At 43.4% G+C, this 51,526-nt stretch overlaps 8 protein-coding genes across 8 annotated transcripts in view; 6 read left to right on the forward strand and 2 right to left on the reverse strand.

Moving 5' to 3' along the window:
* The first annotated feature begins 2,247 nt into the window (after positions 1-2,247).
* Positions 2,248-2,637, forward strand: LOC134495679 (histone H4). The gene has a single exon (XM_063301267.1). The coding sequence runs from the start codon at positions 2,261-2,263 to the stop codon at positions 2,570-2,572; it is 312 nt and encodes a 103-aa protein (XP_063157337.1). The 5' UTR covers positions 2,248-2,260; the 3' UTR covers positions 2,573-2,637.
* Positions 2,638-5,994: 3,357 nt separating this feature from the next.
* Positions 5,995-8,107, forward strand: LOC134495677 (histone H1-like). Its single transcript, XM_063301264.1, has one exon. The coding sequence runs from the start codon at positions 6,102-6,104 to the stop codon at positions 6,756-6,758; it is 657 nt and encodes a 218-aa protein (XP_063157334.1). The 5' UTR covers positions 5,995-6,101; the 3' UTR covers positions 6,759-8,107.
* Positions 8,108-8,213: 106 nt separating this feature from the next.
* Positions 8,214-8,707, forward strand: LOC134495678 (histone H4). Its single transcript, XM_063301266.1, has one exon. The coding sequence runs from the start codon at positions 8,214-8,216 to the stop codon at positions 8,523-8,525; it is 312 nt and encodes a 103-aa protein (XP_063157336.1). The 3' UTR covers positions 8,526-8,707.
* A 2,153-nt stretch (positions 8,708-10,860) lies between these two features.
* On the forward strand, positions 10,861-11,298 carry LOC134495681 (histone H4). The gene has a single exon (XM_063301269.1). It carries the CDS (start codon positions 10,899-10,901, stop codon positions 11,208-11,210), a length of 312 nt encoding a protein of 103 aa, XP_063157339.1. The 5' UTR covers positions 10,861-10,898; the 3' UTR covers positions 11,211-11,298.
* A 1,979-nt stretch (positions 11,299-13,277) lies between these two features.
* Positions 13,278-13,781, forward strand: LOC134495680 (histone H3). Its single transcript, XM_063301268.1, has one exon. The coding sequence runs from the start codon at positions 13,303-13,305 to the stop codon at positions 13,711-13,713; it is 411 nt and encodes a 136-aa protein (XP_063157338.1). The 5' UTR covers positions 13,278-13,302; the 3' UTR covers positions 13,714-13,781.
* A 438-nt stretch (positions 13,782-14,219) lies between these two features.
* Positions 14,220-15,041, reverse strand: LOC134497401 (histone H1-like). The gene has a single exon (XM_063303057.1). The coding sequence runs from the start codon at positions 14,934-14,936 to the stop codon at positions 14,298-14,300; it is 639 nt and encodes a 212-aa protein (XP_063159127.1). The 5' UTR covers positions 14,937-15,041; the 3' UTR covers positions 14,220-14,297.
* A 21,039-nt stretch (positions 15,042-36,080) lies between these two features.
* LOC134496773 (urotensin-2 receptor-like) lies at positions 36,081-37,091 on the forward strand. The gene has a single exon (XM_063302483.1). It carries the CDS (start codon positions 36,081-36,083, stop codon positions 37,089-37,091), a length of 1,011 nt encoding a protein of 336 aa, XP_063158553.1.
* A 12,680-nt stretch (positions 37,092-49,771) lies between these two features.
* The window catches only part of LOC134495685 (zinc finger protein 850-like), a 5,796-nt gene continuing 4,041 nt past the window's right edge, over positions 49,772-51,526 (reverse strand). Inside the window, exon 2 of the mRNA XM_063301272.1 lies at positions 49,772-51,526. This exon is cut by the window's right edge and continues 987 nt beyond it. Coding sequence (XP_063157342.1) covers positions 50,217-51,526 — 1,310 coding nt within the window. The 3' untranslated portion in view covers positions 49,772-50,216.

Here is a 51,526-nt window from a genome sequence, read left to right on the forward strand (position 1 = left end):
CTGTGGTGTTGGAGGAAAATTCTGAGAGTGCCTTGGACTGCCAGAAGATCAAACCAGTCCATCCTCCAGGAAATAAAGCCAGACTGCTCACTTGAGGGAATGATGTTAAAGGCAAAACTGAAATACTTTGGCCACATAATGAGAAGACAGGGCACCCTGGAGAAGATGCTGATGCTAGGGAGAGTGGAAGGCAAAAGGAAGAGGGCAAGATGGATGGATGGATGATATTCTAAAGGTGATGGACATGACCTTGGGGAGCTGGGGTGGCGACGACCGACAGGAAGCTCTGGCGTGGGCTGGTCCATGAAGTCACAAAGAGTCGGAAGCGACTAAACAAATAAACAACAAAATGTGTATGGAAATGTGCAATTCTATCTTATTGCACCATCCATATTTGTATATTAAATCAGTTTGTGAAGTGATAACATGGTGTCTCTATTTAGAGTTCATTTTGTTCTACTGTGTCATGTGAATATTTAAAGCACTTTAAAGAGAATACTTGCAGAATTTGACTCTAACATGCCTTGAAGCCATTCAGATGTGTACTGACAAGTTATTAATGGGTGGCTATCCTTCTGTTTAATGTTGTTTTCAGGAACATACTTAGCATTTTGCTGCAATATTAGGAATTGGTTCTTTAACCCCACTTTAGATATACCAGCTCCGGTGCAGATTTTCCTCCTTTTGTAGCAAGTATCATAAAAGGAGTTAATTTCCCCATAAAGCTAACAAATCAGAGGTTCAGATTTTCCTCCTTAGTTGTCCTTCAATCAAGGACTCCCATCTCAGGCATACTTATGAACTAAGATAAGCTATCTTGGGTAAGGAGAGAATGAGTTGTCTGAGGAATTGCTGGGAAAAGTTTAAAACAATGAGAAATAATTTCTGTACTGTTGCCAAGAGAACCACATGGGTGCAGTCACATAACTCACCAGAACTCAAAGACTTTGCCTTACTCTATTTCACAGCCAACTGTATCATGCTGAAAGTGTTTGAGGGGGTATTATGTTGACAATCATCATCATCCTTAATAATAATATAATAACACTGTAAGTATGTCTGAATAAAATGCATAGGGATTATAGAGAGATAGGTGAGGTTAAAGGTTTTTCTTGGTAATGTCTTAGAACCAACATGTATGACCTAAAGTAAATAATCAGTTTATTGCTATTTCTTAAAAAAAGATCTGCTTCTTAAATGTACTGTATTCTTAAGCTTTAAAAAAAAAGATATTCAATTTTCCAGTGTTAACTATGTGAGCTGAAGGTCAAGTTACTACTGATATATATTTACAGCACTCACATACATATTTAACGGACATGTTCCCTGGCCCTTAAAAACTTAAGTCACAATAAATTTCTTCCTAAGATATGATAGAACTATGCTATTTTTTGTAAAACAAGTAAACAAGTTTTCCTTTTTCCCATCAAAAAGCTTGCTCACTATAAAAAAATCATTTGTAATATAGAATCATGTAAAACAACAATTTTCAGATGGAACAACTTCAACTTCTAAATTCATATTCTAGTCCCTCAGCAAGGGAGAAAGGACCATAATTCAAGTGAGGGAATGCAGTACATATTTTGTCCAGCATCTTCAAGTACAACTAGAAAAGATTCTTGCCTAAAATCTTGAAAAGCTGTTGTCAATCAGATTGTAGACAATACTGAGCTAAATGACCAAGAAGAAATTACTAGGAAATGTTGATGATTTATAGCATTTTTAGTTCTCTAATAAGTGGAATGAAGCATACCCTAAGGGAACAAGATTACATTTCTCATATATTTACCTTATTTTTTTTTCTGAGATAGGCCCCCAAAAGAATATAAATTACACTCATTAAACAATTTATAATACTGTGACACCTTAAAAAATTTAAACGCATATATTCTGTTTAAACGCCTACGTGCCAGTTCGATAAAATTCGAAGGGCTATAATCATATCCATTATTTAGGAATCAGCCTTTGGACCCATGGAATGCAATAAATCAGACGTGAAACTTGGGCTAGAATATATTTAAGTTTCTTTGAGCTCTGATTGGACACTTTGCAGTGAGATCTGATTGGGCAGTTTTAACATCCTTTGGATCGATTGGTGAGGCAGCCCAAGCGTTTTTTTTTTTACATGTTGGCAGAGGAGGGCGGGGCGGACGAGGACTAGACCCTCTTGTTCGGGTTTTACACTCTGGTCCGACCCCAGAGTATATAAACGCCAGGCACAGCGGTTCTCTGTTGTTGAGCTGGTAGTTAGGTTGGAGAGATGTCTGGTCGTGGGAAAGGAGGGAAAGGCTTAGGGAAGGGAGGAGCTAAGAGGCATCGTAAGGTCCTTCGCGATAACATCCAGGGCATCACAAAGCCCGCCATCCGCCGCTTGGCTCGCCGTGGGGGAGTGAAGCGGATATCTGGGCTCATCTACGAAGAGACTCGAGGCGTTTTAAAGGTGTTCTTGGAGAACGTTATCCGGGATGCGGTGACCTACACTGAGCACGCCAAGAGGAAGACGGTGACTGCCATGGATGTCGTTTATGCTTTGAAACGCCAGGGTCGTACGTTGTATGGCTTTGGTGGCTAGACGAGTTCACTTCCGCTGCTAACGAAATAATCCAAAGGCCCTTTCCAGGGCCGCCCACGCCGCCATTTAAAGAGCTGTTTTCATTTGGCGAAAAAGATAATTAACAAATGTAACTATATCTACAATGACAGCAAATAATCCACCGTCTCGCGAGCAAATGGAACAGCTTTGTTTCATTTTTAGTCTTTAACGTTTCTCAAAGCTCAGGTTTTATTACTTTGTATTTTCGAGGCTCATCGCGCTTTTGTCTTTCCGGAAAGACTTTCAGCTATCATGAGAATGGGTGAAATGGTGAAGCTTTCGGCTTCTCTACCACGTTCATCGGAGGACAAAATCAGGAAAAAAGGTGTAGCTTAATTGCCCGCCACAACGACTTGGCGCGGCAAATTCAAACCTTGCTATTGAAGAGTAAATTCTGTGAGAAAGCTGCCACAAGATGGCAGCAGAGAACAAGGAATGCCGATCCACCTCCCCCCCCCCTGAAAAAAACATTCTTAAAATATCTGCATTATAATGTGCAAAGGCTAGAACATACTCTGAATGTCTTAACTGATCAAACGCAGGATAGCAGAGAAACTCTGACCTCAAGGTAAATTACTGGAATATTTTGAGGGGTTAGTTATGGCTTGGAATAATAAGTAATCAACAATTTAAAATACTCATTTATATCCCAAATTGCCATCAGTGTTTCTGAGTTTTCCATTTGCTCGCAGCGATCTGAATTTTTAAAGCTAACTGTCTAGATTTTGCACAAGGAAAAAATAATAAAGTTGCCTATTTCAATGCTGGAATGACCTTTTCCTCTTTCTGCAAGGGACAAATGGTCTCCAGTGTATATGATTGGAAGGCTGCATCTTAACAACAGCCTCTAGAGTAAAGAGAAGATCCTTTAATTCAGATACATCCCAACTATGCCAATACTAAGGCAGGAGGGTCCCCTGTCTCCAAAATGAGTTCCAGTGCTGGAACTGTTCTGCTTCTAGTTATGCTATCCATCACTTTTCTATATGAACATTATATTTATGTCATTTCTGTTATTTCTGATCTCTTAGATAATAAAGCAGATGATTTGCACTTAAATGTTTAGAAAAGGCTTTGGACAAGAAGGGAACTGCTGTCGTCACCACCTCTAGCTTACCCCATCCAGTTGACCCACTGTTGGCTTTGAAACAGCCAAGGAAAGGACTACGCTCCAGCCAAGGCGTTTTGTTACCAGAAGAGTCCTCCAAATTGGCAGAATAGAATGGCACAAGCTTGGTCATTTTCATGAAGGGTGAAGTTGGTGAATAAGTGCATACACGTACATACACAAAGCATGAGGACACAATGCATGAAAGACCAAGAGGGATGGGAAATCAAGGACCAAATCATGTGCAGCACCCAAAGTAAAATGAGACTAAAAGAAACAGTCTCATTTGAATTGGGGTTAATTACTATTAAAATGTATCTAGGTCAATGCATTGGACATTCATACTGGCACTGAAAAGGATACAGTTCCCTTTCTATGCAGATCCAAGTTTTTTCAAGCTCCTTAGAGTGGTGTGGGCTTAAATCACATCTTCGATAATTCACAGGCAGTTGGTGCCCCTTCTGAATGGCAAATGTTTGCATTTGGCACTCACTCAGCTGGAATCATGTGGTATTCCAATTGACTTATATTAGGATGATGTAACCCAATATCTCATAGTAGCACCAGAAACAAAGGAAAAAAAGTTGTAGAATTATTGCCTTGGGTTCAATTATTGAGAAATATTTCATGATATGGTGATGGTATCCCATGCATTATTCATTTGTTTCAGATTTTAGAATTGCACTTTGTGTATAGTGTCCAGTTTGGGGCACCAATATGAGACAGTGTGGAAGTTCAGAGAAGGGCATCAGAAATGATCAGGAGATGAGGAACTAGATCCTTTAAGGAAGGATGGGTGAGATGGGGTTCATATACCATTTAAAAAGGACATCAGAGGTGAAGAATGGGATATAACGTTTTCAAGCACCCACAGCAGCGTTTCTCAACCTTGGCCAACTGAAGATGTGTGGACTTCAGCTCCCAGAATTCTGGCTGGGGAATTCTGGGAGCTGAAGTCCACACATCTTCAGTTGGCCAAGGTTGAGAAACACTGACCTACAGAGTCACATGAAAGGTTGCCAGAAGCTGTTCTTCATGATTCCAGAGGGTAGAACAAAGAGAAAGGTCTTAGTACTGAAGGACAGCAGTCAACAGAACGAGAGGAAAAACTTCCTAACAAGAAGAGCAGGTGAATGGGGGTTGGAGGAGTCCCCTTCACTGGACATGGCCTTGCTGGACTCTTGAAAACTCTCTCTCTGGGATATCTTCATTTGGATCCTTTCACTGAGCATGGAGTTCAACTCATGGCTTAAAATGCATGATCCTTTGCAATTCTACAATTGCCATTGCTCCTGTACTATATTTCTGAAAAGGGATATTCAAATACTTTGAACAAAATACATAGATGGAATGTTTATTAATCAGCATGGTAGTTTTCGCCATTTTATTCGATTGGAATTTTATATGAATCTCTCTACATTTACCCAGGAACCATCCACAAAGTATTCATTTATTTATTTACCCTGCCAATTTTGGGATTTAAAGTTAGGATTTTTAATTAAACAACCGCATGGAGAGTAAGAAATGTAGCAAAGGAGATATTTAAAACCTTACACCTTTGCAGTCTGTAATGAGCCACCCCTTGTTAGATACACCATCATCGCAACGGTGATAGCGTCTGAGAGACAACTAAAATTCTGTGGCTGTCTTGAGGAACTGGATATTAAGGGTGGTAATCACTGTCAAAGAAAGAAGGCAACACCACTTTTTTCTTGAAAGAATAAAAGTATAAGTCCTGAACTGGAAGAGTTTTCCCAGCAAAGTACCGTCACTCCGAGTCCAAACTTAATGAATGAATGTGTTACTTGGGATAATTCAAGCGGCTTTTACAGCAAGACCCCCGTTCGGGGACAGTAGCTTTTCTCGCCACGCCGCCCCAGGGCCCCCCAAGAGTGGCCTGGCCCCCTTCTCCAGCCCCGCACTCGGAAGAGAAGGGTTTAATTTACGCGAAAACGCCAAACATCTCCAAGCCGAAGACGCGTGGAGCTGGGAGCCGCTCCGCTTCGGCCCGCTTTCCTCCCGCCCGCCGCCTCGCCCCCGCCGGGCGCCGCCGCGAACGGAAGGGCCAGGTCCCCCTGCCCCGTTTGCCCCGGGACCGGGCGCGCCCCGCAGCCCCCACGCGGATTTGGGGGCGCTTTTGTGGCACCCAAGAAACACAAAGTCGCAGGCACCGGAGCCATTTCTGGCCGGCGGAGAGCGGCGTCCGCGAACGCACCAATCAGGGCGCAGCTCCGCCCCTATAAATAGCAGGCAGCGCCTTTGCCTCACTTCAGACTTTACTTTTCGGCTCCGAGCGACTCTGCGCGAGCGACCCGCTGCCCCGAGAGCGCCCGCCCGTCCGTCCGTCCGTCGGCCCGCGAGAGCAGGAACGCAAGGAAGGCAGAAGGCGCGACCGAGAGCATGTCCGAGACGGCGCCCGAAGCCCCCGCGGCCGCTGCGCCGGCAGCCAAGGCGCCGGCCAAGAAAGCCAAGAAGCCCGCGGGCGCCGCCAAGCCGCGCAAGGCCTCCGGGCCCAGCGTCACCGAGCTGCTGACCAAGGCGGTGGCCGCCTCGAAGGAGCGCAACGGCGTGTCCCTGGCCGCGCTGAAGAAGGCGCTGGCGGCGGCCGGCTACGACGTGGAGAAGAACAACAGCCGCATCAAGCTGGGGCTGAAGAGCCTGGTGAGCAAAGGCACGCTGGTGCAGACCAAGGGCACGGGCGCCTCGGGCTCCTTCAAGCTCAACAAGAAGCAGCAGGAGGGCAAGGACAAGCCTGCCAAGAAGAAGCCGGCCGTCAGGAGCAAGAAGCCCGCCGCCAGGAAGCCGGCCGGCGCCGCCGCCAAGAAGCCCCGGAAGCCGGCCGCCAAGAAGAGCCCCAAGAAGGCGGTCAAGAAGCCGGCCGCGGGGGCCAAGAAGCCGGCCAAGAGCCCCAAGAAGGCCAAGGCGGCCAAGCCCAAGAAGTCAGTCAAGAGCCCCGCCAAGGCGAAGGCGGTAAAGGCGAAGGCAAAGGCCGCGAAGCCCAAGACGCCCAAGGCAAAGGTGGCCAAGCCCAAAAAGGCGGCGGCCAAGAAGAAGTGAAGCAGCTTCTGCGACTTTTCGATCCCAAAGGCTCTTTTAAGAGCCACCCACTCTCTCATCTGGAAAGGGCTGGCTTCATTATTTGATTCCCGGCGGTCGCTATGATTAAGTCAATCCTCTTTTCAATGGGGAGACACTTAAGTACGTCCGAAGTGCCTGCTTGAAATCGTTACACAAGGAGTCGTGGAGGCTGAAAGAAAACTTGGTGGGTGTGGGTGGGGGAGCTTCCTAGCGACTGGCTTCTCAAAGCGTAGGTAAGTGCAAAAACACTGGGCGGCCTCGTGTATTATAAAGGTTGCACAGTGAATTTTAGGTAGCGCCATATTCTCCCGCAAAACCAGAGCGGGAGCGATGCTCTTCATTCTTGCGGCCACTCTTGCTGCTTCCCGGACATCCCTCCCTGGATTTATGGGCACGGACAATCGCATTCTGTATGTTCTTTCACGATAGTGGTGGAAGAACCCAGCAAACTACTAAAATGAATGAATGTAGACGTCGTGCACATTTATTGCTGATTGGTTGAGAAAACCATGATTCATTAAAAAGTAACCCGGGCTGCACAGGGATTGGGCGGTGACTTCATTTCCAACCAATCATGGCTAGCTTAGGGGCTGCGCACAGTGATGATCTAATTGCAATGCTGCTTTCCCCGATACTTCGTTACAATGTAACGAAGGGAGGTGAAAGTGGTTGGTGTTGCTGATACGTGTACTCCAGTTTTAGGAACAGATCATGAGAATACATTATTTAATATTGTAGTTATCCAAGTATGCCACCAATAATTCCACATGCAATTATAAGGACCGTTCATGTCTCAGGAGAGAAACTGAGGCATCCTGACGTCTAGGGAAGAAAAAAATGCATATTAAACACCACTGAAGAACTATTTCATATCACAGAATGGATCTTTTTTGCGAGGATGTTTTTTAAAGAAAAAGGCATTGTCCCTTACACCGAAATCAAACGTTGGAATCGAGTATTGAGAGCGGAAAGAAATACTAGACGCTGAAGTAAATAAAAGCTAGTATGCTTTTAAAATATTCCTTGGTAAATGGCTTTGTTACGATTGTTCCAAATCACAGCTCAGAATTTTTTGTGGTGCATTCAATTTCAAAAATATTCGTAACTTTTTTTTTGTAAAGAAAATATACCAACTTGCATATGAATTTACAGTACTTCGTAAGCGTCAAAAGAAAAGTTGCGCCTTTGTAACGCATTTCTTTTTCAATAAAGAACCTGATTGGTCACATTCCAGTTCCTGGTTGATTTATTAATGGAAAAGCCCGCCTCCTACGATTCATATAGTCCAGGAGGGATGGGCCGAAAGCAGTGTACGCCCCCTCTTGAAGTTCTCACTCAGGTCGGACAAAGTGCTATATAAATGCTCCTCTGGCCCTACCACCGTTCACACAGGCTTTTCGTTTCGTTCGTTGAGCGGCGCTGTTGGTTTTAGCAATGTCTGGTCGGGGAAAAGGCGGCAAAGGTCTTGGGAAAGGAGGCGCCAAGAGGCACCGTAAAGTGCTTCGTGATAATATCCAAGGCATTACTAAGCCTGCTATACGTCGCCTGGCTCGCCGTGGAGGCGTGAAGCGCATTTCAGGCTTGATTTATGAAGAGACTCGGGGCGTGTTGAAGGTCTTTTTGGAGAACGTCATTCGGGATGCCGTGACCTACACCGAACACGCGAAGCGAAAGACCGTGACTGCGATGGACGTTGTTTACGCTTTGAAACGCCAAGGTCGTACTCTGTACGGCTTTGGTGGATAAGTTTGTAATATTCATTGTATTCATTAATCTAAAAGGCCCTTATCAGGGCCACCCACACATTCGTGGAAAGAGCTGTGTTCGCTTGCGGATGTAAATTTAGATGTAAAGTACCCGGAGGAACTTCGTAAGAGAAGATCCTTGTTGGTCCGTGATGGCAGAAGATCAAAAGTTGTTGGTCGGAAAGCTTCGAAGGAACATTGTAATCTAATAGTTGATACAAGCTATTTGAAAGAAACTGATATAATTAGAAACTGTTACGATAATCTGTCCGTTCATACCTTGTAGCAGCACTTTCAGAAAATAAGGTAGCTCCTTTAAAAATCCGTTTCCAGGAATATTTATGACAAGCAAAACAAAAGTTTATTGACACCTCTATGCTGACCCGTAAGTCTCCAGAGAAACACGAAAGGCTCAATCGATTTGGCGCCGTTTTTCTGGGCTGTTAAAGTGGTTCTCATTTCATGCCCTGTTTTCAATAGCCTGGTTCCCCCTCGTTTCTGCTATTAAAAGTAATTGTTCTCGCATTTTCTAGCCGTTAATTTCGCCTGTTCCCCCCCCCCCCACGCCCCTTACATGCTAATAGCGGGAAAGTAGAAGGATGTCATTAGGAAAGCATCGAAGTAAAACACGTAGGGACTTCTGCCAATCGAAATGCAGCCTGGGAAGTTTAAATCCATGGGACCGATTGGACAAAGTGGTGATGCAATTAGGGGCGTGCCTTCTATCGTTCTTCCTCGCAGTTCTTGCTTATGAAACGAGCTGCATCTTTAAGCTTGATAGAAAACCTGGTGTCTTAAGAGTGGAAGACAGGTTTTATAAGTAGGCTGTATTCACCTAGCCTGTCAACTCATGATTTGCTTAACCATGATTTGCCCAATAAACTATAATTAGCTGAGCTGGTATACTATGCTTTTAGCTACCTGAACTATTTTCCATAATTAACCCACCTGTGTTGCATATTCTATCTCTAGGCTAACAGCAGTAGCCAAATTTATACTGGCAGGTTTTAGCCTAGCAGCCGCAGAATCTTATGTAGCTCACCTTTGTTTAATAAGGTAAATTAAACTTGGCTGCTTTGTGCAAAAAGTTTTAAATGACTTTTAGCAAGTGAGCAGATTGAACTGCTTCCCGTAGGATTCTGGATTATGCCTTTTGTGAATCCCAGAATGACAGTAAAAAGTTTCAGGAATCACATCCAGATGAGGCAAAACATGGAGTGGGAAGGAGAGTCTCTGTGTATCATGTGCGTTTTGCTCTGTTCCATGCTCAGGAGCTCAGCAGGGCCGGGATTTGTTACGCCTTGGATCGGAGATCACCAGGAAATCCCGGGGTTGTAGGGAAGTTAGGCTAGGCTGGGAAGGTGAAAATGTGTCTCAGAAGAAGGCAGTAGCAACTCACAGGCATCTGCTGCCAGGAATACTGCATCCATGACTTAAGTGTATCATTCCCTTTCTATTAACCAAATGAAATTTACATCTATATTAGTAATTAATTAGTTCTTGAATCAGTAAGCTTGAAGCCTGAGATGATGACGATGACGACTGAACAAGTGAAGAATGCTGAGCCCAAGAAACAATTTTTACAGAAATAGGGAACCTGATGCCCTTTAAATTAAAACTTCCCCAATCCCTTGCTTTGGCTATTGGGCAGGCAGGGGTGTCTGCTGGGTATGGCCAAAACAGTCCCGATGGCAGTCAAGACAGTGCAACTGAAGCTTGCCTGCTTGTTATGTGCACTGCCACCTTGACATTTTTGACCCCATCCTGAAGCCAGCCCTCTTATTCTGCTTGGGACCCATGGAGGATGAAATCCAAACCATCTGAAGGAAAGCAGATAACCCACCTCTAGATCAGTACTGGGTCGAGCCTGGAAGATTTTTTAAAGGAAAAAGGATCCATTTCATCCAATACTGTGAACTGGAAAAATCACAATGGAATACCTTTCTTAAGCAATCAGCAAAAATATTTCAATAGATGTTTTAAAATGTTACTTCCAATATATATATTTTTAAAAGTTACCCCTTTATTCATGTTTAAATTTTTTAACCATACATGTTCAATAGATAATTTGTGAGAGGCCTGAGACGGTTTATGTTGCTAATTTAGATAACTTCAAATAATTTAATTTTTTAAGGAAAAAAATGGGCGCCAAAAGCGCATAGAGCTTTGAATATTATTTACTGTATTCTGATTGGACAGTTTAATTCCGTGTTGGTCATTCATTGGGCACAGGAAGAACACGGTTAATTTTTAAAAAAAAAATCTCCCGCCTGTTTTCATTCTGGTCGGACTCTAAGAAATATAAACAGAGAGATTCGGGTGTCACAGAGCATTTGTTTTCTCAGAGCGGAGCGGTTAGCACCTGCAGAGAAGGATGTCTGGACGTGGGAAAGGCGGTAAAGGGCTCGGGAAAGGAGGCGCTAAGAGACACCGTAAGGTGCTTCGTGATAACATTCAAGGCATCACCAAGCCTGCCATTCGTCGTTTGGCCCGCCGTGGGGGAGTGAAGCGTATTTCTGGCTTGATTTATGAAGAGACTCGGGGCGTGCTGAAGGTCTTTTTGGAGAACGTCATTCGGGATGCCGTGACCTACACCGAGCACGCGAAGCGAAAGACCGTGACTGCGATGGACGTTGTTTACGCTCTGAAGCGCCAAGGTCGTACTCTGTATGGCTTCGGAGGCTAGCAAGCTGAGTTACAGAATGTAAAACCCAAAGGCCCTTTTCAGGGCCGCCAATTCTGTCAGAAAAAGAGCCAGGTCCTGTTGCTTGCTACTTCTGTAACGAGAACTTGATAAGCCGTTGAAACCTTAACTGCACAGTCGTGTCTGTGTCCTTTCAACTCCTAATTGTTGGCTGCTGTCTGGAACAGTCCCTGCAGTTTTTTTAACCAAGATTTTTGGAAATGGTTTACTGTTGTCTTCTCAATAGGTTTGAGAGGAAGTGACAGCCCCAGGTCACCTTGCTGCTTAAGGCAGAGCTAATGGTCTCCAGCTTTGTAGCCTCGAGCTTTAACCACTACATCAAACAGGCTCTCCTTAACATTAGAAACACAGGAAAAATATTAATTTATAGAACTGAAGCATTTTAATTCTAGGAACAAATAATTGTGTATTTGCATAAGAAACCACACATAAGCACTATGATATCAGATGTGTGAAGTGTAACATTTTGAAAAAGGATATTTCCAACTAGTATAATGGTCCTATATTCAAAAGTTCTGTTGAATTCAGTGGGAATTACTCTGGAATAAGAATTGTCCTAATGCAGTGGGTCTAATCTGAAAAATGGTAAAAAATCAGTAGTGTACTGTTGCTTAAGCTGAACAATAGCATTGCAAAGGATTCCTTCTGTTGTTAATTTATGTCAATTGAATAGCTTGGTTTTTCCCTTCACTGATGAAATCAGGAAAAAGGTAAAGTCTTGATCTTTAAAATGTGTTGGTGGACCAAGGTCACAGATGGGGGCCAGTTCTGCTCGAGCTGAGAAGGGAAATGGAATCATCCTCTTCCTCTGAGAATTATAGTAGAGGCCCGGAGTTTTGGACATTTTTTTAACTACCCCATTTTGACAAGTTCTGGAGAATATTTAAATTGTTTAAGCTTTTCCGTTACTGTAATTTGATTAGTGTAGGGCTCATGCTTCACTCCAGGACCAGATTTACTTTGAATAAAAGTGTAACCCAAATCAGGTGTTGCTGATTTTCCCCCCCCTCATGGACACATTCTATTTTTATCAGGTTGTTTTGGAGTGTTTTTGTTGCAAGGATTTAGTAGTTAATTTGTTGAGTGCATTATTAAAACTCTCACTGCAATAGCCTCATGCTTCTTCAAGACCCATTCAGCTAATTATATTTAAATCCACTAGATAGATTGCTAATCCTTCCTGCCCCATTGCAAAAAAGGTAGAGGTTGAACTGTTCATCCAACATATCTGGAAAGAACTAGATTGGGGAAATTGCACATGTGCTTATACAGGAAATATTTTGTAATTTGCGAAGTTTTAAACTACAGATGGAGCAAAGATCCCTTATTTTCGAGTCTGGGCCAAAATCAGCCATGGAGCAGCCATATTCAGGAGCAGTACAACTTTTGCTGACATTTGCTGAGGAACAAAGAAAGGAATATTACTGCATAGTCTCCCAGTTCCCAGTTGATTTCCAAGAGACACAGTGTTGCAATTAGCACACATCTAGTTTGACCCACTTCCCATATTTTTGAGTGCAGTCCGTGTGGGGAAAGAAACTTTTAAGTTCTAAGAAAATGGCATCAGATTACAGCCTTAGCAGAAAGAAGTTCGAATAAAACTTTGTATGATATGCTGAGTAACTGCTCAGGATTTCACAATGTATAAGGGAGCAGTTGTCAGATCTTTCCATTACAGAGAATAAATTCACAATGGCTGGAATTTCATCGTCTTCATGAAATCCTGGGCAGAGTACAAATCCTCTGGATTTAGTATTTCCAGTATATTGTATGGACGGAATAGCCATCTCCTCTTAGCATCCGCGGAACGCGGGCAATGGGGAGCCAGAGGGAAGCTTGGCGTCAGTTAAACCACAGAATGGCGATTGGCTGCTGAGGGAGGAAAAGAGACCAATCAGAGTAGATCTGCCATTGACCAATCATGGCAGAGGCCGGGAAATTCAAACAAGGTTAATGGGTTCATTGTCACTCTCAGCCAATAGGACGAGGGGATGCTGCCTATAAATAGCCAACAGCTCGGCCACAGAAGTTATTCATCCGAACTTTTAGAGAGTGAAGTCGCGTCTCTTGAAAGATGGCCAGAACCAAGCAGACGGCTCGGAAGTCTACTGGTGGCAAAGCACCAAGGAAGCAGCTCGCCACTAAAGCGGCCCGTAAAAGCGCACCCGCCACCGGCGGCGTGAAAAAGCCTCACCGCTACCGTCCTGGCACTGTGGCTCTCCGAGAGATCCGGCGCTATCAGAAGTCCACCGAGCTGCTGATTCGCAAACTGCCTTTCCAGCGCTTGGTGCGTGAAATTGCTCAGGACTTCAAGACCGACCTGCGTTTCCAGAGTTCGGCCGTGATGGCTCTGCAGGAGGCCAGCGAGGCTTACTTGGTGGGGCTTTTTGAAGATACTAATCTCTGTGCCATCCACGCCAAGCGAGTCACCATCATGCCCAAAGACATTCAGTTGGCTCGCCGTATCCGCGGCGAAAGAGCTTAAGGTCTTCATCTCGGAAACTTGCTTACACCCCAAAGGCTCTTTTAAGAGCCACCTACTCTTTCACCTCAAAAGAGCCTGGTCATTACAGTACTGTTGTCGCCGGGTTTTTTTTTTTTTTGTGCCTTCGAGTCAGCTTTTGACTACTGGCGGTTCGTGAGCTTCCTTGGCAAGGTTTGGTTTGCCATCATTGCGTGTTTCCTAGGGTGGCTCAAGGCGGGACTCTAGCCTGACGCCTTAACCTGCCAAAACTAGCTCATGTCATTCCCGTCTTGAGAGGCTGGTAAGGAAATCGCGGGAGCGGACCGCAGCGTTTCTCTCAATACGCAGTGCTAGATGTTTTCCATACTAGCTTAAAAGCCCGTGGAAATGACAGCAAGACTAGAACTGAAAACTCCTGGTTTCCAGCTCAGTACCTTAACCACAACTAGACCAAGATGGGTGTATTATTGGGGAAGGGGTGTCTGCCATTTTGCAATGTCATGTCAAAGAACGAGTCGCAAAATAATGAAGCCAGCCCTTTCCAGATGAGAGAGTGGGTGGCTCTTAAAAGAGCCTTTGGGATCGAAAGAGTCGCAGAAGCTGCTTCACTTCTTCTTGGCCGCCTTCTTGGGCTTGGCCACCTTCGCCTTGGGCGTCCTGGGCTTCGCGGCTTTCGTTTTGGCCTTGGCGGGGCTCTTGACTGACTTCTTGGGCTTGGCCGCCTTGGCCTTCTTGGGGCTCTTGGCCGGCTTCTTGGCCCCCGCGGCCGGCTTCTTGACCGCCTTCTTGGGGCTCTTCTTGGCGGCCGGCTTCCGGGGCTTCTTGGCGGCGGCGCCGGCCGGCTTCCTGGCAGCGGGCTTCTTGCTCCTGACGGCCGGCTTCTTCTTGGCAGGCTTGTCCTTGCCCTCCTGCTGCTTCTTGTTGAGCTTGAAGGAGCCCGAGGCGCCCGTGCCCTTGGTCTGCACCAGCGTGCCTTTGCTCACCAGACTCTTCAGCCCCAGCTTGATGCGGCTGTTGTTCTTCTCCACGTCGTAGCCGGCCGCCACCAGCGCCTTCTTCAGCGCGGCCAGGGACACGCCGTTGCGCTCCTTCGAGGCGGCCACCGCCTTGGTCAGCAGCTCGGTGACGCTGGGCCCGGAGGCCTTGCGCGGCTTGGCGGCGCCCGCGGGCTTCTTGGCTTTCTTGGCCGGCGCCTTGGCTGCCGGCGCAGCGGCCGCGGGGGCTTCGGGCGCCGTCTCGGACATGCTCTCGGTCGCGCCTTCTGCCTTCCTTGCGTTCCTGCTCTCGCGGACGGACGGACGGACGGACGGACGGGCGGGCGCTCTCGGGGCAGCGGGTCGCTCGCGCAGAGTCGCTCGGAGCCGAAAAGTAAAGTCTGAAGTGAGGCAAAGGCGCTGCCTGCTATTTATAGGGGCGGAGCTGCGCCCTGATTGGTGCGTTCGCGGACGCCGCTCTCCGCCGGCCAGAAATGGCTCCGGTGCCTGCGACTTTGTGTTTCTTGGGTGCCACAAAAGCGCCCCCAAATCCGCGTGGGGGCTGCGGGGCGCGCCCGGTCCCGGGGCAAACGGGGCAGGGGGACCTGGCCCTTCCGTTCGCGGCGGCGCCCGGCGGGGGCGAGGCGGCGGGCGGGAGGAAAGCGGGCCGAAGCGGAGCGGCTTCCAGCTCCACGCGTCTTCGGCTTGGAGATGTTTGGCGTTTTCGCGTAAATTAAACCCTTCTCTTCCGAGTGCGGGGCTGGAGAAGGGGGCCAGGCCACTCTTGGGGGACCCCGGGGCGGCGTGGCGAGAAAAGCAACTGTCCCCGAACGGGGGTCTTGCTGTAAAAGCCGCTTGAATTATCCCAAGTAACACATTCATTCATTAAGTTTGGACTCGGAGTGACGGTACTTTGCTGGGAAAACTCTTCCAATTCAGGACTTATACTTTTATTATTTCAAGAAATTATCGGTAACAATCGATTTCAGTTGCTAGATCCCTAAGCACTGATAGCATTTTTAAAATGATTTCTGTTTTTCTTGACTACACGAGGGTGTATGTCAGTTCAATTTGCTTTAACCCTGAGGAATAGAGAAGTGCTTCATTCGGGTACGTTTCTTTTCTCTTTTTAGATTCCTCCCTCATACAATGGTTCCGGTTTTTGTTTTATATTTGTACTGGGAAATGAAGCTTTGTGGCTTATATTAGTTATAGAATATTTGCCTTTAAGGTGAGTAGCTTTGATGACAGTGAAGGATGGGAGGAATAGACAGTTAACCAAGTCTATCAGAGTTCCTAACCTGGAAGTCTTTGGAATGATTGGCCATCAACTGCCATAATTACCATAAGCACATAAGCAGTGCCTTGCTGGATCGTACCCCTGGCCAATCTAGCCCAGCAGTCTGTTATCCCAGTGGCCAACCAACTGCATGAGGAAGCATTAGTCTCCCAGCAGATGGCCTTCAGAGGCAGCCCCTGTCGTCAAGCCATTCATCCCCAGATCAGATCTGAGAATATCTGTTCTTGGGCACTTGATGAAGGGTCCGGGTCAACCATACAAATAATAACTGTAGAAACAGCAGACTAACTTAAATATATGTGGACGTCCAAGTCAAAGAAGTGATCCATAATTTTAATTACCAAATCAGTTATAATATCATTTCTAATATTTCCTTTTGTTGTGCCAGGCAGACCTGCCTGCATTCATCTCTTCCTATGTAGCTCTTTGGCCTTTAGCATCTCCTAATGGCGAGTGAGTCAGAGAGGATGCCACGTAAGACGTGATCCATACTCTTCTCTACATATTGTAGTCCAAATTCAGCCGATGCTATTTAGTTGCATTTCAACTAGCGGAATTTGAATTGGTTTCAATGAAAACATTGTTCTTTAAAAAGGCAACCTTGCACCTCACAGATCAGAAGCTGCAAATGAGATCATTCCGGTACTGTAGGCAGAATGCAAATTATGGTACCCAGATGAAACATATTTTCCATTATAACGGTAGAGTTTGGAGCTAGACAAATCAAAAATTGGGGTAAAAATTGGTGGAAGAAACACCAATAACCTTTGATATGCAGATGATGCAACCCTCCTCTCAGAGATCCAGGAAGCCCTAAAGCACCTAATAATGAGACTCAAAGAAGAAAGCGAGAAGTTTGGCCTCTCTGAATATCAGAAAGACAAAACTCGTGACAACTGCAAAGAATGGGAACATTAAAATAGTAATTGATGGAGAGGAGGTGGAATGCATGGAAGAATTCACCTTTTTAGGATCACTGGTCAATCAAAATGGTGAATGCAGCCAAGAAATTAAATGCCAAATCATGCTGGGTCACAGCATTGATGAGTATGAATCAAATTTGGAAAAGCAGGGATGTCAGCTTGACAACTAAATGCAGGCTAGTCCGCACTATTGTGTTCCCCATAACTACATATGGCTGTGAAAGTTGGACGATGAAAAAATTGGATAGAAGGAAAATTGATTCTTTTGAACTATGGTGTTGGAGGAGTGCATCCTTGGAACTGCAAAGATAAATAATGAGGTGTTGAAGCGCATAAAACTGGACATGTCCCTAGAAGGAAAAATAACAAAACTTCGAGTTACTTCAGTCATGTCATGAGATCAACACTGTTGGAGAAAGACATTACGTGATGTGAAGTCAACAGCCAGTGGCAAAAGACAAGGATGCCAAAGAATGCGCTGGGTGGATGTAATCAAGGCAGACACAGGCCAAAATATAAAGCGACTGAAAGAAGCTGTACAAGATTGGAAATCATGGAGAGAGCTGGCTTATGGAATCGCCAAGGGTCAGATATGACTGAATGGATAATTTGATTTGATGGAGGAAACAGGTGACTTTGGGCCGGTCACTGTCTTTCAACCCACCTTGTTTTACAGGTTTGTTGCAGAGACTATCTGTAGGGACCCCCACCAAATGTACTGCCTTTTGCTACTTAAGGAAATCCAAGAAAATACTACTACTGCAACTGATGTTCTGGGATTTAGTTAGAGATAGTGTCAGGGTCAGTCTCGCTTCGCAATAAGACACAGATTCACTTAATGGGTATTAAGGATTTCTGGTTTATTGGAATGATGGCTGACAGAACGAAAAACGGGAACGGGGTTGGTGATGCGGAGGTGCCCCTTTTATACCCTCTTGTAGTGCCCCGGGCTCCCCCACCCTACATTGTCCTGATCCCTCTTGATGGGACCCTTGATGGCTGCCTGGGCGTTTTCCCGGTGTCTTCCTTTGTCTCCCGGCATCGGTTGTGTCCTCCGGGGCACCAGGTGCGGCTTATCTCCGTCCCTCTGACGTCCTTCTTTTCAGCTGCCTATGGGTCCATGGGTGTGGGTGCTTTTGGGTGCTTGTGTTAATCCCTAGTTTGATTATCTCCTTCCTCTATTCCTTAATGATCATGATCTACGTTGTGAGGCTCTTTGTGCCTTGCAACGAGGTCATGACAGATAGCAACCCTGTTGGTCATTATTGGTTTTTCTCCCTAACAGCCATAGACAACCTATTCCCTTAAAACTGTCTGCTCCTTCTGAGAGCAACTCAAACGAAAGGGTCAAGAGAACTGTAATGTCATTCCTGATATGCATGTAACATCACATGGAGGAACTTCATAGTTTAGCTTTCAAACATGTTTATCTATATGGCTGACCGGGACAGTTGGGGATCTCCTGAATGGGCTGGTTTATCTTCCTTTCCTTGCTGAGTACGGAATCAAGGGGCAGAGTAGAAGCTTGTTCCTTGACTTTTTGGCTGCACCCTTCTTGGTACAAAATATGTATATAGCCCAGCAGCTTGACTTGAACTCCCATCAGCACTAGCCAGCATAGTCAAAGGCAATGAATTGTGAGAATTGTAGTTCAGACCATTCAGACAGCCCTGACAATTTTATATTATTATTATTATTATTATTATTATTATTATTATTATTATTAATCAAATTTGTCACTGCCCATCTTCTCCCACTGGAGGGACTGGGTGGTTTACAATAAAATTATATTATATTGTATTAATTTTTAATCCGTTCATTCGTGTCTGATTCTCGGAGACTGGACAAGTCCCTGCAGTTTTCTTGGCAAGGTTTTTCAGAAGTGGTTTGCCATTGCCTCCTTCCTAGGGCTGAGATAAAGTGACTGGCCCAAGGTCACCCAGCTGGCTTTGTGCCTAAGGTGGAACTAGAACTCACAGTCTCCCAGTTTCTAGCCTGGTGCCTTTAACCACTACACCAGACTGGCTCTCTATATTATATTAATATATAAAATAATCTCACTATGCACCTATATCTACGGCCACAGGTAGCAATCTCTTGCCAAGAGACTTGAGAGCCTGAAAGGTGACCACACTGAGACCAAGATAACGGGATCATTTTAGGTCTAGAACTGCACTCTGGGACATTCCTGGGTGCTCTTTAAAGAAAGCCAGAAACATATCCTGCCAGCAGATAGATGCCCCCCTCGGCAAGTGTCTCCTGTCCCTTTATCTCTTTATTGAAAAGGCAAGGCAGGTTACTCCTGCCAGTCTTTATCCTTGGAATTTTATCTTCTAAGGAAATGAAAAATTAGTATGGAGATTTTTATTCCTTTTTCCCCTTAGTTTCTTAGTCATACAAAATGTTACTCCTCCTCCTCCATATATACATATAAGGAATATAAATCTTCAGAAAGCCAGAGAAAAATAAGAGTCCAGCGTGACCTTATCCCCAGAAGCATAGTGGTTGTTGATTAGGACTTGGATAGGGAACCACCAGGAAATTTCTAGTGCAGTACGCTCAACAAAGTAATTGTTAATTTGGGTATTAGTTTCTGAACTTGTCCTGTATTTTGTATTCTAACTTGGTTAGCCACCTTGAGCATTGAATTGAATAGAACAATAGACATAAATCAAGAAAGAAAGAAGCATTCATACGGTATAACAAAAATAACTGGAGAAAATGCACATCAGCCTCAACTTAGTAGACCTAATTTACTGTCCACTGCCTACACTCAGAGTAATAAAAAGGATTAAAACAGAAAGAAACGAGAGTGGTGCAGGCTAGCTGAGTGTTTCGTGGATAGGGGGGGAAATGAGGAATGAGATTGCAAAAAATTCTGTCTCCAAGGCCCATTTCAGTTACAAACCTGTTGGCACTTGCTGAGTCTACTCTTGGTTGGTGTTCCTAATATTCTGCTGCACTTGAGAATGGCTAAGGTAGAAAATATACTACCAATATATAGTTGGAAGCAGATGTGATCCTCAAGCAAAGGCATCAGTTGACTTCAGCACTTACATCATTTATAACCCCATTTAATAGTTGTCATTCACCTCCAGAAAGAACTAAAATCTTCTTGCAAATGACCAAGGGAAGACAAAAGGTGGCTTTTACCCCTGATTTGATTCTGTGTAATCCTTGCTTTAAAAGGGTTTAAAAGGCAGGCGGTGGTCATGGGATTTCAAAGTCAGAATGCTGGAAATTTGGCTAATAGCAGGGGAGTAATTGGTCAGACCACTAGGTGGCAGAAAGAAACAAATATTTAATACTGACAGCAACATTCTGATCTAGAATTTTTTTCTTTCTTTCTTTCTTTCTTTCTTTCTTTCTTTCTTTCTTTCTTTCTTTCTTTCTTTCTTTCTTTCTTTCTTCATGTAACTGATTGAATAATTAAGACACAGAGCTGAACACATCAATTATGGTTAAGATACTAGAACAATAGTGGGAGACCCAGGTTCAAGTCCACACACAACCATGGAAGTACACTAAGACTTCAGGCCAGTCACTTGCCCTTGGCCCATCCTACAGTGGTGGTGTTCTTGTGAAAAACTAGAAAAGAGAATAGTATGTACACTATATTCAGCTCTCTCCAGGTGGAATTTAGTGTGTGTGTGTACCTTCAAGTAAGTGTTGACTCCTGGCAAATAGGCCCTGCAGTTTTCTTGGCAAGATTTTTGGAATTGGTTTGCCCTTGCCTTCTTCTTTCTAGGGCTGAGAGAGGGACTGGCCCAGAGTCACCCATCTGGTTTCATGCCTAAGGTGAGACCCACAGCCTCCCGGTTTCTTAACTACTACACCAAACTGGCTGTCACTGGGATGTATGTATTACAAATAAGCAGTTCATCCTATAATGGGGAAGACTGAAATGGGAAACTCTGTGGAGTCCTTGGTTTCTGTGCTAGGGTGATGCCGTGTGGTTGTAATGGTCTGTTGGTGGTTTCCAAGATGCTTCTGATGTATGGCAGTGTTATCCTCTTCATAGCTCCTGTTGGTTGGGTTGTAGTGAGTTGGGTGGTCAGGCACTTTTTGATAAAGTTGCAGGGGTATCCATTTTGCTGGAAGATGCTGTATAGATGGTCTGTTTACTTTTTCTGGTGTTCTGGGTTGCTGCAGGGCATTCGTTAATGTTCTCACACAGCTCTTCTTGTGGGAGGTTGGGCAGTTGGAGCACTTGGTTGGTGTGGGTAGCTTTCCGGTACACTCATGTTTCTAACTTGCTATCGTTTCCTCTACTGATGAGGATGTCCAAGAAGGGTAGTGTGTTGTTGTTTTCTTCTTCCCTTGTGAATGAGGTGACCAGAACACCTCCTTGCCAGCAATCAACACCCAGATATGCAAAGATTAACACCAGGATTAACACCAGACGAACAATCAAACAGCACAATATACCCTAATCAAGGAACTATTAACTCAGTCAATCAACCAAGCAGCAAACAACAGCCCAATCCAGGAACTCCCAAGGAGAGAACAACACCCCCACCAACACAAGCAGGACAAACCATGGTATATCAAAAGAGAGCAAGGCCCACTCCCTTTTTGCCCTGAAGATGTTGCCTGGTCTGGCAGTGAAATGTCTGCAAAAAAAGAACAAGGCTCAGAGAGCACCAAGGACTCCACAGTTCAACCCTGAGCTACAAATATTCGCTTAGACTGGGAAACTTTGTATCATGAACTGCACAATTCTTCTGGAGAGGAGAGGATCCATTGGTGGGCAATATTCTGGGTATCCAATATTGCAGTGGCTGGAATAATGATGCAAAGTGAGTAGCCTCTGGGTTGTATGATTTTTTTCCCTTGTGGTTGGGGATAGTTGAGGGGGGGATGTCTATTTTATTACACTATGTTAAGCCAATTTTAGAGATTATGCAACAGTTTTTGAGATTTTACCTTTCAAATAGCCACCAGTTCCTCTCAACTATGACAGAGGTGAGGTCTGCAGAAGTTGAGCTTAGGGGCTCAAAGCTGTCTTCTCCTTCTCTTTTAAGATTTTGGTAGGGAGAAGCCATCAGACATGGGGGTGGGGGAAACCACCACTGAATAGCCTTCATCAATCTGATGCATTCCAGATTGTACCCAGAATTTCAGCCAACATAGCCACTGGCTATGAAATGCTAGAAATTGGCATTACAACGTAAGTTAAGGGTATAGAAAGGTGTCAGACCTTCAAGGTAGACCAGACTAGGGAACCAAAATCACGCAGGCTAATAGTACTTTTATTATAGAGCTATTGAAACAGAATCTTGCAAGTGTGAATGAACTTCCTCCCTCCTTTTATCTTCATGAGAACTAAGGGGGGTCTTGTCTGAGATACTTTCTCAGGTTACAGTTTGAGCCCAGACTCAGATTTCTTTTATCCGATCCTTTTCTTTCTTGCAGTTCCTTCTCCTGTTCCTCAAGGTTATTCCTTCTTCCCATTACAGAAGACTGGCATGGCAGAGATTTAACACTAAAGGATGCCTAGGAGCATGTCTCCCCAAAACTCCCCAGCAAAAAGGTTGCTGTTCTCTCTTCACCAAAGTGGGGATTCATTTGAAGATGCCTTCTTCTTCCTAGGCAGGAGCAGGACATTGACACAGCGGCATGTTTGGAAACCATCCCATTCCACATCTCAGAAGGGCATGTAGATGTCGTAGGCAGAAACCGACATTGCCTTTGGAGTGGCAGCAGAGATGAGACATTGGACTCCTGGAGAGTACACATTTGGCTCCATAAGGGTTCCGCAGGCTGTAGAAAGTACACAGGACTGTGAATCAGGGTATGTATCATATCCCAGCAGGTTTGACCCAAAGGGTTCCAGGCCAAGCAAGTTCTCCTTGGCAATGGGTTCAAAAAATTCATCAGGCTCTGGCATGAGTGACTCAAGCGAGAGGCCCCAACCAGGGCTTGGGTCTGGAGCTGCGAAAGCTTCTGCTACGCCTGAAAAAGATCCAGAAGAGGTCTGGACTGGCGGGGATGCATGGGGCTTCAGAGGGGTTGTTTGCTGGGGTATCTTTGGTAATGCCAGAGCTTCTTGGGACAGGATGGAGGAGGCCAAGCTGTGAGTAGCAGCCTCAATGTCAGAAAAGCTTCTGGAGATGGAAGGAAAGGAGAAAAAAAAGCAGTGAGGTTGCCCGCAAGAGCAGAAAGCATTAATGAAATGTTAATAATGATGTATGGCAGAGTGTTGGGTGAGGGAGCATGACTGTAGCCTGAAGAACAGTTAAGGAAGTGTCATGTTTCAGTACAATAACCGGGATACTACCTGAACTTAAACAAACTTCTGTGTTTTGCTACTACATCCCCCCTCACCCTTCATGGATGATAACACTGCTGTATCTCACAGGACTATTGTGGAGAATCCCAAAGTAATATAGGGGAAGCTTATCATCACTAAGCACTTGTAAAAATATGGGTGATCAAGTGGCAGTCCTCACGATGTTCTCAAGCCCCATTTGATTGCTCCCCACCCCAACTCTAAGATTGATATTCAACCCCCGCCCCCCCCCACCATTTCATTGCTGCAATTCTTGGCCACTTTTCTATAATATAACAACAAATACAGGACCATTAATCCTCCATTTTCATTGTGTTAAAATAAGATTTCACCTACTCTGCATTAAAAAATTGAATACCCTGCAAAGCAAAAAATGTAGCAGCTTCCCCTCCAAAATCCAATTAAAAAATAAATCCCTGGTGGAAAGAGGGCTATTACTGCACCCTTCCCCAACCTGAAGTCCTCCAGAGGCGTTGAGGCTACATGGATGGTAACAACCTCCAGGAGTCTGTGTTGGCTGGGAACTCTTGGAGCTAAGGCCCCAACAAATCTGAAAACATTGGTTGAGAGATGCTGTACTGTTATATCCATAAATTGCATGGGGAACTGCCTTCTTCCACCAACAAGCTGGGACAAACACAGACCTAGAAGGTCCCTATTCATTTTAGGATAGTGGCTTAGAACAGGCCTGGTTGCTCCAGAGGTGGGGAGTACCTGCAGTACCTGCATATCTGGTTCTGGAGGAACCGCCGAAGATTCACTTTCCGCTTAGGAGGTTGGCTCTTGCAGGGCCTCTGCAGGGCGCGCATCACGTGGGATGTTGCTGCTGACACGAAGGTGCACAGATCGCTCCCACCATCAGTGGGAGCCAGGGGCTGTGGAGGAGGTGCTGAAATCCAGTGGTTGGGGTGAAGCATTCTCTGTCTCCGAATGAGTGAGGTTCAGTTCCAGCTGCAGTGTACAGAGGTCATGGCCAGTCATACACCAAGATGCCTGATCTGTGGTTTCCCAGATCACCCCTGGGTCTCTTTTTAAAAATTGGTGTCACATCAGTTACCTTCCAATTTTCTGCACTGAGCCTGACTTGAGCGACAGGTCACACACTTTTATTAGTGGTGAGCAATTTCACATTTGAGTTAAGAACACTCAAGAGTTCACTGTCAGGAGCTGGTGATTTGTTATAGGTAATCTCTTAAGATATCTAGAATATGGAGACTTCTGGAGGAAGAATGGCGGACTGAAGATGGTTCCGTGAAAAGCAGAGCCGATGACCGGAGTGAAGAACAAAGAGCCGGCAAGTAGACTGGCTCTTTGAATCTCTCTGGACAAAGGAGAGGATGAGAGGTCAAACACAAGTGCTCCAGACAGTTGCTCCTCATGAGGAGACCACAAGACAATGGTCTCCAGCAGGTTCTGAGCACTGGGAGATGAGGGAATAGTCATCTTGCTCAAATCACAGTCAGTACCTTTGAAAGAACGCTAAGTCTGCCTACTTCCTTTTCTAATCAGTTTTGAAAATTGCTTGTTAACTACTTTTCAGCTATTAGAAACCTTTGGATCGGCAAGTTTGAAAGCACCAGGTAAATTTGCCTTCAATCCTTAATGAAAGAAACTTTTTAACTACAAGCTTAAGAACTTTTTTTAAAAAAATAAACAGCAAAAAGTAGATTAAAACTTTGATTTTAGAAAGCTACAAACAGGCTAAGAGTCCATGAAATTTGAAATAAGATTTTGGAATTAATTATAAAGAATCCTTCCCATGGGAAAATGCTTTTGTTTTGATTTTTTTTAAAAAAATAGTAAGATAAGAATTTAAAAATCGGACACTAGAAGGAACTAAAAATTTCAATTAAAGGAAATGAGCACATAAACTTGACTAACAATTACAGAATGGCACAAAATATTTTAACACTGGAAATATTGAAGGACGCTTTTGAAAAATGGAGTCAGAAATTTATATTAACAGTTTCAACAGCAATATCTGCCTCTATGGATAGATTGTGTCTAAAAGATGTTATGGAAGAGGAATCAGTTTTACCTGACAAGACAGAGAATTAGTTGAAAGTGGATTTACAAATGACAAGCTAGAAAGAATGACATGGAAAAAGATGTTACATGGGACATACAAAAAAAACTGGCTGATGTTTTAATAATTAAAAAGGACATGCAAACAATAATCCAAGAGAGTGACCTGGATAATTTTTCTATATTGGACTTACAAAAGAGACTTGTTAAAGCTTGGAAGAATCTTGTGAGAAAGGACAGTGAAGAAAGGGGAAAAAATCAAGTTCTATGACATTATTTGAATGGACTAAAGATTAAGATTGTTAGAAGTAAAAGGAAGGAATATAAAGTTGGTTTATTTGATCAAGGTTAAAATAGTTCTGTTGTTATTTCTGGTAACCCTGAATGGACTTTTGCTGACACCAGAACTGAAATGACTGCTTTATGGACTTGTTTATAGATAAGAGATGGGATATGGGAAGAAGAGATCATTTGTTGTAATTTAAGAGAAGGTAAAAAGTTACTAAAATTGTTTATACTTGTGATGAAGGTTGGGAGTCATTTATTTATATATTTCTTTTTTCCCCTTTACTATATTCTTACTTCTATTTTTTTCTCTTTCTATTCTTTATGACTTATTTTTTTCCCTTTGTACCTTTTACTTTTTCTTACTATTTTTTTCTTTCTTTTAGTTTGTATTAGTTTTTACTATTGTAATTATAATCTTTAATAAAATTACTTGGGAAAAAAGGTATCTAGAATATCTTCTCTTGTTATTTTAAGTTGTTGTTTGTTCTGATTCCCTCCCTAAGAAACTTAATGAAGGCTCAATATCTTTCCTATATCTCCTGTAGTATCATTTGTCCATTTAATTCCTCTGCAGTCTCCATTTTCTCCTTCATTCTTTCCTCATTTAACAGCCATGAAGCAGAAAACTGTTTCCTTGGCTGGTTTTCTCCTTTGAATATATTTCTTTGATGTTTTTTCCCATAAGTGCCTCAAATTCTTCTTTTGCATTTCTCATTATCACCTTACACTTTTACTATTAGAGTTTGCATTCCTTTTTGATCCTATTATTTACTTGTTTGTTTACTTTTCAAGTTTTGCCACCTCCCATCTCCCCCCAGAAGAGGGACTCTGGGCAGTTAAGGAAAGCTTCATAATTTTTTCACAAGTCCATTCATTTTTTAGTTGTTCCCCCCTTTTTAGTCAATTATGACTGAGTTGGACCCTACTGGCTGGGGAATTCTGGGAGCTGAAGTCCACATGTCTTAAAGTTGCCAAGGTTGAGAAACACTGTTCTAGGGCGTGCCACATTGCCCCCAAAGAATTCAACACTGGCTTATAGCAGCAAGTAACTAACTACAATTCTGATTATCCGACTGACAGTTCCTATTCTCTCGCTCAGACATAACCTCTGACAGTCTATCTATAAACATAGAAAGAAGGGGTTGTACAGCCAGAAAGGAGAACATGCTTCGAATCCCACCTACCTGTTCTTTGAGGAGCTAAGCTGAGGAGGCAGATTCCCAGCTAAGGTGCCAATATGGGCTAATCTTCACCCAGTCGTTCCTGTGTCTGTTTATTTGTTTTCCATTCCATTCATTGGCTGCCCCAATCAGTCCTTCCACTATGTCTTCTACCTCTTTTTGGAAGGATGCCTGAAACTGGTGCCCAGAGCAGAATAAAGGATGATAATGACGCTTAGAAACGCCACCCCTTTCTTCTCCTCCCTGAAAGCACACCCACAATGCTTTAAAAACAACAACAACACAACAGCACAGGGTTGTTTGCTTGTTAGCTAAGGGGGAAGATGACAGGCCCATCTTCTCCACCAGTGGTGCTTGCTCTAATGCAGGAAAGGATGGTCCCAGTTTAACTTCAGGGGTCGACATTTCAGCAAGGTATCTTAAAAGCTTTTGTAACTCAAGAGACAAAGACATTGCTAAGAAATCTGGAAAGAGCACCTTAGGGCTTCTGTCATCTTCTGATGACTCAGATCTCTGTATTTTCATCTCCCTCCAGACCTCATCTAACATGTTCTATAGAACTGAAGCCCTCTATCCGCACAGGTCTTCTTTGATGGAGTTTTAAAGATTAATAAAAGAACTCCAAGCAGCTAACAACAATCTTGCAGAGTAGAAGCATGAACCAAAACTTGCACATTAAGCTTAATTACATTCAGGAAATAATTCAGTCCTCACACAGTAGTTAGATGAAGAGAAAAAAAAGGTAGCTTACATTTATTCAGTAGATCGGGATACAAGTAGCTTCATAGTAGAAAGCCCTTATTCATCACTGGTTCTTTGTAGACACTTTCTATGGAAATAGCAAGTCTGCGTGCAAGCAAGATGGGAGGATGAGGGCTGCATTCTGCAGCACCTCCTGCTTGCAGGTGTGCCCAAGAGGTAATGGAAATTGTTAATCCCCAAACCCAAGAAGAAGGAGGAAGTGGAAATTAGGTGACCCATGTGACATCCCACAAGCACGATAGAGATGCATTTACTAGAAAGACAATGCTGAGCTGACCCCTGGTAATTCCAACATCCTTTAACTTAATGGGCTTACTTTTGAGTAGACCTCTGTAGAATTGTAGTATAAAATCACTTTTGACTCAGGTCCTTCACTTTACTCTTAATAATGCCCATCTCTCTTCTTTTCTGGTAAAAATAAATGGTGATGAAAATGTAACCTTGTTAATGTATTTCTGCAAGGCTGCAATTAAAGGCAACATAGTTTTCCCGGTATGGGGTAGAAAAAAGTTAGCAACTGTAAATCATGTCTGCATGGTGCCTGTTCTATGCCTTTATATCCACTCCTCTTAATTATTATTATTTCATGCAACATCACCCCACTCACTAACTGGGCTTGCAGACTCTTTTTGGAGGCAATAGGTTAAATCTATAGCTAATTATTTTCTGCAATACTTTCCAAATTATTGTTGCTTTCATTTCCTCCCCCCCTCACCTTTCACTTATTCTCCCTTGGTGTTTTGTAGCCCTTCAGGTTGAGATACTCAGCAGGAGCTTCCTCATTAGCACATATTTGTCCCTGGGATGTGGCTGTTATTGCTACTGTCACCCATTTCAGATGTCCTCACCTTCCCTGGTCGCTGAGCATTCAAGACACCATGGAGATACCAGTCATGGGGGAGAATTTGCTAGTACAAAAGAAGCCAACACACATGCTGGTGTTCCCTTCATCTTAGCACCCTGAGCGAACTGTCCTGCCTGATAGAGGCAATTATAAAGTAATTGCTGCTCGTAATTGCCATTAAATGCAGGCCCTCTGCTCCCAGAAAGAAAGATGGGAGGACAGAATGAGAAATAATTGTTGAGTCAATGCAAAGGTTTAACCAACGTTGCCATCTCCTTTCCAACTTCCTGTACTCAACAATCTAGCTCATTGGATGCTGTTTGGATGCTGATATGAATACCTCAAAGGGCTAAGTCAACTGCTTGCATGCTAAGGACCATAACGCAAAATAATAAGGAAAGGGGGTAAATTTGTTGTCAGACCTGTTGTGTGAGAAGAAAACTTTCAGGAACAGTGGTGGTGGAGGGCTGAAAAGAGATCATAAAAGCCAATCAGCAACAAACCAATATCAGGGGAAAGGAACAATAATCTTACAGTATCTCAATATTCCTCTTTCAGGCAGTTGAGATCTTGGGAAAGATAGTATCAGCTGGGGAAACAAGATAAGACTGGAATAAATAACCTTCAGCTCTCTGGGTTTTTCTTAATATAAAGTCTTTATTTGTTTGGATGGAAATCACTGTAGTTCCCAACCTTATTTCATGATGTATACAGTATTGACTGTTACCATTGATATTCATATATTATTTGGATCTCAGCACTGATCAGTAGTTTTTAAAACAATATAGTATTCTTAAGTATTCTTTGTACATTTAAGCTAATTAATGAAATACTGATAGTTTTAACTTTATGACACTTGCAAGCTCCCTCTCTCCATTGTTTTATTAACTTCGCCTATTTTTCTTTTTGTTGCTTTGCAGGGGGCTTTCTTATTTTCCCTTCCCCCCTCTTTTCCTTAAAATTTCTAATTAAAAATAAAATAAAATAAAAAGAGATAACATTAGCTCAAATATCTCATACACCCTATCCCGCCCTATTGGATCCAAAAGATCTCTGTGATTGCATTCCCAAACTTTGGCAACAAAATTCTCATAGTTCAACCATACTTTTTTTTTTTTTAGTTTAAACATGTGAAAAGAAGGGCAGAAAGGGTTGGGCTCAGCCTCTGTGAAGCAAAATACTGCCATTCTCAAAAATGATGATTCTCACCTTAAAACAGTGTTTCTCAGCCTTGGTAACGTCAAGCTGTGTAGACTTCAACTTCCAGAATTCCCCAGTCAGCTATCTATCCAGCCAACCTATCTCAGACTTATACCAAGGCTGGGAAACTATTTGATGGCCAAACATTAGAAGGTATCTGAAAGCTTATACTTTTAATTTTTTTTAATCAGAAAAGGTGCTACAAGACTCCTGTTTCTTTTTTTGCTACCATAGACCAATATGGCTGTCTTCCTACAATATTTGTTTGCCAGACATCACATGTAAAAAAAAGTTTTTTTATTTATATTAACAACAAAAAGAGGGCAGAAAGGGGGATAGATATGCATAAAACATGCATGTCATGATTTATACATAAATATATTCATGTCATAATTAGTTATAGCAATAATAAGGTAACTACTGTAATTGAAATAAAAATACAATACAGCTCTTATTCCTCATAGTGGGGGAGATTATGAGCAAGTGGATCATAGGATTGCAATCAAAAGAAATACTAGGAGAGTTGGGCCACATATTTATTACATGACTTGTGATTTAGTAAATCCACCATTCCTAAGTAATATAAACTTTTGATTTCAGTCCTAAACCCGCTTCTTAAGAAGACTCAGTAAATTTAAGGGGGGTTGCTTTCTCACTTCTGAGCTAACTATGCATAGGATAGTTCTGCAAATTGACTATTAGAGCAGGTCTGGGTCCCAGGGACAGCAAGAATCAGACATCCAAGCCCTGTTCTGTCCTCTTTCTCCAAAAGTGGAATCAAAATCCCTTTTCCAGACGGCCATGCCTCATCTCAAACTGCTTCTCACACAAGGGTGGCAAAACAAACTCTGTGCATGAACAAAGATCACTCTCATGTTCACAGCTGAGTGTGAGAGGCCAAGCCTTGCACAGAGGGAGAGGCTAACCGAGGTATTTGTGCCATAATTTCTTCACTGGCCATCTTGGCTCCTGTGTCAGCTTTCTACTGTTGAAAGGGCTGGAAAGGGGTCACCTCTTCTGGAGTGAGGCCTGTTGTGCCCAGAAAAGTGTTCAGGGTTATTTCATTTTGCACACATTCATGCCCATCCAGATTGGAATGTCTGTGTTTTTGACCAGGAAGACAGGCTGGTATTTGAAGGCGGTCACAAGTAGACCCAAGACAGTGGTGGGCTCTCTTTCATGGGATGTGATCCGAGGCTGGACGGTCAACTCTGAAATAATTAATGTGGATTTTGAACTGAGCAGGGAGTTGGACTGGATGCTGTATGATCCCTTCCAACTCTGTGGTTCTATGGGGAACCTGTAGGAACATTCATGGGCTGTTTTTAACTAGCTGGGTCTCTTCACCCTCCATATTTATAAAACATGAATAGCATTCATGAGCTTATTCTGGATAATATAGGAATGACATCATGCATTTCATACTAAGCATGCTAACGAGCTAATATAAATCATAATTTATATTAAAACTTCACTGAAACAGACAAGATATTGGGGAAGAAAACTAACCCTCCTGGACAGGCTTGGCTCAAAACCGAGGGTCTTTCATTCTTCTTGAGAGAGCAAAGTCGAGTATTTGTTAGTTGAACGGTGGGGTTTTCTGACCCACATCTGTTGTAGGGCTGCTGCTGTTCCTTCTTCGTTTATTTTTCTGCAAGAGGTTGGCGCTGGTGTACAAATTAGGCACAGTGGGTGGGAGCCCCTTGCTGGCTTGGGGCTTGGATTTGGGATAGCAGCCAAGGGAGGACGTGAGCTGTTCCCCCCAAACCACACTCTCTTGCCCTCTCATCCCCAAATGGCGTCTGGCTACCAGGTGGAAGGCATCGGGGAGGGGGTGGAAACAGCACACAAAGGAAAGAAAGCAGGAGAACTAGTCATTGTCCTACTTCCAACTTCCTGTCTGCAGGCTGTGCGAGGCAGAGAGACTCCCGCCCTGACATGTGATCTGAAGATCCCACAGCCTCATGGAACAGTTGGTGTATGTCCCAGCAACACTGGGATCTGAGCTCAGGAGGACTTTATCCTGGGTGTTTTGGGGGGGTGTGACTTGCTGACAGGAGAAGCTAGAGAACACCCCCAGTTCTGGCCTCCCCATGGGACGAGTGGGGAAAACTGCAGCTCAAATACAGCCTCCCTGGCCCCATTTCTGAAACCCCCCATTTTCGTTTTGCTAGAATTTAGTGGCAACTTGTTGCTTTTCAAGACTGCAGCTTTCATATTTTTTGATGGCCATAAGGGGCAAAAGAAGTGCACTAAGATTTCTTGAAGTCATCTGTTGATGCGGCCATAAAACAAATCCCAGCCAGGGGCAACCATTGTCTGTGTCAAGAAAGTCAAAATGGCAGCCATGATTATACGGCCACCATCTTGACTTTTTGACACACACACACACATACATACACCTCTGGACATTCCTGGTACCTGGGAGACTGTCCAGCATCCTCATGCAATTTGTTTCCTGCCTTTCGGTATGATGAAAATGTTCTCTCTTTGCCAGGGTTGAAGTAAAAGTTCAACCGTTTCTGCACATAGACTGGGGAGGGTGCCTTGCTCTTCACCTCAGGCTGTAACAAGTTTGGGGCCAGCCCTGGCCCTTGGGGTAGAGCAGGAAGACTCCCATTTGCAACCTCCAAGGGACAGTTTAAACTTCAGGGGACCTCAAGAGAGCCACAAACCACAGAGTTGCCACACAAAAACCTAGGTTAATTTCCAGGGCTATCCAGAACTAAGGATCTGCTGTGCAGATGGAGGATTGTTGTATTATAGAGAACAACCAACACAGTTGAGAGAGAGGTGAACGTTGCATATCAAAACATGACACCAGAATGAGATGCCAGGGAGGAAGCGTGTCTACACCCCCCAAAGTATTCTTTTTAGTCATCATATTTCTAGACACCATGACTGAGAAGATGCCCTGCACTGAGCAGCTGTAAGGGGGAAAAGCTTGCCTGCAAAGAGCAATCTGGTTTCTATGGCAACCTGGAAACTGGAGCTCCTGATTTTCACAAAGCTGTGTGTGAAGAAAAACACTTTGCATTCGCTCAGATGCAATATTCCTTATTCTGAAGGCGGAATAAGGAATATTGCATCTAAGCTGAGGCCTGGGGCTTCCTGTCCACTGCCTCAAGCCCAAACATGGTCTCTTGGGTGTTGCCCTCTTCCTGGTCTGAATGCTTAGATTCCCTTCTTTGCCTGTGCATCGGGGGGTCGTGAGGTTACACAAACCCAGCAGCGCCACACAAGTTTGCTTTGGCCAAGCCCTGGCTTGCTGGTGTGGATTCCCCCTCCACACGCTGTGCCTTCTCGCTCAGCAGATCCACACAGCTCAAGCCGGCAAAAACCTCTTCTCAAGCCAGGTCAGGGATTAATGAAATGGCGGTAGGATGGAGAAGCTGGTGCTGGAGGTGGGTGGGTGGGAGGGAGGGACATCTAAAAGCAGGAGGGACTGAGATGGTCCCTGAAATGAGCAGAGAGAGCAAAAGAGAAGGTGCAATTGAGCAGTGAGACAAACATGGCTTCAGGATACAGCAACACATGACGGAAAAGTGGCTTAATGCGTTGGATGATGGGTTCCAATTATGGAATGTTCCTCCTACCATACTGTGGCTCCTGGGTGTCTTTAAGAAGGACCTGACAATCTGTTTATTCAATAAAGGAGACAGATTGGTGGAAGTGGCTATGAACAGATGCTAAGAGTAGTGATAGGACTGTTTTGCTGTAAATCTTATTGGTAAAGGCAGATGGAAGGTAGGCTTAGAACAGTGTTTCTCAGGCTTGGCAACTTTAAGATGTGTGGAGTTCAACTCCCAGAATTCTGGGAGTTGAAGTCCACACGTCTTAAAGTTGCCAAGCTTGAGAAACACTAGTTTAGAATCTTTTTCTAAATGAATTTTTCAACTTTTATTTTTTTTTAAATGAACTTTTTCATTATTTTCATTGCACTTGTCAAAATATTCAGCTTGATTTTATTCCTTTTGTATAATTTTCACTGCTGTTTGGTCATTAGTGGTTAATTTTGTAAAACTGTGGTTGGACTGTTCCCTGGTGGGGAGTGTGTTATAAATAAAAGTTCTGTTTGTTTATTTGGTCCCCTTTGCTTCTGAATAGCAAGTTCACACCCACGCCAACAAAACACACTAGTGGCAAAGCACATATGCATTCAAACACCCAACAGGATGATACGTGCACGAAATTCTGAGAGACCTCTAACTGAAAACAGACTGACGCAAACATTTCGCGTGCACAGTGTTTCATTCACAGCCAAGAGACGTACATCTCTCTTACAAGCATTGCTTTGTCAAATGACATATTTGCTACAGGCATAAAGTAAATGTAACCTGCGCCTTTCTTCTGCTTCTGTGCAACTGCACAAAACATCTGAATCCTGGAACTGGAAACAGCTGCTTAAGTGCAACCTTCTGCTCAATGCCGGAATCCAAATTAAAGTATCGCTCACAGATGGCTGTCCAGCCTCTGCTTGAACACCCCCAGTGAAAATTAACTCACCAACTAACTCAGTAAATTGTACTGCAGACAAACAGCTGTTCCTTTTGGGAAGCTTTTCCTAATATTCAACCAGCATCTGCCTTCCTGTAATTGAAGACCATAATTCTATATCCTCTATTCTGAGACAACAGAGAACTCTTTTTGACTTTCTACAGGGCATCCCTTTGGATGCTTGAAAAGTGTTATGATAACCACAACACCCACAGCCCAAATCATATTTTCGTAAGGCCAAACAAATCAATATTTCAGTATTTCCTTAGGACTTATTTTCCATCCTCCCTTCCTTTTGCACCAGTTCTAATTTCACTAAATCTTTCTTAAAATGTGGTGCCCAGAACAGGATATAGTACTTGAAGCAAAATCTAGCCAATAAAGAATAATTATAACTGTAATTATTATCTTCCAAGATTTGGAAACATATGTTTTTTGCATGTATTTATTTGTTTTGAGTTGATATCTTCACCTTTCTTTCTATGGCACTCAAGGTAGCTTATAACTATAATTATTGATGCTGCGTAAAATCCTAAATCCTCTTTCTGAAACCCCATCACGCTATTAACTCATGTTCAGACTTGAACAGCTGTATTTCACAATCCTTTTTATATATACTATTTCCAAGTCAAATATCTCACACGCTATACCTCTCCATTTGATTTCTTTTTGCCAGTGAAGAACTTTGTTTGCATCTGTCTGAGTTAAATGTCATTTTGCTATTTTCAGTCAAAATCCTTTAAAATGTAGTGGCCTGTCTTCAAGAATATTAACTATGCCATCTAGTTTTGAATAATGTGCAAATCTGATAAGAATTTCTTCTACCATTTCATCCAAACCATTAATAAAAAAGTTGAAGTAGTAATTAAAAAAAAAAGCATTACCTTGTTATTTGGGGATTGCATTTCTGTGACAAACACAAAAAATAATATGCAATATGCCTAGTGCTGCCTACAAATCCTGTGTTTATTTTTTGACTTGTTGAACAGTAAGTGTGCAATCCATATCATAAAAACATGTGTACCACAGCTACCATGTAGATGTTTGATTAAAATTTGGATAGTTTGATGAACATTAAATCTGGCATATTTAAATGATTTAATATCAGGAGTGTGAATAAAGGTGTAGACATGAAAACAAAATCAAAGGCAAGGGTATGGAAGGCCTATCTGTTGCCATCTCCTTATTCTAGTGTAGGAAAGAGATGGGTCAAAAGTCATGGGTTATGTTCGTTTCACTCCTTTTCATCTAAGGTCTGTCTTTCTGTGTCTGCATTTGTGAGTTTCTTTTGTCCATTGATCAATACAGTCCCCTTCTGTCTTTCTATCTCTTGGTTATTTTTTCTTTCTCCTGGTTGGCATCATTCCATGGAAAGTTGTATAGTTATGCCAGCAGGGAGTTGGACCCTGAGTGTATGTCTGTTTGGGGTGGAGGAGGCGGGGAGAATTCTGTCTGTTTCCATCTCCGGACCAATCAGGCCCCTAAATGTTGTCCCAGCACCCGCCCTGTAGTCCCAGTTGCTGACGTGCTGTCAGAGTCCCACCTCAGGGTTGAAATAAACAGGCTCCTCAAAATAGACAGGAGCTGCACCAAGGTTCGACCCCCGACATACCAGTATTAGCAGGGTGCGAAGAATGTAAGAGAAGAGAATTTGCAAACCCAGACAGATACACACAGACCCTCTTCACACATAGGAGACCTTGCGCCATCACCAGCTTTGAGTGTGTAGAGAAAAGGAAGAAGGGGAGAAGTTTGGAAGAAAAAGCTTCTTCATGTCTGAATTCAAAGCAGTGACCATATGCATCAGATACAAGAGAGATGGGGGAAAATATCCTCTACAACCTCAGACTGATTTTTTAAATACAGCAATAGGATGGAGCAAACAGAGGAATGGGAAGGATCAAAAGGAAAACAGATAGACTTATGGATGGAGCAGTAGACCAAAAGGTAGGGAGACAAAGAGATGATAAGATACGTGCCAGACTTAACTGATAAGTAGAAATAGATACGGATGGACACCTAGTACGCTTTCCTTGATCTCTCTCCTGAGGACTAGAATGTTAAACAATTCTTCTGAGCAACTTACCCTGGAGCGTTTCCCCATGATGACATCATCAGCAAATTTTTCTTCGTGGCTACTGCTAGGTAATGGCTCCTCATCAGAAGGAGGTGAATCAGCTGCAGTCCTGGGAGCTGTGTTGAGCCTGATGTGCATTACTGGGGTGGCTGGCAACCTCTATGCCCTAGCAGTAGTGCGGGCCTTGGCCTCGGCCTCCTCTCTGCATGTCCACCTGGTTAACCTAGCCTTGGCTGACCTTCTGTATCTCTTGACGGCCCCCTTCATTGTTCACAACGGGCTGGTAAAGGACTGGCCTTTTGGGGAGGCTGGGTGCCGGATTCTGCTCAGCCTAGACCTCCTCACGATGCATGCCAGCATCTTCTTGCTGACCCTGATGAGCTGTGAGCGCTACACTGCCGTGGTGCACCCATTCCAGGCTGCCAGCCGTGCTCGGCGATGCGGCCGACCTCTGGCCATTGCTGTTTGGCTCCTGTCCTTTGCTCTGGCCCTCCCCATGATGGTCATGATCCACCAGGAGGAGCGTACAATGGGGGATGGAGCTGGGGTGCGCCGCCTCTGCTCCCCCACCTGGAGTGAGGAGCAGTACAAAGTGTACTTGAGCATCCTTTTTGGCACCAGCATAGTGGCACCTGGGATAGTCATTGGGTCACTCTACTGGCGCCTGGCAAGAAGCTACTGGCTGTCACAGACCCGTGGAGGCTTGGGACGTTCCCCCAAGAATCGTGTCTTCCTCCTCATCCTTGTGATCGTCTTGGCCTTTTGGGCCTGCTATTTGCCCTTCTGGATCTGGCAACTCCTTCCCCTTTACTGCCCATCGGCAGCCCACCTGCCCGTCCACACGGAGGTCTCTGTCAACCACCTGGTGACCTGCTTGACCTACGGGAACAGCTGCATCAACCCTTTCCTCTACACTCTGCTCACACGCAACTACCGTGAATACCTACGTACTCACCAACGAGGGGCTTCCTGGGGCTTTCTGCCATGCCTCCAGAGCAGAAGGGGGTCTCAGAGGGAAGGGGCTACAGTCGCCTGAGCAGGTGCAGGTAAGCAAGGAGGGACACTGGAGGAATGTTGAGATGAGTCTTGCTCACAGCTGGTGTGGGGATAGCTCAAGGAGTTACGGCTTAGAACCACTAGAGTAGTTTTTCAGATGCTTGGGACTGCAACCCGATCATCCCCCCAACACATCTGGAAGGCACGAGAATGGCCCAGCCAGCATGCCCAGGTCATGCATTAAGGTGATCGATAGGAACGCTAATTCTCAAGTGGATTAAAACAGGGTTGCCACCAGTTCTTCGTAATGTGCGGATCAGAGAAACCATATTAATTGCATCATTAACAACTAGCATATATGCCAAGTGTTCCCCTTATTCCAGACCCTTTCCAAATTATTTAGTGATTTTTCCCCTGGGGGAGCTCTGCAAGAAGAAATAACTTCTGCTGAGTAAAAAGCAACTGGGAGAAGAAGATTTGGCCTCCTCTCTTATCTATTTTTTGTATACTGCATGGTAAATCTCTTCTCTGCCTCCGTTGTAGAGATCCAACCCAGCAAAACTAGTTGTCCTGCCTCCGTAACCTCTAGATGAGAAAATATCCACCGGCATCAAAGTCAGGTCGAAAGGGGAATTGGGATTGTAAGAAATGAAGTTATAGGAAAACAGAATGCAAAAAGTGAAGATTAAGAAAACTATCGAGCCAGCTCTTGTCCCCGTTGTTGAGGGGGAGAAAAAAGCCCTTAGCAAGAATTGTTTCCACAACCAGCTCATTCTCATTGCTAGTAGATGGGCCTTTTAATAATTTATGCAATGAATTTAGAAAGCTCCTTTTTCTACCCAGTTGGAAGAGGAGCCAACTTCACAATAAGAACAAGATGGACATTTAATTGGTATTCAGCTGTAGCATTTCACCCCATCTCTATATAAGAAACTGCTTGCCTGCCCAGTTCAATGGCAATGATGGAGAGCCGTAGAATCCCTAATTGCCATGAGTTTCCACCTCTTTAGTCTCACAGTTAGATTACAGATTGCAGGATAATAGGAAGCTTCTAATTAAAAAGGGATCATAACCCAAAATACAGCCCACCAAATAAAGATGGTCCAAATGGTGCTGCAAATTTTATTTTAACATTCTTCCTTCAGCAATAAAACAACAAGAAGTAATGCAAACTGATTCCTAAAATGAATTCAGAGAATATATTCAGATTTAAGGAAGTGATAGGAAATTTGTCAATAAAACTACCTAATTTTTTGGAAATATGCTTAATGGTTTTCTAAGGTGCATGTGTATACATAGGCATGATTTTTAATCGTTGTATATTTAGGATTAGAAAATATTAATAGTGAACTTAATCAAATACACACAGAAAAAAGATTTTTAATGATGATATAGTATATTATCAAAGTACATTTTTCAAGGTTTTATATGATACATTCACACATAAATATACTGTAGGAACATGTTTTTTTCTTAGTTACAAATAGAAGGAAGAAAACACACACTCTTGCCTAATTCTGAACTTAGCAAAATCAGTCCAAGTTTTTTGCTGCTCTAACAAATTCAAAATAATAACTATGTGTATTTTTCTGGCAATAGTGCATTAATAAAATATCAAATTCCTCTTTGGTCTAATCATTAATTTCATCATGAGTGTCACACAATTGTCTTCCACATTAGAAAATCTAGACTGTATACCACCCACAGTGACTCTTTGGAATGCTGAAAATACCAATCTGGCAAAGAAACTAAACTTGTGCATTTCCTCTGAAAATGTTTTGCTAATTTCCTGTCCTTAAATATCTGAAGTAAGTCTCTACAGCTTCAGCCCCCAACAAGTTCATCCCCATAAATAGGGCAATCTAACTCCTAAAATAACAAGAAAATTTGAGTTGTCTTTTGAACTCTCAAGCAAAGCTTTACGTTGAGATGGGTGCCCCCCAGAACAGAAACTCCCACTTTTAACTGGTTATTTTCAGTAATAATATATTAACTTCAAACTCTAATCCTACTCTCACTTACCTGGAAAAAAAACCCACTGAGTTTATACAGGACTTACACCTGTGTAAGAATACAATGTGATTCTTACATGTTGTGGTTTAAGCTTAGAGGAAGTCTGTGGAAATTCTTGGAAATGGGCAATCACAAAAATTGTTCTTTCCTTTTTGTTTTCACTGAACAAAGATTCTTCATTTTCTAGATTAGCTAATATATTATGCATTAATTTTAAGGCACTAAGATCAAACATACATTGCCCAAATTATATATTTACCTGCTAAAAACATTAAATCAGGTGCATTCATAATTTCTAATTAGGTAATTTGGTGTTCTTGGAGGGGATAGACTTATTTATTTATTTATTATTCACAAAAATTTAAATCACAGCTGCCAGTTCTTTAGCTGGTGTTGGCCTTCATTTGCATCAAGTTCTTCCCAAGAACCTAGGATACTGAAATTTATTGGCATAGTATATGTATGGATCCAAGCAGTGTGGCTTTTTGTAAATGACGGGTGGAAATTTTGGTATGGCATCCAGTGTGCCGATAACCACTGGGATCACCACTGCCGGTTTATGCCATAATCCTTCAACTTCGATTTTCAGATCTTGATACTTCGTGATCTCCAATTCTTTGTCTCCTATGCTACTATACCCTAGTATTGCCACACCAATTATCCACACATTCTTCTTTTCAACCACAGTTAAATCTGGTGTGTTATGCTCCAAGACTTTATCAGTTTGTATTGTTGTTGTTGTATTATTATTGTTGTTGTTATTATTATATTATTTCTCCAGATATAACTAATTCACTGTAGTAACCTTTCTTTTGTTAAGATACAGATAGATGAATAGACAGATGACAGATAGATAGATAGATAGATAGATAGATAGATAGATAGATATAGATAGTTTGGGTTCCCAAGCAAATAGGTACATGTTTAAAAAGGTTAATGTTATTATTTTCACTTTTTAAATGTATTACAATAAGGTATGCAAATTATATCAATAAATGACATAATTTGTAAATGTAATTCCCTTTCCCGCAACAAAATGGATCCTATTCTGAAATCAGTATATTTAGAATTGTAGCAACAGAAACAGATTCTGTACTAATCTTTGCCTGTAATGGTGCCATTTTAAATTAGCTAAAATTGTGAAATTGCATCAATGCTAATGATAATTACAGTCAAGCAGAATTGAAAAACAGCATTTGCTTTGTTCTGAACGTAATATATAAAGGAATACCGAAGACATTGTAATGCATAAAACTGTAGGACAAGGCAAGAGATTCCATGGTCGAAGTAAAATACACGGAGGGTGTGCATAAATTTATGAGGGGCACGAGACCATCATATCTGGGGTCTAAAGTGACTTAGCTTGTTATTTGGAACTATTCGGGCAGACTTTCAAATTGGGGAAATGAATTCTCTACTGTGTTAAGCCCTGATTCTTCTCTTTTATGATCCATCCTTCTGCTTTTCATCTGAATTTCACCTCAAAGCAGACGTCATGTCTTTTCTATCTTTAAGGGACAAAGGAACGTGTCTCAAACGCTTCCGTCTGAGCTTTCCCCTGTCCTGCTTCGTCTTAATCCGTGCTTGACGAAAGAAAGGGTGCCTTTGGACAAAAACGTAGCACAGCGTTCTTTGTGAAATATTTCATTGCTGGGGCAGAAGCAGAATTTCTGTGGCCACGCATAGAGGCTTCTCGCCGGATCTAGAATAGAATTCCCAGGTTTTTTTTGAACACCAGTTTTGTAAGCAATCAAAGAAATGGTCAAGGTTTTTCCTTATCACTCTGGGTGCACACCGATGGACGGTTTTAGACTTTTGTACAGGGATGAGTAATACCTAACTTGGGCGCAGATCACTTGAACAACCACCTATTTCAATGAAGTCCATCCTGGGCTCTTAAATCTTCAACAGGACACCTTTTTTCAATGGCTGCTGAAAACATTTGTAATCTCAGCATCAAACTCTGTTTTTCCCATGGCAGATCCTAAACTGTGAAACAACTTGCACTGGAGTAGAGGCTGGGCTGCTCCCTGTGGAAGTTTAGGAGGGGGTTTAGGAGGGGGTGAAAAGGTGTAATGTTTTTTTTAATGCTGCTTGTTTTTCCTGCTTTGTTAGATTGGGCTTTATTGTAAATAAATGTTTGTAAACCATCCAGAGCAACTAAATGGAGTGGGTGGCATACCAGTGTTTAAATAAATTAATTAAATAACCCCCCCAAGTTGGAAGGATCATTTCTCATTGTTTTTTCTCTTCTTAGCTGCCATTCAGAGCACACTTCATGCCAGTTTCATGTCTGCTTTTTAACGTTTATTGGGGGGAGGCAGATAAAAGGTTTATTTCAGGCTGGACAATCTGCAACTCTAGGATCGAATGCAGCTAATGAATAACCCTGCTTTCTGTGAGCCCCAGAAATCCCCAGGATTGCACTGCCAAAATACATGGCATGATTTTCCCCTAGTTTTCAGTGAAACATCAAATATAATAAGCCCAATTACTGTTTAATGTATATATGGTTTCTAAAAATAAAGCCTCTTTCACATTGGGCTTAGCTTCTGGAAACTTCATGGGCTACTTCCTTCCTCCTCCTCCTCCTCCTCCTCACCTATCATTACATTCCTGGAGGAAGTTTTTGACTTCCCAGCCTAGACTACAGCCGTGGTGGTTTCGGTGTCTCCCATCCAGGTATAATGTCTACATTTCCACAAGGGGGTGAAAAAAAGTCAAGAGGGCAGTTATGTTCCCATGATCAAAACTCCAACCCTTCCTGTAAATGTGTAAAAAAAAAGGGGGGGGCAAAGCTTTTATTGCGCCTTCACAATGACCATCTTGACTTTTTAACACCCCTCCCCCCTGCCCAACTCTGGCATGCTGCTGCTTAGCTCGGCTATGTGATTTCTGCTTGTGCACAACTCTTCCACATCAATTGCACTATTTCCTTGCACTGTTAAAAGATACAGTAAGTATACTTTCTCCAATACCCCTTTATAGCAGGATAATACTTCTGTCCTGGACTGATCCTTGGTAGTGTACATGAAATAAAATCCACTTATCTCACTTTCCCATGCATGGATCATCACTACCCATCCTGGCACAATGACACTGCATCAACTGATTCGCAGGCTATGGGTGCAAAACTTTTTCTGCAACTTTCCAGTGCAAGAAATATCCCATTGTTCGCAGATGTTCCCAACCTGGTGGCCTCCATTGTGTTGGATTACAGCTCCCTAAATTCCAAGGGAGCATCTTGGGTAAGGCTTTGTTATTATGAGTTCGGGAAGAAAGTCTAGGTACAACAAACATTTACGGAAAAAAAGTAGAGTTGAAAGATGACTTTAATGTCAGAAGATGCTTTCAAATCAGCAGCACTCATGGCTCTTCAAATAGATGATGTTATCAATTTACTTCCCACCTTTCCACACACACTGCAAATATTCCAAAATAAGATACAGATAATTATTGTTGTTGTTTATTCGTTCAGTCGCTTCTGACTCTTCGTAACTTCATGGACCAGCCCACGCCAGAGCTTCCTGTCGGTCGTCAACACCTCCAGCTCCCCCAGGGATGAGTCCGTCACCTCTAGAATATCATCCATCCACCTTGCCCTTGGTCGGCCCCTCTTCCTTTTGCCCTCCACTCTCCCTAGCATCAGCATCTTCTCCAGGGTGTCCTGTCTTCTCATGATGTGGCCAAAGTATTTCAGTTTTGCCTTTAATATCATTCCCTCAAGTGAGCAGTCTGGCTTTATTTCCTGGAGTATGGACTGGTTTGATCTTCTTGCAGTCCAAGGCACTCTCAGGATTTTCCTCCAGCACCACAGTTCAAAAGCGTCTATCTTCCTTCTCTCAGCCTTCCTTATGGTCCAGTTCTCGCAGCCATATATTACTACAGGGAACACCATTGCTTTAACTATGTGGACCTTCGTTGTCAGTGTGATGTCTCTGCTCTTGACTATTTTATCAAGATTTGTCATTGCTCTTCTCCCAAGGATTAAGCGTCTTCTGATTTCCTGACTGCAGTCAGCATCTGCAGTAATCTTTGCACCTAGAAATACAAAGTCTTTCACTGCCTCTACATTTTCTCCCTCTATTTGCCAGTTATCAATCAAGCTGGTTGCCATAATCTTGGTTTTTTTGAGGTTTAGCTGCAAGCCAGCTTTTGCACTTTCTTCTTTCACCTTCATCATAAGGCTCCTCAGTTCCTCTTCTCTTTCAGCCATCAAAGTGGTATCATCTGCATATCTGAGATTGTTAATGTTTCTCCCAGCGATTTTAACTCCAGCCTTGGATTCCTCAAGCCCAGCTTGTTGCATGATGTGTTCTGCGTACAAGTTGAATAGGTAGGGTGAGAGTATACAGCCCTGCCGCATTCCTTTCCCAATCTTAAACCAATCTGTTGTTCCGTGGTCTGTTCTTACCGTTGCTACTTGGTCATTATACAGATTCCTCAGGAGGCAGACAAGATGACTTGGTAATTATAATTATAACAATGTAAATTGTTACTAGAGTGGATCCAGGATCAGGGATGTCCACAAGGGGTGTCAAGCTTGTGGCCACTACCACACAATTTCTAGAGTATACGTCTCTATTAGAGAAATTATCTAATTAGTTTTGGTGCATGCATATGCCGCTGCAGTTCCCCATTTTGGAAACAATTATTCTGAAGAATTGAAACTATATTGGGGTTTAATATTTTAAAGCAGTCTTTATAAACAGCTTTTAAACCCATATTCTCTCCCCTGGCTTGCTGAAGTGGATTTTGAATTACCTTTCTGGCCACGTAGCATATTCCAATGAAGTAATTTCTTGCTTGTTTAAACTCATACTGCAGTAAAGAGCCTTTTGATTTTTTTGACTGTTGAGGTTCATTGGAAATCCTTCTGGAGCAAGGTCTTGCATCCCCCTGCACACAGCATTTTCCTGGAATTTTCAACAGTGTAAAGTGATGGATGGGTGTTTCAACTTGAAGTTCCCGTCAGCAAAAGTAAAAATACTTGGAGAGCATGGAAGTCTCTACCTAGAAACCGCAACATTTTTTCCCCACATAGTCATTTTCAAGTTTCAGAACTCTGAAGCTATAAAATTCCTTCTTCATAACGGCTGGGCCAAGGAGCAAATTCCTAGTCCTAAGAGAAAAGGTTCTGATTATTACTAGTGTATTTTTTTAAGGGCTTTTAAATTAGGGGTTTTATAAATGAGCCTTCCTATACACTGTATCTCTAAAGTATTCAAGGTTTAGGAAGAAAGAGGGGGCTAACACTGAGATTTTATGATTCTAATTGCTCTAGAGTTCACAAGCTGACTCTGGAAAATTGGAAGAAGCAAAATGGTGTGGGTTGGCCAGGAAGCTGCTGGTGCACTCATGCTTCCCTGTTGACATGCCTGCAAATGTCTCTTTAAACCTCCAAACTAGTAGCAGGAGTTTTGATAGCCAGAAGTTGTGAAATGGGAGCCTTCCAGGTAAGATGAATCTGCCTCCACCTTAAAAGCAAATGACTTCTTTCATAGAATGGGAAAGGACCAAAAAGGTCAAGTCCAACATTCTGTCAATGCAGGAAGCCCCTGTCTGCAGCATCTCTGATGAGTGATCAAGTCTCTGCTTAAAAAACTCTACTGAAGTTTCTAGCGGGACAGGCAATCCCACTGTGGAATAATTTTGCCATATGGACATTCTTCCTAATGTTTATACTCTTTTTCTGTAATTTAAAATCCTTAGCACAGATCCGATTCTCTAAGGCAGTGTTTCTCAACCTTGGCAGCTTGAGGATGTGTGGACTTCAACTCCCAGAATTCCCCAGCCAGCTATTCTGGGAGTTGAAGTCCACACATCCTCAAGCTGCCAAGGTTGAGAAACACTGGTCTAGACACTGTGCTCTCTTTGGGGCAGCCTAGAACTGGATTTTCAGACACCATCTCACAAGGTAGGCTGTTAGCTTTTGCCTGTTAAACACCTTGCTGCAAGGACCAACGCAGGCTACTTTGCTTTGTTCTCACATATATGTGAATCTGGCTTGTAAATGAGCTCACCTAATTAACTGTTCTCCTTTCACACAAGATTGAGTTCATTACAGTATTCTGATTAATTAACCCACATTCAGGACCCAGAGCCACCTCGCACTCACCTATTTGTGCAATAGCTGATTTTCCTCGGACAGGCGCTCCCAGCCTTTGATAACTGAACAAGCTGAAATTCGACAGGCGCAGCCTACTTTTCGTCCAGGTAGTATAGGCCAATCCAGCTCTCTTCTGAGAGCTTAGCACTAGCAAACCACTGATAGCGGGTGTCCACTGCCCTCTTGAGGGGGTTGCGAGTCAAGACAGCCCAGAGCAGGAGTTCATGTAGGCGGCATTCCAATGGGACTTTGGAGGGTGTCCCTGGCCCACATGGCTTTTTGAAGTTTACCTCTCAAGTCACAGAAAGTGCTTCTACCTCAGGGGATGATTTCCAACACCAGAAATCCTTGAGCTGGTGTAATTTCTTCCTCTTTCATCAGCTTCCAATTCTTTGGAGGCACCAAAGCTGGCCCAGTCTAACACTACAGTGAGAAAGCTGGATCTTGTTCGCTACACTCAGAATAGCTTCAGTATTAATTGCTGGATAGCATCAGTCATGTAATCGTATATCCAAGTTAGAATGTATATTGCAAATTACTTTTCTGGATTCCTCCTTCCTCCCTCCCTCCCCTGTCCTGCAAAAGTTACACTTCCCCCACATTCTATATTATTTGAATAACTCTCCCACTCAACAGATTGTTTGTCCTCAATACAGATAAAACAATTGCAATTTGCTTTTGCTTGTTTTAATATGAGCAAAACATGGGATCTGGGGTGAGATCGGTTTCCTCTGCATTCTCATCACCTCTCCATTACCCAACCCATGTTCAATAAACCAAACCAATGGGATACAGTATGGAGCACTGTTGCTGTCTCGTGTTTTGCAGCTCATTTGCTTCCCTTCCACCATTCTCTAAGACAGTATTTGTCCAATCTCCAAAGCAGCCAATTCCCTTAGGAATCCAAGCTTGTTGAGAAGCAACAAGTAAGAACATAGATTCTATTAGTCTCTCTGTATGTGTGTCTGTTGTGTGTACATGCATACTTTATATTCATAGTTAGTTTAATCAGCGATGCATGTGTGTGTGCCAAGCAAGCACAAATTCACTGTGTATGCTAGTTCTCAGCTTGCTCCCAGTAAATCAAGATTCTCTGGCTTACTATTCGGCATAAATAGTTTCTGTATTATATTCGTGATTATATGTGGACGATCCATGGGAAATAATATTAAGATTGCAATCTTATAATACTTTCCTGGAATCCATTATATAACTCTTGAGAGTTGATTCCTGAAAAAAGGATTTTGTGCAGTTTTAAGCACATTTACTAAGGGGTTCTGAGTAAATATATACCAAATTAGACTCTTAAGGCCATTAAAGTTCTTATTGCACTCTTTCACAATTAAAGCTTCCCCTGTAGATGCTAACACTTCTAATTTCCTCACAGAAGTTTCAAGCCTGAATATTTTTTTAAAAAATTATCAAATGGGATAATAAACTTGCTGTAAAAAGAAAAAAATGAACTGATGATTTATGGATTTGATGATTAGAAAGGGTAGATTATGGAAAGGAGACTTTGATGTAACCTTAGAGAGGTAAAGGTAAAGGTAAAGGTTTCCCTTGACGTAAAGTCCAGTCGTGTCCGACTCTAGGGGGTGGTGCTCATCTCCGTTTCTAAGCCTTAGAGCCGGCGTTGTCCGTAGACATTTTCCGGGTCATGTGGTCAGCATGACGACTCGGAACGCCGTTACCTTCCCGCCGAAGCGGTACCTATTGATCTACTCACATTTGCATGTTTTCGAACTGCTAGGTGAGCAGGAGCTGGGACGAGCAACGGGAGCTCACCCCGCCACGCGGTTTCGAACCGCCGACCTTCCGATCGACAGCTCAGCGGTTTAACCCGCAGCGCCACCGCGTCCCATAACCTTAGAGAGGGAGGGTAAAATATAAATGTACTTATAACTGTGGAGTCCTTGGTGCTCTCTGAGCTTGGTTGTTTGCTTGCAGACATTTCATTACCCAACTAGGTAGCATCATAACTGCTGTTAGGATCGGAAGCCACTTCTTTATTATTGTTTCTTTTCTTTTCCTTTTTTCCTTCTTTTCTATCTCTTTTTAGTTTACACTTTTCTATTACTTTTCTCTATTACTCTGATCTTTAACTTATAATGTGTATTGTTTTCTCTGTGAAAAAACTTCTTTAATAAAAATTATATATATATAAACATTTGATTAAAATTTGTTTTCATTTGGTTGGGGGGGAGGAAGAACACTCATGTATATCTCTTAATTAAAAGGAAAAATTATATACTTTTAGACAACGTAGAATTACTGTCATTGTATCACCCCAATACTGTGACCATGTTATACCCTCTGCAATGGTATATTTTTAAAACAGACAAAGGAAATATACACCCCATCCACGCCCCGCCTCCCCTTCCACAACCCTTTATTCAAGATGTGAAAAAACTGGACCCAGGCTAACAAAGAAATTGCCTCTTTGTGGGAAGAAATGTGCTTTTCCTATTTTCTTTAAAAGCTACACAAAATGGCTTTGTAATAATCCAGGCTGTATTAACAGGGTTTTTATTACTTTCTCTCTTCCTGTCCTTCCTTTAACCCACACGTTCAGCCCTTTATAGTAGTTGTCCTGAGGAAAATAGCTGCTCATAATGCCATGGAAATTTACAGGACGAGAACCCCAATTTTTTCAGAATGACAAAAGAAGCTTCAACCCTGCCTTATAGATGCCTCTGCCAAGTTCACAAAGAAAGGACAAGAATGCCAGACATAAGTGCATGGGGGGCAGAAAATGGGCAACAAGTGGGACATTAAAATGATCTGGGATGGATGAAGTAGCAGTGTTTAGAGGAGCTCTCTCCCACTTGGTGCTCTCAAATGTGCAAGACTACAACACCCATCATTCCCATGAGAAGACCAAGGACTAATCCCCCACCAAACCTGAACCAACTAGGTGGTTCTGGGCAAAACCCAGCTTCAATAATTTCTGAAGAATTGTTGTGAAGATAAAGTAGGAAACTCAAGAGAGATTTGCCCTCCATTCTTTGGAGCAGAGAAATATAAACAAACTTATTTCCAATTCTAACCCATGTTGAAGTCAAAATGATGACGTGTGTGTCATGATGTCATCGTGCAAAGGACACAACTTACTACTTGCCTCACGATGTTTGGTGCAAGTACTTAATTCATCATTTGTGTTATTTGTCACAACACTCATGTCATTTGATCCCCCGCCCATGGACACCAATGACTCCACCTCAGCAGCTCATGATACTCAAGAACTGACTATTAAAAGTCAGGCCTGACAATCTGGGTTCAAATCCACTGAACAAGGGCCACTGTCTACTCCTGACAGTTCACTCCCAGTCTGCAAATGGATTCTTCTTCACATCCAACAGTGGCCTAAGGCTCACAAATTAGGATTTCAGTTCTGAAATAAAGATCATTCAGGGAGGGACTGAGTTCATACCACTGAAACTTAGTAAAATACAGGGTCAGGAATCAGGAGCCAAAGGAAATGAAAACAATCAAGGTGTAACACGAGAGGCTACAGCTATTCATAGAACAAGACCAAATCAAGGAGGTTCGCCATCAGACAAATTTTAGAACTGCAGAAGAACCATGGGAAAATTTAGAGGAAGGGCCACCTGCACAAAATTGGGGTTGGTGAGCCCTCAGTTTTGCACGGGGCGGTTTCATTAAACTACTAAAAGTGAAGCCTCCCCACCTTGAGTAAAACTCCTCATGACTAAATGCATGTTTAAGGGTTTGCCCGTCTTTTTGATTTTTTTTTTTAACTTCCCAGGTTTGTCTATAGGCCTGAGTTTTTCCAAACACACTTCCTATATTTGAATCAGGCTACAGGAGCACAATGCAAAAGCCTGCAGACAGGGCTTAGGGCCGATCTCTGTGTCAAGGGGTGAGAGTTTTCATTTGGGTCAATCTGCTCGTGAAGGTAATGGAGTTTCACAGACAGGAGTTCCCCTCTGGTCTGAGGATAGAGGACAGGCAGAAGGTAAACCTGGTTGAGTTGGGGCTTAGAAATCAGAAATGCCATTGAGGAAGACACCGAGGCCAACATTCAGGATATGAGAAAGCAGAGATGCAGGCAAACAGCTTCACATTTGAAGTACCGTGCATACTTGCGTATAAGCCAAGAATTTTTGGCTCCAAAATGCACCCTAAAAAACAGCTTCAGCTTATTCACGGACCAGAGATCAGACTATTTTTTTAAAAATCACAGGCTTTAAATAATGACATAAAAGTTTGCGGTTTCCCGCCTTTCACTGCCCACATTTCCAGCAGTCAGGTAATCACCATGTCTGGAAATTGCCAACAGTTAGCTTTCTAGCTAAAAGTTGTTAGTAGAGCAGAGAAGACAAACTGTTCTGTTGCTGCCAGAAAACTTGAGGTAAGTGAACAGATTGTTTTTCCATTTTTTAATAAGCAGTATTTTGGTTGCAATTTTGCAGGTCGGCTTATCCACAAGTATACACAGTAATGCACACTGCTGCCTAAAAAAAAGATGGGGTTTTAGGATCCTTCAATCCAGCCCTAAAGTTACAGGCACTCCTCGCTTAACAACCATTTGTTCAGACTTACAATGGTGCTGAAAAAAACAACTTGCAACTGGTTCTCACACTTATGACTGTCACAGGTCCCTGCGGTCACATGATCATGATTTGGGTGCTTGGCAACCGGTTCACATTTATGACTCTCACAGTGTGATCACCATTTTCAACCTTCCCAGATGGCTTCTGGCAAGCAAAATCAGTGGGGAACTGTGTGATTTGCTTAATGAACACATGATTTGCTTAACATCATGGTGATTCACTTAATGACCACCACAAAAAGGTCATAAAATCAGGTCAGATTCGCTTAATGACTGCTTCACTTAGCAACCAAAAACCTGGTCCCAATTGTGGTCATTAAGTGAGGACTACCTGTACCAATCTGCCCCACCCATGTCAGATTCCACAAGGAGGCTTTCTTATGTAGATACGAGACAGGAAGAATAAAATGTGTTGGTGTTTCTGTGAAGGCCCCAGCAGCCCTGTTGGACCTCCCCTCTTCCTTGCAGGGTCAGAGCGCAAGATGAGTTCGCTGGTGTTTGGAGAAAGCTGAACTCCAGCGGAACGATTTCCCACAAATCCCGCAGACGTATGGCCGGGTCCCAGCGTGCTGGTGCTGGTGTTCGGCCAGGTTGCCCCGTTGCCGGAAGCTCTTGCCACAAACAGGGCAGCAGTAGGGCCTTTCAGCTGTGTGAACCCGCCGGTGCTTGACCAGGTGGGAATTCTGGGTGAAGGACTTGCCACAGGAGGCGCAGACATATGGCCTCTCACCCGTGTGCGTCCTCTGGTGCTGGATGAGGTTTGAGCTTTGGCGGAAACCCTTGCCGCATTCGGTGCACCGGAAGGGACGGGCCCCAGTGTGGGTCGCCTGATGTTTGGCTAAGTAGGAGCCCAGGGCAAATGCTTTCCCACAGATGGCACAGCAGTGGGCCTTACCAGGGCCGTGGGTGCGCCGGTGCTCAGCCAGATTGGAGCTCTGACTGAAGATTTTGCCACATTCCAGGCACTTGAATGGCTTCTCACCGGTGTGTGTCACCTGATGCCGCAAGAGCTTTGAGCTCTGGGCAAAGCTCTTGCCACACTCAGGGCATTTATAGGGGCGTTCGGCTGGGTGGCAGTTACGCCGGTGTTCAGTCAGCTGGCAGCGCCATGTAAAGGTCTCCCCACACTGAGGACACCGGACTGGCGGGTCACGTTGGTGCTGCCGTAGACCTGAAAGCAGGACGAAACCCTTTCCACACATGGGACACTGGAAGAGCCTCTCCTCGCCCAAATGGCGCTGTTGGTGCCTCCCCAACTTGGCACTGTCAGGAAAGCGTTCACCACATGTTGGGCAACGGTAGGCATCATCCTCAGACATGTGGATACGTTCATGCGCTGCCAACGTGGCAAAGAGGGCAAAGGTTTTGCCACACGCTGAACAGGAGTACGGCTTGTCCAAGGAAGGTTCTGCTGGGGGGCCCAACTGGTGAACCACAAGCTCTGAGGGAGGAAGAAACACTTTCCCATACCAACGGGGTTTTCCATTTCCCACATGGCTCGCTTTTTGTGCCAAGAGAGCCGCATCATGAGGGACGCGAGCACCGACAACAGGACATTTAGTAAGCACATATGCCTCTGGTTCCCCATCACAATGACTTCCCCGGTGAAGCAGCAGCTCATCGTTCTCGAGAAATGTCTTCCTGCCTTGGGGACAGCTATAGGATTCCACATCCTGCTGGATTCTCTGGGGTGTAGCTAAAGCAGCTGTTTCTGTGAAGGAAGCCTTACACTTCGAACATTTAAAGGGTTTCTCCTCCCCATGGTGGGTGCTCTGGCATT

This window comes from Candoia aspera, chromosome 4 (assembly GCF_035149785.1).
Source record: "Candoia aspera isolate rCanAsp1 chromosome 4, rCanAsp1.hap2, whole genome shotgun sequence".
In the NCBI taxonomy this organism is placed as follows: Eukaryota; Metazoa; Chordata; class Lepidosauria; order Squamata; family Boidae; genus Candoia; species Candoia aspera.

Coding starts and splice junctions, on each gene's coding strand:
- LOC134495679 (XM_063301267.1), top strand. CDS start 2,261: ATGTCTGGTCGTGGGAAAGGAGGGAAAGGCTTAGGGAAGGGAGGAGCT.
- LOC134495677 (XM_063301264.1), top strand. CDS start 6,102: ATGTCCGAGACGGCGCCCGAAGCCCCCGCGGCCGCTGCGCCGGCAGCC.
- LOC134495678 (XM_063301266.1), top strand. CDS start 8,214: ATGTCTGGTCGGGGAAAAGGCGGCAAAGGTCTTGGGAAAGGAGGCGCC.
- LOC134495681 (XM_063301269.1), top strand. CDS start 10,899: ATGTCTGGACGTGGGAAAGGCGGTAAAGGGCTCGGGAAAGGAGGCGCT.
- LOC134495680 (XM_063301268.1), top strand. CDS start 13,303: ATGGCCAGAACCAAGCAGACGGCTCGGAAGTCTACTGGTGGCAAAGCA.
- LOC134497401 (XM_063303057.1), bottom strand. CDS start 14,936: ATGTCCGAGACGGCGCCCGAAGCCCCCGCGGCCGCTGCGCCGGCAGCC.
- LOC134496773 (XM_063302483.1), top strand. CDS start 36,081: ATGATGACATCATCAGCAAATTTTTCTTCGTGGCTACTGCTAGGTAAT.